Source organism: Melozone crissalis, unplaced genomic scaffold (genome assembly GCF_028551555.1).
Source record: "Melozone crissalis strain CALT ecotype California unplaced genomic scaffold, PUWL_Pcris_2 ptg000018l_1, whole genome shotgun sequence".
Classification (NCBI taxonomy): domain Eukaryota; kingdom Metazoa; phylum Chordata; class Aves; order Passeriformes; family Passerellidae; genus Melozone; species Melozone crissalis.
Genome location: NW_026535796.1, coordinates 468,944 through 540,110, shown reverse-complemented (window position 1 = coordinate 540,110; position 71,167 = coordinate 468,944). Strand labels below are relative to the sequence as shown.

Here is a 71,167-nt window from a genome sequence, read left to right as displayed (position 1 = left end):
AACCTCATGAGATTCCCATGGGCCCACTGCTTGAGTTTATCCAGGTTCCTCTGGATAGCACCCCATCCCTCAGGTGTGTCATCACCCTGAGCTTGGTGTCACCTGAAAATTTGCTTTAGGGTCAATAAAAGCCACATGGACAGTCCCTGTTGTTTACAGAACACATGCCAGACCTGACCAAAGGCCACTAAAACCAGAAGAAATCTTTCAGACCTTTAAGTGGAGTTAGAATGAAGAAATAATTCACTCTTCTCCAGAACAACACAAAGGCAAATTAACCACAAATTCTGCAGAGTAGGAGCCGAATTTCTACCATTCCTTAGGAAGTGGGAACTCACAATCTCAGTCTTTCCATTAGGGGGAAAGCATGGGGTTATTGCAAGAACTAACCCATTCTGACATGCCAAAAGGATATATTTTCTTTCCCATTAAGCTCAGGTTTCCACCTTTGGCTATGTTCTCAGAATACAAAGTTCTGTTTTTAACCCAACTCAGCAGGGCATGCAACAAGGAGAGTGGGAGAACTTTCCTGAATGTGTACTGAGCAGTCAGCCCAGGCTTCTGTCTCTGATGGAGACACCAGTTTCAGATCAAGATGGGCATTACAGCCACCTTATCTAATTATCATCCCTCACACAGACAAGAAACCTCAGGCAGTTCTAAAAAGCTCAAAACTACACATTCCAGAAAGGCATCCACTTGGCAGCTCTGCAGTAAAACAGTAATGCTTCAAAATGCCACACTTCCTTGAGAATCTGACAACTTTGCTGTGAGCATTACTCAGCTCTGGAGAGGATGCACCTCCAGGCTCAGCAAAGTTTGCAGCCCCTAACATGCGTTCAGATAGCACAGAGTGACAAACACTGGTTTGTGGCAAGAACAGCATAGTTTGAGTACTTTAGCAGTGAATTTAAGCTAAATTAGGTAAGTGATCAATCCTTCAGCCCTCTGCTGGTGAATTGAGGGACACAGTGAAAATGATTGAAACATTATTTTATGAACAATATATCATTATTTCTTTTTATATGGGGCCACATGAAATTCCAGAGGTCTGTGGTACCTTGGAAAAGAGGGTAAACCCCTAGTTTGTAACAAAGTGTCCCAAAAATGCATTGAAGGTTCTTATGATTTCAGGTGCCCTCCTTCACAATGGCAGTACCTTCTCTCCTCCTTGTTTGCTGAAGAATTTGTGTAGGGTCTTCCCTAACTGCACATTCTGAAGCTTTCTAGCTAAAACAAACTCTCTTTAAAATGGGCAAGTCATTGAGCCCAAAATTCAACCTTTTAAACATGTGAGGTTTGGATGCACTTTTGCCAAATCCACGGCAGATCCAAAGACACCTTCTGAAATTCCTGCCAGTGTTACTAACAGGAATGGCTTTTGGTTGCAGTCACTGAGGCTGTAAGGGCTCTACAGTCAGTGCTGACCTTACAGATCCTTGTGTTATTTTGTTAACACGATAGTTTATGGCTCTTGGAGATTTGCACTAAGATACATTGGAGATTTGCCCTAAGATACATTGTTTGAAACAAGTACACGTGGAATTATCAGCCTGCAACTGCCCTTCTCCACCCACTGGAAACCTTCAAGTATCTTTGACGTGGGGAAGCTGAACTGGAAGGAAATGGTGGCTATCCTCTTGAAGTAACCTCTAGAGAAGATGAGAAAGCCATTGCAAACTTGTGGGAAAAAACAAGTTTTCCCATTGTCAGCATGCAAAATAGGCACAGGACAACATGCAACATTTTTCTGCAGTCAGGTTGGCAAATCCTTGAATGGGAAGAAAATGAAAGCCAGAGGCAACGTGTTCCAAGGAACTATTAATTAACTAAGGGTTATAAAGCTGAGATTTAGAGAGCTGACTCCTCAAAGAGACAGAAGCAGCACTGAGCCTGGAACCGAACATGAAACTTCAGTATTAGAACAGGTAAAATGGATTTCTCTAATAAAATAAGTTTTTCCAGTATCAGCCTCTTTTCTCAAGCAGTGTCTTTGTCCTAAAGAAAATAAGACAATTCTGCTACATGTACTGCGCATGAAAAAATGAGAACATTCCTATTAGTCACCAACATTTTCCTCCACCATAATCCCAAAGTGGCTTCTAATCAATTCCCTACAGATAAAAAGCTCAGATGGTTATCTCTACCATCACATGATCACTGATGACTGCATTCCTAGGTTAGACATTAGAGCCAAAGTGGGGTATCCTAAGAGTTTGTACATTTTCCCTTCAGTACCACAATTCCTGTAATTTCCTGTCTACCACCTTAAAGTTTCTGAAAAAGGTACACAAAGCATGGAAGCAAATAATGGAACACTGCATAAGGGGACATTTCAACCATGTATAGGCAAATAAAGACAATACCAGAGCTGTGTGGGTGCAACAACTAACAAGGGTATAACTAATAAGAGAAAAATTCAGGAATTAAGTCAATTCACTGTAGGTAAATCACTGCAGATAGAACCTAATGAAATAATCTCACGACATCTGGTCCAAATACAAGGAACCTTCCTATGACGGAACAGGTTTCTTTTCTCACATTGATTCTTGCCTCATTTTCCAAGCCTTTCAAGACAAGGGGCATCTGATGTCTTACTCACTAGAAGTTGAGACATCAGTTGAGAACCTCTTGCAGTAATTGGAACAATCAAAATAGTAATATAATTTTAGAGATACCTTTCTTCAGAGAGCTCCCAACAGTACTCACTGCAGTATAAAAATAGGCTTCATTAAGCTCTGCAGGAGCTAAAAGCCCTTATTCCTTGAAGAGGCCACATGCCACCAGCAAACAGAGTCAACTGATCACCAGAGCACCTATTATGTTCCCAGGGATCCAGAAAATGCTGCCTTTTATTCAAGCAAGATCATAACTTTTGGAGATACAGAAGCAAGCACTGAATCCTGAGCTCAGTGAGAGCTTCAAAACAGGGCAGTTCTTGTTCAGATCTTGTTCGTGTTTCTGTGGATTTTGGGCCTTGGGATTGAACCAACAGGAATCAGTGTAGTTCAGAAAACCTCAGCATTACTAAGGCAAGATCTTCAGGCCAGCCTGTAAGGATTGGTACCTGACATCCAGTGCTCAGTAGGAGCAGTGAACCACAGAGGTCCCTCCCTATTTCAGGGATAAACAATTCCCAAAGCTAACCTGTCCCTGATGCCTGAAGGAAGTCCATGGGGACAGTTTTAACTTTCTTATTCCCAGGAGAAGTAGCAAAAGAAAGATATTGAATTCTTTCCAGTCACTGAGTTTCCACATTTGCAGTGGCATTGCCCATAAAGTAGGAGATTGATGGCATTTCCACAGTGGTGATAGCAGAATGGGCAGTTGGAATATAAGAGATTTACTTACAATAGCAGCAACTCACAATAATTTTTAAAAAGTTAGCAAGCAAAGATGTAAGTCCATAAAGGAAACAGGCATGTTTGTATGTATGCCTGCTGCAGACTGTGTTCTCCTTAAGGCCATGACACAACCCTTTGTGAGAGCTACATAGTGAGGTGTTAAAGGAAAACACAAAACAAAGAAAACCAAATGCTCTATATCTTCACCAAAATGAACACACCCAAAACATGCTTAGCTGCTAGATCCAAATATAGAATGGATTTTTGAAGCCTTTCAAGCACTATCTACATTATCCAAAAGGGCAAATACACACACTGAAGAATAAGTAGGGAGAGGTTAGCTTCTTCCTAAAAAGATAACAAATACTGTCCTGTTTGTAATATTTTTATGACAGAAAACCAAAAATTACTAATAAAATCAAAAATTACTAATAAAAACTATCACTTTTTCTGGTAACATTCACAGACCCACTTGATTCTTTTCAGTAGAAAAATTAATTAAGAACTTTTACATGCTTTTATTCACACCAGCTCCAAGATGTATCTCTTGGGGACAAGCCTGGTCTGCTGGGGATATAGGATCTAATCTGGGAGATGGTAGTTGCAGTAATCACATTAAAGCTCCTCACTCACTATCACAGAGCAAACCTCACCTGCAGACACATAGCTTCTATGTTTATATGCACATGCATGCTTATACATAAATATCTATTTTTTACATATATATACAGACACATAGACACATGCAAACACACTTTTGGAAAGAAATCTTGTGTCTCAAACACAAAAGGCTATCTCACCATAAAGACCATTCTGAGATCTCATCTGCAGTTATCTGTATCACAAACATGCAGAACTGCAGTTCTTTCTGGCTTTATTTTGGTGGGATGCCATGGCAAGTGGTAAGTGCTCTGCTGCCACCCAATGACGTTTTTTGGGATTGTTCCTTTCCCAAGACCCTTTTCTCCTACGCTACAACCAGGTTTAAAAAAAAAATCAGGTTAAATTAAAGCAGCACTTAGAGCTGGAGCACTTGGCATACCTGTGGTGCCTTGGCCTCTGGGGAACACAGGACATCACCACCTCACCTGTATGCAAATGGCTCCAGTCCTTTTCATCATTCCGCCAACAGCAGTAAAACTTTATCTGAATTCCCAGCCACAAAACCATCATTGTGCTGTGGCAGTTAATTTTTACTGGTTTACAATGTGCTTTCCTGTGCACAAGAGATAATTCCAGCTAAGCACAGCAGACCTTTCACACAGCTGTTATTAGGCTTTATAGGCCATCAAAGTGTTGATTTTGCAGCGCTGTGTCAATGCCAGACACGCTGACTCCCTGCACTGCTTTCATTGCTCAGTTCCTTTCTTCACCCTCCTGACAAAGCACAATTTGTTTTAGTCCTTACTACTACATCTAAATTTAGTTTGCAATGCTGTATAAACACAAGTGGTAGCCTGTCAGGTTTAAGTGAAAAAGGGAAAATGCTGTAACGTGGGTCTTTAGGTTCACCCCACCTATAATTAAGTCCTCAAAAGTTTGAATGCTTCAGCTTTCCTTGGAGTAAAAATGTGCCAGTTAAAGTAAATCTAAGAAACTAGACAAGTCATTTTTGTCAATATGTATTTGCACACAAGAACAAGCTGCTCAGTTCTGAAGAACCTGTCCAGAATTCTAGGGTAACAACATGTGCATCTGCTCAAATTAGTGTAATTTAACATTTGTCAGCCAAGAGTATACAATGACTTACTTTAAAATGTAGTTTACATTTTCAGTTATCAGCTTCAGCTGATATAAAAGACCCCAACTGCTCAGGGGTGAATGCTCAGTTGAGAATTTGTCACAGAGGAGCCACCATTACAGGTTTAAAGGAAGGAATAAACCCAGCAGTGCTTGGTTTATTTTCACCTATTTCATTACTATTCTTGTTTTGGCACACAACATGTAGTAGGATGTTCCTCTCACCAGAATGTACAGGTTGTAGAATAATACACTAAAAACCAAAAGGAAGGAAGAACTAACTTCTTTTCCAATAAGCATCTACACGAATATTTGATCACTGCATTAAAAGATAGAAGTTGTTTCCAAAACATTCTGTCCACTGCTGCTCTCTAGGATTCTCAAAGATCAGAGATTCTTTTGAGGCTCATTAACAGTTAATGGTACTTAACTATGAGACAAAAAAACCCTGGATTTGGCACTTTATAAGAAGTGCCACTTTCTTACCCTTACATTTTCAGACTCTTAGCACAGCGCAGAAGTGTTAAAGCTACAAACATCTTGGTACAAACAGATGCATATTACTGATAATTCACTGTCTCAAAACATACCTTTTTATGTTTTGCCATTAAAAAACAAAACTTGATTGTATTCCAACCCCCTTGATTTAGGCCCCAGCACTTAACTATGCTGAGAATGTTCCATTAAGTACATCCAGAAGTGCTGATCACACAGCCCAGCCTGCACTGTCAGTGTAAAATGGGGGCTTGAACGCCCTCTGCTGGCTAAAACCACAGCTAAAGAGTTAAAATAACCTCTCACGTCCAAAAAAATAAAAGTACATTTAAAAACTTTTTTAAAATAAATAAATATAATCTTTATCTCTTCTTCAGAGATTTTCCTCTTTTTAGTTGTTGGCATCTCAAAGCAATCTTGCAGTACCTGAAAGGAAAACTCCTGACCTCCACTGTTTGTTGCTCCCATGAAACACTGGTCTGTGACTGGGAAGGTCTGCAGATGAGTCCTGCACAATATCCTTCTTAAGCACTGCCAACAGATCACCAAGTGGAAGTAACTGTGATGAAACACCAACCAGTCTGTACAAAAAAGTTGGAGAACTGTTGGAAAAAATACACCATCATAGTAGCAAATTGAGATGTATTTTGGAAGGACCAAAATTATAACTTTAGGTTAAATTTACTGAAGAGAAAAGTCTACTAGAGGTAACAGTGGCAAATGGGGTTCAGTCCCCAGTCCTAGGAGAATTTTTTGTGCTCCAAGTCATTTTGGCTCAGTTTTTTTCCTTGAAAAGTGTTCCTACTGTTTATCTATCTCAATTTCCAGAGAGATGATTTCTACCCCAAGGAACCTACAGAGCAGATTCTGTGCCTTCTGTGATAGATAATCCATTTTTTTTTAATTCTTCCAAAATTATTTTGAGAGCATTGTGTCTGACCTACCACCACCTTGCATGGGAGTATTCATCCCTACATCACAATTAAGCAGCCAAGAAGATATTGCACAGTCAGAAGGACTGTAACAGCAACCCTATAAAATGACCTGAAGCAAAAATGCCAAAGCAGCCTTTGCTGGTCAGAGGGCTCCATTAACCCCACTGGTAAGCCCAGCTCAAATAGCAATATTTAACACATATTCTAATATTTAACACATATTCTACTTAAGCCTGAACACCACCACAAGTGGGATTCAGACATGCATTGATGGGTCACAAATCTTTCAATCCAAATCTCCATCTCGTGGTATTTGCTGGGTCCCCAGGACAAAGGAGGAATTGAGACTGTGACTCCATGTTGTTAGAAGGCTATTATATTATATTATGCTAAACTAAAACTATACTAAAGAATAGAGAAAGGATACAGATAGAAGGTTACAACGAATGATAATGAAAACCCATGACTGCTTCCAGAGTCCTGACACAGCTGGCTGTGATTGGTCATTAAGTTAAAACAGTTCACGTGAAACCAATCAAACCACCACCTGTTGGATAAACAATCTCCAACCACATTCCAAAGCAGCAAAGCACAGGAGAAGCAATCAGATAATTGTTTTCATTCTTCTCTGAGGCTTCTCAGCTTCCCAGGAGAAGAAATCCTAGCAAAGGGATTTTTCAGAAGATACGACAGTTATCTGTGTGAGACTGGGATTTAACTCAGCTTTTCCTCATTTAATGAACTAGATGTGGTCCTCCTCCAAACACCTGGTCAATGAGTGTCTGGTGAAAAGCCAGGTAGCACCTCTCTGTGCAGATTAGAAACAACACACATGAAAATTCAGTGCAGAACTGCAGCTGAGGTGCCTCAGACCTACATTTCACAAGTGCACCTACACAATGCACATGTGCTGTGGCCTGCGTAGCAGCTGGTAAAGTCCAGGGTAAAGAAGCAAAAAGGGCCTTTGCATGGTACCCACAGCTGTTTTATTCAGCTGTCTGGTAAGATATTCAGGTCCAAGGCACACACATATGGAGGGGCCAGGGACTGAACCTGGTCCTGGGGCAGTACCAAGATGAGATCCAATCAGGGAATAGGGAGGGATGGCTCAAGGACATAGGAACAGTAAAATGAACCAATGGGGTCAAACAGCTTTGAGGGGAGCTTCTTGTGTCTCTCTAACTTAGGGGATGCTCCCCAGGCTCCCCACACATGTGAGCCTTAGAATATTTAAGCCTGAACCCAAACTTTCCTCATACCTCACTTTTCCACATCTACACAATTAGGAAGTAGAGGATCCTGCTTTACACATCTCCAGAGGACTGCATCAGGGTCACTCAGGAGATGAGAAGAGAACCAAAGGCTTTGGAAAACATCAGAGGCAAAAGTTAATAGTCACTGTGGAGGGTCTCAACTAAGCAGATGTTTCAAACATGTCCCTAATTTTAAAGTGCTGAGTTTGATGGCAGTAGATATTACAGTGGGCAACAACCCAAGACAGAGCTAAGGAGGAAAGGCTAGTGGACAAAACAGGAAGAAAAGCAGAGCATGAAAAACATTATTTCACATGCTCTCTTAGTCTGTGTAATTTACCCTAGAGAGGTCTCAGCAAGCAAGTTAACTTCAGACCTCAATTACAGCACATGGGCAACTTTATTGCCCAACAAAAAGTCCATTAGACATTTATAATCTCATTTTATTAAATTTTCCTACTCATGATATTTACTATGGGGTGTGTATGTGTGTGAGGTTAATACAAAAATCTATATTATATTTGTATATTAACAAGATTAAAAGCTCACCTGTGTGGCAGGTGTTGCTGTGGGCACATACTTGGATTATGGATTAACCAATTGCTATAAAAAACTGGAGTCTATCACCAAATGTAAAGCAAGGAAGGCAGATGCTTTTCCTGCTGATCATCTAGCTCTGATTGAATTACATCAGGAAAGAACAGCTTTGTTTCCTTCATGAAATCTGATTACAGAAAGAGAGGGGTGACATCTCACACAAGGCAGTGAAGCTTAAAGGACAGCCTGCTCCTCTATGGTCCCTTCTGCTGGCTACTTTGATCTAAGTTTTATTGTCTGGGCTTAACAACTTCACCTTTGATTTCACAGGGAACTTCTTTGGAGGCATTTTCCTACTGCAATTGTCCAAGTCTTTTCAGAGAAACCACCAATTATCCAGGATGCTGGGAACTGAACACTTGTAGTTTTGGTGAAATACAAGATTACTCTCACTGGTATTAAATATGTATGGGAAGACACATTAAAGACTCAAGTTTTGCTTTCTAAGAGCAGTACTTATTAAAAAAAAAAAAAAAAAAAGCACTGTCCGCAGGTCAGCACATCATGTGAGGAACCAATTCACTCCTAAAGGCAAGGAGACCTAACACAATAACACAGTAGGGGCCAGACTGGCTTCCCAGCTCACTCTAGAAGGATGCTCCTTGTACAAGGCCATTGTTACACCACCGCCCAGCTCAATACTACAGTGTTACAGTTTTACACCAGACACAAACCAGCAGTTCTTTCCTGGGAACTAACAAATCCAGTCTGCTTTTACCCAGAAACCTACACAATAACCCAAATTTTAAGCATAAAAATAGAAGTCCCTTCTGGTCTTATCTAATGTGACAGGCTGTGTAACACAGTCCTTACAATTAAATTGTAATTTCTGCATCCAGCCCAGTAACCTGTGGTTGTATTAGAGGTAGTATTTCACCTTACACACACACCTGCTACACAGCAGAACTTGGTCTAAAAAATGCACTCAGTTTTCTATTTTGACTTGAATCTCCACCCTCTTAAATGCTGATGATCCTTTGCCAATGAGATTGTGCAGGGCAATTGGCCTCCTGGGCAGTTTTCCAAATTCAGTATGATGATGTAAGCACTCACCAGATCTGAAAAAGACTGTTTACTCACCTCCAAGAACAAAATACAAGAAGCACAAAGGAAAATGAGGCTAAAAGCATTTTTGAAGCGTGTTTCAGGTCCAACAGAAGGCTGGAGCTGTTGCTTAGGATGGTCATCCTGCAGTTTCCCTCTAGTTTGTACAGCTGAATAATGACTTAATAACTAGAATCTATCAGTTTACTTACACTTACCAAACTTCCAGCACATGTGCTAGCCTCAGCTCATCCCCACTAAATATTTATAAATAAGATGGCAAACCAGTTATAGCCCTCCCTCCTCTTTGGATAAGATAGGAAACAAGTAGATATAGAAATCTAGGGGTTCCAGGATTTTTTTTAAACTTTTAAACAAAATAAAGTTATATACAAGAATAGGCAGCAACAAAATTATAAACCAATTGATGTGGAAAAGTCAACATCATCTCCTAAACATGCAACTGAAGCGCACAGCTGGTACGAAAAAAAAGAAGGCAGCATTGTGTGTTAGCAAAGGCAATGAGCAGGGACTGCAGGTTTTATTCTTAACTCTCCCACGGATTTCAAGCTCAGCTGCGGGCAGATCACCAAATATCTCAGCTGATCATCTACAAAATAAGGACAGCAATATTTTCCTATCCCTACAGGACGTTTTCAGAAGAGTGCTTGGGAGGCACTCACTGCAGTGATGGGGTCCCGGAAAGCCTCTGCACAGAGCAAAGACAACACCTGCTCCACTGGTTAATGGGAAAAAGATGACTGAGACTGTTAGAAGGAATTTCTAGCATTAAAGGATAAGCTACAATTGCCTCTGGCTTACAGTTAAGAAATTCAGCATCAGTGCGCCATTCTTTTATACAACTACTGTGGAAAAATTTAAGTATAGGACTAGACAAGAAAATGCAAATAAACTACATCAATGGCTGGAATTCCAGATCAGAGCCAACATTTAGGTTTTCTCTTATAGTGGGTAACATACATTGTTCATGACAAAAATATCCTTTTGCAAACAAGTTCATGGATGATGGAGGTAAATGGACATCAGTTTTTCCCCAAGGATTGCAACAACTTTAGTTAACTAAGACTTTTGAAAAGCATTTCTTATGCCTTGTGATTCCATTTTATACATGTTCCTCTCATATACTCTGTGGGACATAATGATAGGTGGCTCTTCCCGTGGCTTGCTGGACTTATCCCCATGTACTTAGTATTTGAAAAATGCCAGCTCAGCCTTGAGGTTTGGGGTTTTTTTCTGACCATCTTCTTTTACTTTATGCTGGGAAAATTGTAGCTCTACAAATATAGAAGAGGTTTTGAGTTCATAATGAAATATGAACTTTAAGGAAGCCTGATGATCTGGTGTTTATTCCTGAATTACCAATAGATTTCTTGTGACCTTAACTTCATCACTTAGATACTTCATGATCTATTTCATCTTTTAAAAAAGATAGCATATGTCTGCAGAAAAGAAATCCAGAAAGGCTTTGGATTCCCTTGGATCCAGGGAAACAGCAGACCTATTTCAATTAACAAAATTAATTTTTAATCATCATTACCTTTGGTAAGGCAAGGTTCTGTAATATTAAGGTTAGTTACTACATCTTTGCTTTTTGTAAGGTTTTCTAGTTGTTCCTAGGATTTATGCTGCATCAGTCCCCTGGTATTATGCAGTCCTGGTATTAACTTTTGAATTCATTCACCAAACCAAGTTTGAAAGGAGAGCTGAAGTGTGAGAGGTATGAAAGTCATTTTGTGACATCGGTAGCAGGCAGAGCAGAGTGCCTGAACTAAGTGTCCTCATCAAGGGAAAAATCAAGTTATCCGACCTACCTGGCTTGTCAGTGAGCCAACACAAACTGGGAGAAGGGCAACACATGTCTTCTTCTTGCCCAAAAAACTAAAGGCTTTAGAAATGAGATTAAAGGGAACCCAGCAGAGTGAATTGCATGGAGAACTACACGGGCTAGTGCAAGGTCAAGTATCAGCAACACAGCACACACAGCTCAAGCTCATCTTCCTGGGTATAATGGGAAGCTGAAGGAGCATAATGTTGTTTTTGCTATCCCTACTTGTACAACACTTGCACACTGTAAATATTTGTAAGCCATCAGACCCAGCAGCACATGCTGTAACTACAAAAGCTAGGTTTGTTACAGCCACGGGAATTCTTCCCAGGGAAGCACAGAGAGGTGGGCGGAACAGGATCTCGGGAGCAGCTGAGCCACCACCACGCTGGGGCAGCTTCACAAACATCCAGACAAAGCAGGTGACTGTCAAATCCCTCCTGAAACAGCTCTCTAGCAAAGAGGAGCCTGCTCCCTCCCAGATACAGTGCTCAGAGCTAGGGAGCAGCCCCAAGTCCAAACTACAGCTTCTCCTACAAGTAGCACACAGCAATTACACAGCATCAACACTTCGCTCCTCTCAGCCATTTACATATTTGAGTATTGGTTTTAAAAGTATTTGTCCACCTCTTGTTGATCTGAACAAATTGCTTACTCTAAAGTTCTTCTAAATTCACAACTTTCATGTCTTAAGACCCCCGTTCTTGTCCTGTAATGAACACCTTCCCCCAACTATTTATTTTAAAATGTCCAAAACGGACAGAGAGAGATACAAAGGGAAGTACTACTACAAGTTACAGCAAAGCAATTATCTTTTGATCTCTTTCAGATGCTGTTAGCTCATTCAATTCTCAGTACACTACCAGCCCCATAATATTTGTCACCTAATATTACTTTTTCCCTGCCATATATGGGTGAACTTAAACAGTGCATATTTATCTCAAATTTTACTTGACTAATTTTGGTGATTTGCCCCAGTTTATCAAGGTCATTTTGAAACAGCATCAAATAGAGTGTATTGCTTAGAGATGGACTACAAAGCCAATTTTACTCCTCCACCCTCGAACCCCAAATTATTCCTACCTGGAATTCAGAAAACAAGTGGTTCTGCATATTTGTAACAACTTCAGATTAAGTCAAAACTAGCTGACTTCTGGAAAGCTCACAAGAGTTATATACACTTTTAATTAGACAAAAAACCTAGTGGAAGAAAAAAAATCATTAACACCTACATGGACAATATAGGCAAACTGCTATTTTTATTTTGTTTTCCATAAAAACTCCAAGACAGAGCACTGGAATGATTTGATCTGATGAAAGCACCATGTTAAACTACAGAAGCTGGAGTAACACCCTATATTATTCCTGTTATACAGGCAGGTGAAAAGATAAACCATCTAGCAAGATAAGAGACAGCTCTGAAATGCGAGGTAAAGGTAACTAATCTATCCCCTGCACTGCTTTCCTACAGACTCTTTTTTTTCTTTTATATGTCCATTTAAATTTTTTTTCTGCACTTTAAGAAGTGCTGGAGGGACGCAAACCAATATTCCCCAAAATGTGCCAAGTTCATAGCTGAGTGTGCCTGTGAGGTTCATCACTGTATTTCTGTATTTTTACCAAAAGAATCAAAAACACTTCAGTTGAATCCTTCCTCTCCCTCCACTCCTAAATCTTTAAGCAATAAAAATTAATGGCAAACCAGGAAGGAAAAAAAATACATGAGGAATCTCAAATTAGCCTTAATTAGGTGATTAAGGTCTTCCTTCAGAAGCTAGAAAAATCTGATCCTGATTTAATAACACAAGGTGATCTTCTCTATGCTCTGGCTTTCACACGCTCCACCTAAGCATCTACAACAACCACTGCCAGAGGCACCTGTTCCAGAACTGATTTTGTTCTACCCTTAGTAAAACCTCACCTTCTAAACCACTATATGCTACCAGAGAATACCATGGACTCTGCTAAATTATGTGTACAATCTGCCCCAGCTGAAATGCTCTGAGAATGCTTTTCCACCAGTCTCTTGAGGAAAAAAGAGATGAAGGAATACCTGGTTTGTAGCGATGGAAATGCAAATGAAAATCAACCTTCTCAATGCTCAGTTCCAATGAGGTTTCACCTTAAAACTGGGTGTGCCTGGTTTCACCTTAAAACTTGGCACAGAGGATGCTATGTGCCTCCAGAATTGGAAAATAACAAAGCAGTGATCTTTAGCTCTGCATTTTGAAACCAAGCACTTATATCTCACTTGCATGCAACCTCCTCCATGGGCCCAGCCTTTAACTGGCAAAAACAATGGGAACAGAAATGCCTGGCACTGCAGAAATCAGTAACAAGGGAAAGGCAAAAACAAACCACAGGAATCATTTCAACACCCCAATTATTTTCATGGTTCAAGAAGAAAAATTTTTTTTTAATAATTCAAACCTCAAATTTTACCTAATGACGTACATTCATTTCCATGATTTATACAATTATTGCATAAGATTTGTGGTCATTTACATCTTCCAGTTCAAGTGACATTAGGTAGCACAATTTTGTATTAAATTATAGTTACACTTTCAGTTGATTACACAAGTGTGAAACAAGAACAAGACAGACTATTCCCTTTAGAACACCTCCACATTTACCCAGATGTAAAGATGGCATAATGGAAACAGTTGTGATGTTTATGGTAATCCCACAGCAATTTGTGTTGCTTTGGTAGATTGTAGTGTAATGTTGTAAAGTAATGGCAAAAAAGAAAAAAAAAAAAATCAGCCACAAAACCCCAAAGAACCTTAAGAGGCCAGAAAAAATAATCAAACTGGTAAGCTGATAAGAACTGGACACTTCATTTTGGCAAGGCAAAGCTATTTCAAGTATTCAGAAAAGGAGAAAACAAAACTTTTTTTTTTTCAGTAGAAAAGTAAAATATGTGTGTTTAACCACGGTGTAATAAGTCCCAGTACATTGGTGGCAGTGATCATATATCCCACTAGAAGGAACAGAAACCATCCTGACATGAAGCCATACTGAACAGAACAAACTCAAAACTCAGAAAACTGTGTGCTGATGCCTTGATCAGCTTGCCATGATGAGGGCTTTAAGTGCAGGACTGAAAGTAAGCATGATGATGCCACTAAAACCAGTGCAAGTGAGTTACTGGGCAGCTTAGTCTGGAACAGAGACAAGAAACTGCATGCACACAAGGGCATGGCTTAAGAGGCAGGATTACAGAAGCAAGAAAAACTGCAGGAGTAGCTCACAACTCAGCTCACATTTGTCCCACACATATGAAATATACAACATATTTTGCTCTGCAGCACAAAGAAAATACAAGCAGAAAGGTAAAGAAACAGAAAAGGATCATTAAGTAATTTCCGAGCAGTAAGACAACAAGGCAAAATTATGGTTTTGACCTCAAAAAAAAACATCGGCACCATCACCCTGGATATTTTGCTCTCTTTCATGCAGAGAGAAATGGCAAATGACGAAAAAAAGATGAGGAAAGGTACAGAGGATGACTGCTTGGTACTTCTGAAAAAACCTTTTTTAACTAGAAAAAGAATCGAGGGACTTATATATAGAAGCCAATTACCTACCCCCAAGTCAATACAGAGATGACCACAATAATGTCTATTTTGGTGACAAGTGTCTCAAGGAGAAGGCAGCGCCCCAAAGGGCAATTTCATTTTTACATATAAAACCAGTATTTGTGTTTGATTCTATTCTTCATAGCAGTTTACTAGTTATGTGGCAAGAGATTCAAGCAAAAATCCCTTTACAGAGGAACACTAGGGGATAACAAAAAGCATGTGGACACAGCTTACGGCGAATCTTCCACTTTGGATTTGTTGAGAAACTTAGTGGTGCACAGCATGTGGTTATTAAGCCATAAAGGAATGTGATCCTGAAATACTGGTTGAGCGCCTTCAATTCCCACAGGCTCAAATTAAAATTTCAACAGTTAAGCACTTTGATTATCCCATTCAACCTTTTTTTTTTTCCTCTTCCCCCTCTGAGTGGGCAACTCCAGTGATCATGGTACAACATTCCAGCCAAAGCTGATTCCCCTTAGCTTATTCATGAAATACAACACAGTGTGGAACAGGACTTGGAAGAAAGTGAAAGGAAGAGGTTCAGTAAAGAGTAACATGAGAATACTGACTCTGAAAGAGAGCTTAGTTTTACCACACTGAAAACCATGAATGCAACTGCTCCAGTCCAGGTTCTAACAGCTCTCAGTGACCTAAATGGCACAACCAGCATGAACCCCCCATGGAAAGCAAAGAAAAACAGAGGATGTGCAAAGCAGGTAGTCCCTGTTACCAAGCTGGAATTGATTGTGCTCTGATGTGATTAACTCCCAAAAATTTGGTAAGATATGCTGGTGTCACATTACAATAAAAACAGTGTCTCAGCTCTCACTAGAAGAAGATTAAGGATTTTGTTCTGGTCCTGCCTAATCTGTTCATGAATTGCAGGGTGGAGCCCTTGCCACACTCGGCAGCAAAAAAAGGCAGTCCATTTTCCATTTTCTTGTGCTAAAAAAAGTAGCAGGCTCAGTGGTTATAAAGTTCACGTTTTAAAGTGCACTGTCATTTTAAAGAGACTTTCCCTATTAAAAAAGTAAATAAAACCTTCTGATATCAACACCCTATAAAAATAACAGCTGCAATACTCCTTCTGAAATTGCAACTCAAAATCAAGTTAGCAGGATTCAAATCTTTCAAAAAAAGATATGAACCCAAAATAAAAAACCTTTCTGCAGAGAATTCCCAAGCAAAAACTCACATAGTGTCCTACAAGCCCCTCTCCTAACAGCATCTCACAGAAAATCCATTCAGTTTCTTCCAGCTGACAACCTCAAGAAAACAGAGGTCTAAATAAATCAGTCCTTCCCACCAGTCACCTACATAAGTGCAGGTGTGGGTGCTGGTGCAGCTTTTCCATCAACTCCTCCTCTGTAGGTTCTTCCAAAACATCTCTACAAAGAAAAAGCATGAGTTGTTAGGGGCAGCAAAGGGAGCTTCCCAGCAATTGTTTTTGCAATGCTTATACTGAGATGTAACATGTACTTGTTTCAGGAATGAAACAAGGAATTAAAATTACAATAAGATGATTCTCCCTAAAGATGCATCTAGTTGCAAGTGATCCATCCTCTACAGATGTGTCATGGAAACCAGCAGCTGTTTTCCCACAAGAAGCAGGGAAGCAATTTCCTGCACACAGTACAATACAACTGAAGGTCAGTAGATTTGTTTTCCTGAAAAAAACTCCCAAATGAGAACATGCTCCCAACGCTACTATTGAGTATCCAACATGCACCACAAGTTCCACTAATGCACGATCATCAAGTATTAACTCACCACCCACAATTTCATAATAAGCCAAGAACATGCATCACTTGTTTTTTCCTCCCTCTGCAGTTGCTCCCCTCACCCCCAGCACCTCTTCTCCCATCCTACAATGAGCACAAAGCATATAAAGGTTAGGCTACCAAGTCAGTTTAAAGCAGGCCTAACTACAGCACTTGCTGGATTTCTCCAAACAAACAGGTTAAACAGTTTGCTTCAGAGGGAGGAAACAGAAGACATCTTGCAGCCAGCACACATTTCTTAAAACAGACAAAGAAAAAAAAAGTGACATTGATTATCAAATCCAGCCCAACTCACCTGAACATGAGTTCAACTGTCCTCTGGTATTCAATATCTGAAAGAGACTCTCGCTGGCAGCGACGGTCCCACTTGTGAATAAAGTTCTGAAATGTAAAACAGCAAAAGATAGAAAAGCTTCTTCTGATGGCACCAGAAAAGAGGTTAAATCTGGTCACTATGTTTGCAGATAAGATTTGGGAGGCAGGTGAGGTTTGATTTTACATGGTGAACACTGATTTATTTAGGCATCAGCTTATTTACTTGGTGCAGGTCATTACTGTGACCTACTCAGGCCTTTGTTCAGCAATGAAATAACTTTCTCATCACAAACTGAAAGAAGAGCAGAGCACAAGACAGCCCTGCTGCCTTCAGCTCCTAGCAAGGACTGCCTCCCCCAAGACAACTGTGTGAACTACCCTGACATGAATTCACCTGATATGAATTTCTTCCTCTTTAAAAGCCCAACAACATATAAATATACTGCTAGTCCAGGTTTTGCCATGTTCCCTTACCGATTTTGAATAACTCTGACAGATGAATACCTAGGGAGTATACACACAGCTCAGGCAAAAAAAAACCCAACAAAAACAAAAAACCAAACAAACAAAAAACAAAACACCCTGACAAACAACAATCAAAAAACCAAACAAACAAAACCAACCAAAAAAAAACCACCAACAACACAAAAATAGCAACATCCTGCTCTCCTGCAATGGAATGCCGCATCTTGGCTCTGACAACAACACTGGGCCACAGCCCTGCAAAAACAAGTAGGCAGAAGATGTCCTAGACTGAAAGTTTGCCCTTCTTCCTATTGTAGTAAATTTTTATCCTCAGTACACTCAGCAATTTCAAGAACATCTCCAACAAACTTTCATAGGGTTTGAGATAGGGTGAAGTGCCCTCTACAGGCTCTCATTTCCTTCCACTACCTATAAGAGAAGTCTACAATGGCGAACTTGGAGGAGACTGTTATGATTAGCATTCCCTTCTCCATCAGAAATTTGGATTTGCAGGAAAGTATGCCATGAGGAACTAGAAGAACCACACATTCTTCATGGCATTGCTCAGGCAACTGCACTCCCACAGTTTCTCTGAAAAACTCCAGAATATGATCTCTTGAAAATAACTGATCAGTTCCACTTTTCTAGAGTAGCACTGAGCAATGGTGGTAATTCAAACTGGGGTGGGAAGAAACACAGGAGAACCAAATAAAATAAAAATTTTAAATTTAAATTGCTCACTTCATTTGCTGATAAATTAAAATGCAAAAAAGCCATCAGCTTGAATAATTAATGCTGAATTTAAATGGCAACATAAAAGAGATGAGTAACTTTATAATACTTTAAATACTTCTCATTTTTCTAATAAGGAGAGTGTTACAATGAAATTGTACATACCCAATAAGACAACCAGTTTTGTGACAAAATTGCAAATAAAACATACAATTCTCCAGGGAAAAGAAAACAATTCCTCAGCTCCTTGGGCACAGGGCAGCAAGAAAAGTAAAGTAAGCACACACATAAACCCAACACAAAGTTGTCTGGCTTCTTTTCATTTCCTGCACAAATTAGAAGCCATTTTCAGGATCTCCCACCAAATAAACACACTTCCTTACCTCCAGAAGTAAAGCCACAAAGAGATTAACCCAGATGACAGAAGAGATCAACCACCAGGCCACAAAATAGATCTTTGCCCACCTGCAGATCAGATGAACAGACAATATATAAAGGAGGCAGTAAATAAGCTCAGCCTGAGCAGAGCACCATGAAATCATATTTTTTTCCTTGAACTATAATACTACTACTTTCTTAATGGAAAAGGGGGTCTGAATCAAAAAATTAAAAATAAAAAATGTTTGCTTTTCATTAAGTTAGCTAAACAGACTCACTCTCCTAAGTTAACCAGCCAAGGGTCACTGGAACAGCTCAACCCAGACACTATCCAGTTCATTCAAATATTCCCCATGAAGTCAGTAAATACAAATGAAAGGTATGTCCAAGGTTTCAAGTCTAGAAAAAATTGTTCACCCACATAGATAACACAGGAGCATTAGACTTATTTCCTATATATCAGAACTGGTTCAAAAAAAAGGTAAGCAGCACCCCTCTGAGCAGATGGTAGGAGCTGTGCTATGTGTACACTTCTTGTACAGGCACATTATAAGCTGGATTTATATGGGACTTCAGTATTACTACAGCTACTTACGGACTTGAATATCTTGAAAATGCATCCAAAAAGACTTGCCAGTTGTTCACCACCATCACATCCCAGAGGGTCACCACTGCTGCCTAAAGAACAGGAGCAGAACAGTGTTTAAGGGGCTGTATCACAGATCTAAGCCTCAGAAAATGAGGAGGAACGACAAGCAGAGAGTAGAAGAACAAGGGATTTCATCCATGATTACACTCACAGCAAAGTCATCAAAGTTGTTGGGCCAATATTCCAGCTGTTCATAGGTCCCACACTGCAGAGTGCCATTATCATGTGTGGTGTTGGCAGCACTGCAAGAGATTACAGGCTGATGTGAACACAGCTCCCTGTGAACTCTGCTTTAGAATTCTTCTGTGCCCCTTGGAGAAAGTTAGATTATCTCATACAGGCAGAAAACAATGGAAACAGTTCAAAAAATGTATTTCAGATAAAGCAGGGTTTAACTACAGATAAGCATTTCAATGCAGCAAAAAGAAACAGAAGGAGTAACAGATAATGAAGCTGCGTGATTTAACATTAAAAGTAGGGTGGCTGCGAGAATGAGAGCAAAAAAACCTGAACAATACCAACCACAAACAGCTCAGAGGTTAAAAGATGCAGATGCTTTGGAAAAACAGATTCATTCTGAGCAGTGATGTTTAGAATCTTACCTGGTATTTCCCAAGGGAACAACAGCACCTTTAAACAGCATTATTCCAGTTATAGCAAATGCATAGAAAACCACCTGGAAGGAACACAACCAACTATTAGCTTTGAATATTTCTGTCACAAAGTAAGAAAGCAAAATGCAATTAACACAGAATTTATATTAGTACCACAGTTGAGGTAACTGCATCAAGAACAGTGCCTGTAGCTTTTGAACTGAAAATACTTCGCAACTACTTGCTCTTAGTTTTTAATATTCTACCTTATTTTCAGTTATTAAAATGCATAGAATAATTTTATCATCTATTTTACTTCTCTGTGTCTCAGAATGCTGATATTTAACTACAAACATTGCAGAATAGCAACTTAAAAATCAAAGCTCAGTACCAGTATTTACAAAGAACAACCTAAATATCTGAGTTTTCTGCTAGAGTCAATGAAAATAAACTTTTAGTGAGTTTACCTGAAAGACAAAATGATGTCATTATTTTATATTCCATCAGCACTTCCCTAAAAATGCTAATTAGTCTAAAAATAAGGTTTTGAATAAGACAAAGGATTTGGGAACTCGTGTCTTCTAATTGTTAGAAATGCAAGCTTCTTTTTAAAGAGACACCTTTCAGTCTATAGCAGTTGCCTAGGTGATATTGCAATTTTTATCCTAAAAAGATTGTTCTAGAAATAACCTACAGTTTTGCTTTGCTTCTCTGAGAAGGAACCATTTATTCCAGGAAAGCTTGAAGCAAGCTGAGTCTTCAAACAAAAAGTCTGGTGTGGGGCTTTTTTGTTTGGTTGGTTTTGTTTTTTTTGGTATTTTGCTACAAAACAAACCCAAGAATGGGAAGTCTGGAGGGAACAGAAGAGAGATGACCTGGCCTACAAATTTTGAATGCCACTGGAATAAGCTGAAGCTGACATTTCATAGCCTGCCATTAGATGGGGTAACAGGCCTGGCACTAAAATTAATTTTATTCGTTGAAAAAATAAGTATTTAAATCACTTACTGCCTGAGAAATTAGCTAATCAGTTACATTATTTTATCTGCATGTGTGTTCCATGCTAACATTAGGAAAGATATTTTGCATCAGCTGGCAATGGAGTCAGATTTGACTACAACAGAAGCTCAGTGAGAACTTCCATGTAGCCTCAAGTAAAAGCAAATTAATTGATGGAAGAGGCAAACACTATGGCAGACTTGTCTCAGAAGTGTGAGTTGTGAGTGTGAGCACAACAAGGTTTTTACCACCTTAAATTTGCCCCAACCAATATCTTTAATTCAATGTGCAACATAAACCAATTTAAGGTCTATCCTCTACATATAAAAGGAGAAATTATTAGTGACAAAAATAGATATTCTAGTATTGTCATCTTATTGCAGGGGTTCCATAGTGTTGTCTCCTTAGCACAGAAGTTTCATACCTTCCTGGTGTTTCTTGTGGGCATCTCCTCAGAGCACTGACTCTTCCTTCTTCACAAAGCAGCCAACTGACTCCAGTGCCCCTCTCACCCAGCCACCCCACTCAAATCATCTTCTTCTCATTGGTTACAGCCGTGGCCTGGTAAAGTCAGGCCTGTTCCTGATCTTTGATAATTGGCCCCAGCTGCAACTCCTTAGGGGTAAGATTACTTTCTACACTATCTTTATTTTCTTATATTCTATCCCCCTACATTCTGGTTAAATTGCATGCTAGGTATATAGACTAGAACAACAAATCATTATCTTTAACCATTCAAATTAAGGTACCCTACAAAAACCCAAGAACAATAGCAGAACCAAACCTAGCCAGGCACTTCTTTGCCCTACCAGGAAGACACGGTTGCAAAACCAGAAACTCAAGAGTTGGGAGAATTTATGTAATGGACATCACACATTGTGATCCACCCTTTAATCATATTTGTTGAGTCTTTGTTCTACACAGACACACCTAAAACAGGATGGCAGAGGCTCTTAAAAAATCATGTCCAAACATGCCATCTCAAGACCCTCTCAGCCAAAAACAATTTTAAAGTTGTTTTGCTATTTAATTTAACATATGCAAACCATGTAAGGAAAACTGATCTACTTTTAGCATGCATTAATTTTTACTTTGAATCCACACTACCCAAGCTAAGGCAAACACTCAAAGGAAGCTTTAATTAATCTTTTAAAGATACTCCTCCTAAAGGAGGCACTGCCACTGTGTGCTGGCTATCACAAACCATTTTATTGTGGCTTTCCAAGACATGCCCTGGAGAAGAACTGGCTGGTTAAGGTGAAATGTTACTGCTCATGGTGATTGTACAAGAACCTTGTTAACTATGTTGGTGGCATATCCTTATTAAACTATAACAAAGGAAATTACAATCTTGCATCATGACTTACCACAAGGATTCCTGCAAAGGCTCTTAAGTTTTTCACCAGATCCAGCAGTGTAGTAACAACCAAAGCCATGAACTAAAACAGAGCAGAATTTTGAACCTATGACATTCATCACACTTCCAATCCATATAAAATTTTTACTACAAGGACAAAAAATCATGTCAAGAGAACTTGAGCTGGTTTTCTTTGGTGAGGAAACAGGCAAGAGTCAGTGATTTTGTGAGGGACTGTGCAAAAATCAGGACAGCTAGAGCTGAGCTATTCCACTCATGTGTTAGAACCTGAAAGACTCTAACAAAATTTATAGCTTGACCACCAAGGAAACCCAGGTTGTAGAGGGAAGAGCAATCACCTTCATGTTGGGGATAATCCGCAGGAACCTGAAGACAATTAACATGTTCACCAGACGCACCATATCCCACAGGGACAACAAGCCCATGAACTCAGGCCTCCTAGGAAGGGCAGAAAAAGGAACAAATCAGAGGAACAGCCCATGACAGAACAACACAGTTACATCTACTGGGTTACAGGTAAATACATTGATTTACTTAGCAGGAATCTCAGCTACACTAAACTAATAACTGATGAAGGAAGGTATCCCCTTTAGCCTGGGCTCTTAAATATGTACAGAGAGCTCTCTGAAGAGCATGTTTGTGCCTTGTGCTGGGGAGGAGGCACCAAAGAGGGTCCTTTCAGAAAACAAAGTGTATCAAAAAGACTGCTAGAGTGAGATACTTCAGGAACTTGCAAAAAGATGGGCATTAATCCTTCAGGGCATGCCTGGCTGAAGAAGGGCTTTGAAAGCAGCACTAGGTCAAAGGACTGTCTTGTCAACCTTCTTCCTTATGTGTTAACATTCCATAGGAGATGGGCATACACTTTAAAACCCAGCCCTGAATTTTGGCTTTTACATGAGCATGCTGAATGCTTCTTGGCTGGAAAGGAGGGCAGGTGGTGGGGATCTAAAGCTGCCAATGGCTTGGTAACACATACTAAGTCATGATTTGTACCTCCAATATATTCAACCCCAATAATGAATGAAATAATTTAAGATAACACTGCATAGAAGGCCTAGTCTAGATAGCAGCAATATCACTGTCCTGCCCTGAAGGTGGCAGTGGCTTGGTCTGTGGATGTGACAGCAGCACACATCAGGACTCAGAGGGAATCATCTGGATTGTAACCTGCTTGCAGTGACTGACACAAAGACGTAACAAGAATTACTGGTGCTCCAAGACAACAGAGCAAGCAATTGCTTACATTTAAGAATCAAAGGGCAGAATCAAACACAAATATAATGATAACATCAATAATTAACATATTTAGTTAATAGTCTGTAGCAATTACTCTTCTGGCAACTATCACTTCTAGGTGATAGGAACACAAGTAGTATTCAAATATAAACCCTTCTAAAACCATAAGGTCTGACTTGTCTAACCCTGTTCAGAGATTCTAGTGAAATTAAGAGAACTTCTTGATTATTGGAATGTTGGGGGACACAAGACAGATGATGGGCTTTGTACCTGGTTAATATAAGAGATTTGATAACAGGATGCCTTGGCAAAAGCAAATGGAACTTTGAAAATTAGACCTGGATTGCAAGAAGATTAAATCAAAGTGGTTTACCAGAAAAAGAAAATCCCATTAAACTCTGCAAACAAGAGATGCTGTTATATGCAGAAGTTTGTGTATGTGATTTTAACCTAATCATTGCAGTACACATTACTAGTCTCCCTGAAATAGTATATAAGTGTTTGTATCCCAGAATAAAATCAGATTCTGATCACCAAATCAGTCTCTCTGTCTCTCTCCATCCCTGACACCTGATGGCAACACAACAAATATACTGAAAAATCAGGGATACAACAAAAATCCTGAAAAATCAGGGAGTGTCAGTGTCTTAAGTGTGAGCTTGTGTGAAGACACAAAGTAACAGAATGTGTTATGAATCACTTGTGAAAATTCAGGAAACCTTCCAGAATTCCTTTGCCTTCCTCTCTTCTTGTGGAGACAGTTTTCAAATGTTAAGATGAAGCAATGATATTTATGTTTTTTACAACAAAAAAGAAATAAGGATAGTTATCCAAAAGCTGTTTGAACTTAAGAAAATCAAAAAACAACTGTTTGCTATTATAATATCAACAAATAGTGTTTAGTCCATGGGATTTTCTTACTACACTTTCTTACTGCATTTTACAGCCTTCAATCTACACACAAGGTTGAAGAGCTCTCATCAGCTGTTTGGGAGTTCATCTAACTGGATTTATGGACAAGCTGATACTGAAACATATTTGGTACCACATACACAACCTTATTCCCACTCCTGCACCCCTGGTAAGCACAGACCTGCCAAGATATTATTTTAAATCACATTACAATTAAAACAAATGCATCCTTCTCAGAAAAGTGATACACAACTCTAAAGCACTAGGAAAAAAGAAAGATTTTTTCACTTATCCATATTGCATGGCATCTAGTGACTACAAAGGCGCAAAATTCTACCAAATTTGGTAAATTGAAGACTGGGCTGATGATCACAGCATCATGACATGTATATATGACATGTGTGTGCTTCCCTGACCCACCACAGCCACTGAGAAAAGGGCAGCAGGTCACAGATGTTACTCACCAGCCAGGGTGAGGAAATCCATACACAGCAAAAGTTGCAATCTCCAAAATCTTCAGTTAGGAAAGAAAAACCAAAACAAAACAAAAGTCAAAACTTTACTTTATAAATCTGAGTTGCAGAAATTATGTAAGCTTCTTGACAAGAAACATTTTCAAGACCTTTAAGCAACTAATTGGACTCACTTTAAAGCTCTGAATTGTTGTATTTGCCTAGTTATTCTCCAAACAAACCAAATGTACATGGAGCATCCAACAGTGACTCACAAAAGGATATACAGTGAATACCATTAACCCTTAACTTGACCTCATCTGCCACAGGGGTGTCAGGCTTTGACCAAATAATTGTTATAATAGTCCGACAATTGTTTTTAAATTAAAAGAGAAAAGTGGTTTTAAACTATGGAACAGAATGCCTCATGCAATTATTCCAGGAGCTGAATTTTTCCAAATAAAATTTAAAAGTCTTCTTATCAGGAAAAGCACCTTTTCCATGGATTTAAATAAGCCTATCTTCAGAACACAGACATTAAGAGAACCATGCATTACCATGCAAACTTTCCAGCCACAGAAACCCTCAACACTGGCTCATGTTGTTCAGCTCAGCAGATCAGTGCTAAAAAAAAAAAAGCAATCCCACCAACTCTTGTAGTTCCCTAAACCTCCCGAGCCAACAAATCCAAGAATGTGTAAGCAAACACAACACTTACCAGCAAAATTACAGTTAGAAGTCCATCAAATCTATTGCTTGGGTAAGACACGTATCTTTTCAAGCCCATTGCTAAGATTTTTAGCAGCATTTCCAGCAGATAGTACAGGATGAAGAAGCAGTTGATAGCCTTCACCCCCCAAAGAAAAACAACCATTACAATTCCTGACATCTCAGGGAACAGCAATAACTGCATGGAATATTGTTGCATCTTACCCCCAGGAAGAAGTCATCTCTTTCAGATGGCTGCTTATCTGCATCCATCACCAAAACCACCTTGAACAAAATATATTTTATGAATCTGCTGCTTTACTGCTACAATAAACAGATTTTTAAGCACAAGAACAGTCTTTCATGTTTTGCATAGACCTTTTCAAGCAGCTTAAATTACATTTTTAATTGTAAGTATTCTCTCTTAACACTTTGCATGACTAAAGCATGCCAAAAACCCAACTGCTAGAAAAAGCAGTTATTTAATGAAAATTAAAGAACAAAAGCAGAAATTAAATTTTTAGCAGAGAAAAACCAAAAAACAATGACAAAAAGAAAAAGAAAGAAAACCACTGCCCCACAAGAAAAAAACCCCTTTACTTACACAAATAGAAATAATGTTTGCCAGGGCTACCACATTCCCCAAGTAGCCAAAGTAGGGATGGCCAAAGGCAAACTGCACTTTCTGCATAAAATGGGATTGGTACTCTGGACTAGGAGGGTGCTGAAAAGAACATAAAGGATTTGCTGAGTCACAAAGCATAAGCATTTTAAAAATAATACAATAGTTTTAAAAACACACCCCATCTCGGATTTAAAAAACCCCAGACAGTTTCAAAGCAAATCTTCAGGGCCACAGGCTAATTTTGACATTTCATCAGGAAGATGTTTTCCAGCTGTGGCTACTAACAGCAAGAGACCATTTTGATTATGGCACAGCACAAGGTAATGGCAAGGGAAGATAATCCAGCCTCTCTCCAATGCCCCAAGGAGATAAACTAAACACCAAGCTACTATTTGTATACATCCCTTCCCCATTTCCCAACATTTTATTCAGAAGTCTTAGATGCATGCAAACATAGAAGAGAACATTTCTTAACCCTGAAATAATTTAGTGTTTTGTTTTTTTCTTTCTCTCTCTCTCTCCAAGTGGAGAAAACTGCTTTCTGCCCATCTTCATCTGAACACTGAGAGAATCCACATTTTGTTCTTCATTCAGGGACTGGGGGAAAAGACTGAACCATTTTGCCTGAATAACTCACTTTCAAATGCTGACAGAATAAACAAAGATGTATTTTGTACATTTAGCACCACCTAACAATCCCAAACTAATGCTATAAAACCCCCAGAGCAATTTTGTCTGTGGCTATAAAAGCTGCTCACAAAAAGCTTAAAAATCAAAAACCTTGTGTTCACATGTTGCAAACTTTGTTTATACACTTTATACTAGAGTACTCTCACTTATTTTTGCACAAGGTCAGACTACTTCTGATGCTTTATAAATGATGATCGCATACATACTTGCTTAATGGCATCTTTGTCTAGTTCTTCAAAGAGCTTCTGGAACTGGGCAGCTGACAGCTGGTCACAGGAGCACATTTTGAGTGACTTCACATGAAAGAGAAAGATTCAGATCAACATCTGCAATAGGAACATCTGCAAAGTTTGCCAAAACCCCTCAGACTACCTTGGAAATCTAGGAATAAAGATGTAATTCAAGCCGTTTGAGTAAGGTTCAGTATTGCTCTGCTTTAACACAACACTCCAAGTGACTGGAGGACATGTCTGGCCTTTTCTGTTTTCCCTCTCTGGGATCACACGCTCTTTTGACTCACTAAAATTTTAGTACCATGTAGTAGTGCCACTATTCTGTTATAATCCAAGGAATGCTGCAACAGAGAGGAGATCTTTGGATTTGCTAGTCAGGATTGATAGTCACCAATGTAAAGGTTACGAAAATATTTAAAAATTTATTTAAATAATATTTTAAAATATTTAAAAATAAAGTTCTTACTCTCATGATGGCTTGCTTGCAGCGAGAATCCATCTCAGCTTTCTGCAGCACCTGTAGTAAGGACCCAACACTGACACAGGACCTATTTAAAAGAAAACAGAATGGGCTCTGCTACAGATAAGTTCATAGATGGCAAAATTACCTGTTCCAAATGTATTCCTACCTCTTTGTTTTGAAAAGCAAATGAAACTAGAAGTAGTAAAAAAAGAAACAGACCCCATAGAAGTCACGAAGAGTGTGTTATGAACGTCTAGTTGCAGAAAAAATAAATAAATTAGATGAGCAACAAACTGCCATTTTCGAGACTGCACCCTCAAGTAAATATATTAAAACAAAACAAAATTACCACAAAATCTACTTTTTTTTTTTCTTTTTTTCTCTAGATAATCTACTGTTCCAAGGTCCTTCACTTACTGTTGTGCACTAGCAGGAGTCTCTTTCAGGGAAGACAGCACCTCAAATGCAGCCCTGATTCCCAGCCGCCTCCTGAAGAGCGAGGACTGAACTGATTTCTGAGCAGTAAAAACACCACAGAGGAAACAATTTACTCACACTTCAGGCACTACTGTGTCCTATGGCCAAATAATACACTGATCCGCGGGCACACATCCCAGATTTGTGATTAGAGATCAGAACAGGAGACTGCCCTAGACGGCCCTAGGCCGCACTCCTTGCAAGAACTCCGTGTACAAGGAGGAAGGAAGCAAGTAAGCAAACAAGTCCCTGGAATTCAAGTAAGCATGCAGGTTATGGTTTATTTTCTATTCTGAAGTGCATAGGCATACGCCTCTTCCAGAGGCACTGGCAACAGCAAAGCTCAAGCATTCACAGAAATTCACACTAGCATGCAAAGAGAAGAGTTAGAGAGCTTGTCCCACTCCAGCTTCTTGCCTAAAAGCACAAATCCAGAGCTATGTTTTTTCATGGGTTTTTTAATTACAGGAATCACTTTCAAACTTAGTTACTTTATTAATAGTCAGATTATGTCATGCTGTCATGTAAGAAAGAAGAAAATTGAGAAAAATGGGATGAAACAGAAGAGGAGGAAAGGATTACCAAAAATCCTTTCTGCACATATTCTGTTTACTCACTCCTCTGCCACAAGAAGGTGGGGGCCATTCATTCTGACTAATATTGCCTTGGGCTTATTATCCAACAAACTTCACCTTCTCTCTGAAACTCTACTAGAAAAGCTACTGGGCCAGTCTGGGTAAGGCCTGGTCTAGAGGGAGGTGCCCCTGCCCATGAATGATCTCTAAGGTACCTTCCAATCCCTTAATATTCTAGGAACTGCGACAGCAGTTATATAAACAGCACAGCAGATTTCCTTCACACAGTTTAAGTTACTCAGCCACTTGTCCTTGGTCAGTCATACAACAGTTCCTTCCCCCCCCCCAAACAGTCAAAATTGGAGATCCACAGCATATTTGGAAATATGCAAGCAGGTTTTGCCACCAGAGGGGATCAAGCTGTAACAGCACATAAAGGGAAAAATATCTGCATCAAAGAGCATTTAGTACCTTAAAACTGTATCTGCAACCAGAATGGGAAGGCTCCTTTAATACCTTAATTCTTCAAAGGTCCAAAGTTATGGCTGAACATAGAAATTAGGAATGTTTTACTCACCAGAAGGTACCCTCGAAACTGGTTGTATATTATTGCTGTAAGCAAGTTCATCAAAAACAAGTTGCCTGTTGGAGAAAAAGAGGCAGTAAAATTTACTGAAAAATATCTGTTTCTCAAAGAAGTTTCAGCATATGCAGTAAATCAAAAGTAAAACTTAAAGAAGGTTATTTTTCTTGCGTTTGATTTCCAAAAGGTTTTTAATGTTTGAATATACTGTAAGATATATTCATGTTACCAAGAAACTCCAAACCATAAGCACCTTCCATGAAAATGATCTCACAGACACTTTGCAATAACTGCAAGAATCACAAAAGTGAGAAATTCATGATTAAACTTTCCTAGAAAAATAAAACAGTGTAGATGGTATGCACAAGTTGAAAGTGCATTAAAGACAAGAGGTAACTTACCTAACACAGTGAAGAGGATGAAGAAGATGGAATATGCTCGATTCTTAGAATACGCAGGTATCATCACTGAATCAAATTAAACAAAAATAGGAAATAATATTTTAATGCTTGAGATGCACAACAGAGACCTCTAAGAACTTTTGGTAATTGGTAAAAGCTCTCATATGGCTGGATTTTAGAGTGGCATATATAATTGCACCACAGAAAGGCAAAAATCAAGTTACTAAAGGCATGAAAAACCTTTACACAACCTTCCTGTGGCTGTACTAAGAACCAGCAGCTGAAAGAATGGTTACAGTATTCTGAACAGAGCAATCTTACTCTGTTGTTCTTCAAAAGGAGAGACAAGTGTTATTTCTGAAAGACTGCTCACCATCAGGATTATTTGCAGTAGTCAGCAGGACCAGCAGTGACGTCAGAGAATCCGGCAAATTCCGGAAATACACCACCCACTCCTTATCCTGCTGGTTATCCTGGGCAAAGATGTGTTCATTGTTAAGAAAAATACCAAGGAACCACTGTCTTAGCAAGGAAGGGGGAAAAAAGTTTACATTTTTTTAAACAATTAATATCAGTCAACAATCAATTTCTTACACACCTGATCAAATCTACCCTGTGGAAAAAGCAAAAGCCAGAAAGTTAATAATTACACATTACCTTAATAAAAATTAAGAGAATGTGTAAGAATACAGAGCAATCACATCACTTACTAATACTAATAAAAAAGCACAAGAGAAGGAAGCCCCACATGAAATTATGTCTAGTTAGCACCTCAGACCCAGGAAGAACAATCACGCCACAAACGGACAGTGTGGGACACAGAACCTTCATCAAAAACACACTGGGAGGCTGATCTCAGATCCTTGGATCCTCCACATACATTTTTTTTCTGAAGGTCAAAAGAGACAGATAAAAAAAAAAAGCGGAGTGCGAACAACACAAACATGAGTCAGGCACCACAGGACAAACAGCTCTGAATCTGCTGCAAAGACTGGAATACGTAACTCTAAAGGACATACACAAGAAAATGCAGAGTCATGAATTTAATTAATAAACCTACTTTAAGAATTTGCCTGCAGTATTTTGCCATGTTAGATAAAATTGGTTTGTATGGATGTCAGAGCAGCACACCAAAATAGGAAAGTCCACTCTCTAATTTGTTATTTTTTACCTCAATGTATACACAAGTGATTGGTTTAGGTATAAAGTTATAAATATACATCTGCTGGGAAAGCTCATAGCTGAAATTAGATGTGACAAACAGAGGTAATACAAAGGTCCAGAAGGCAACTAACAGTGGGAAAACAGACCTCTGCTTCTAATTCCAAAGATTCTGTAACATGGGAATTCAGAGAATTTGCTGATTGTGAGAAAGACTAGAAGCTGGCTTAAGTGCAAATTACAGCAGAAATGAAGGTGGAAAATTGAGATTAAGGATGGGACAAAATTAATGGGAGAAGTAGGCAAGAAATTGTTGTGTTTACAGTAACATATTTATGGAAGGCCTTAAAAAATAAGAATGAAAAAAACCCCTATATAATCTGAGTGTGACACACTAAGATACAGGAAGTCTAGAACAGAAGGAACATATCAAGACTACTGGAACACAAAAATAATTTTAACCACAAAATTTCAATTTTGCTTTTCAGAAGCAGGAAGAGAGAAACAAGAGGAAAACCCAAACGGATCAGAAACCCAAACTAGTACAGGCAAAAACCTACCAGGGCATGGCCTGGTAGAAATACCAGTACTGAAGAGTGAGAAAACACAGAAGAAACTAAAGTTAGCAAAAAGCTAGATAGGGAAGAGAAAAAAATAAATGAGTGATAATATAAATGAAAGAGTGACAAGAGCTTTGGAGACAGAGCAGCACAGAGGGTTTCAACAAAAGCAGAGAAAGTAACTCAAGGGATCAAACTGGGTAAATTTATGAGGAAATCTCCTGCATACACAATACCATGCACATGTTAAAGTTCTCCAAGTGGACTTCAAACTCATCTCAGTACATCTGACAACGTGACCTTTCTCAGGGAAAACGAGTTTCACTTGTTTGACTATAAAACTAGACAAGAAGCAGCTGTGCAAGTACAGGAAAAAGGCACCCAGATCTACCAGAGCAGGCAGAGAATTGATTACCTTTGTTCGAGCAAAGAGCAGCATGGCAAACATGGTGAAGAGAGACAGGTGAACAGCCAGTAGTAGAAGAACACTGTTGGAAAGCAAATATATCAAAGTATTAACAGTATCTTTGTCTTATTTTTAATATCCTCTTCTACAAATGCAAAATTATGACATATAAAGAAAACCAGGCATGTTTTTAAGAAGTTATATGGAGATAACAGGAGGGGATGTAAATAAAGTCACACTTATAAATAAATCAAACTTATGTGCCTCAGTTCTTCCCTTACAAAAGGGTTTAGAAAAGCAGAATCAAAACCTCCCACTTGACTAGCATTAAAAAACCTATGTCAAACACACAGTCAGGTCAAAATCTAGAGATCCTGTAGAGACTAATGGGAATCAAAAAGTTACCACAACCTTCACCCTCTGCGACCTGATCTCACTGAGCACTTAGCTACCCAATCCAGAAGGAAGCTGCTCAGATGCCCCAAACTGGAACTCCAAGGCTAACAACCCTCTACTGCCAGCCATCCTGTGAAAGGATGTTTTCTGTGCTATAACCCACCTGGCCATTTCAGGCAATGTGCTGTTGATACTTTTTAATGTTTTCTTCATCATAGAGGAATTCTGAAGGAGAAAGAAGGGGCGAAGGATTCTCCTTATTCTCACACTCTGCAAAAAACAAAGGATCAGACACTGAGTTCCTGCAAGACTGGCAGCTCAAATATTTTGAATGCAAGTTCGTCAGTAAGCACTGGACACACACATTGACTAAGCAAACAGTAGAACAGAAAAAGAACTGAACTCTGCCCTTCTGAGCTCACAAAAGATGAAAAAAGATTCCACACCTCATTAAAGTGCAGAGAAATTGCTTTAAAAACACACATTGACATTTCAATAGTTTCATCAGGCCACTAATTGGAAACAATCTAACTTCACCGCTCAGTAGACATAACAATCTGGCAAGAGATGGCATTTTTGTATTTTTTGCCAAGGTCCATCTCAAGAAAGGGATTAATAGAGAGCTGCTTTCCATAAAAACAAATATATATTCCAAAAATAAGTGCTTAACTTCAATTTTCAGACTGTTTTATAGCTAAAGGGCCTGGTAATTACTTAGCAATTTCTGTCTCTGACAAGACTCAAGCTGTCAGGGCTTTTTTCCCCCACAACACTGCAGCAAATTATCTTTTTGATTCTTGCAGTCAAGACATTTGCAAGCCTTCAAGTTATTCCTGTCACTTATTTGCTATGTCAAGCGTTTCAGCATCTTGCACTTTATGATCAGTCTTCTGTGGGCCACACTTAGCAGCAAAAAAAACCCATAGAAATTACTTTATTTCTATTCTCTTGTTCATCCATCCCAGCAGTTCAACTGCTCCTTCTGCCACCGCTTTGTGTTGGGAGACTCCTGTTCAAACTCCCTGTCCACTACCTCACCTCAAGATTTCACATTTTAAGATCATGTCTCTCTCATTCATTTCCCAGCATTTTTACCACATTAGTGTTCTCTTAACAAGGATTGCAAGTGCACAACAACTCATTTAATGTAAATCTGTGGCAGGCAAAACCAACTGGGAGAGTGCAGTATTGCATCAAGGAGGGCACTTCTACAACCATTTCCAAACTTGATGTTGCTCTCAAAACACAACTGAACACAGCACAGCTTCAGGTTAGAAAGCTGATGTTAAACTACCTAATTACCTTTTTAATTACCTTTTTCTTACACTTCACTACAGAGGCTTTGCCATTCACTCAAGTTAATAATTCTCCAATTGCATTTCAAAACTGGTGCTAGGCAATGAGTCTTCCCTGCACCCTTCAACTGCTGATAGACTAAAGCAATGACTGCTACTTAATTTTATCAACAAACACAAAACTTACATTAAGAATAAAATAGAATTCTTTACTAAGCTAAATTACACCAAACTTCTTCTGTGCTTCAGTGAATTATCCAGCTATGAAAGATCAAAGTAAAGCTGTTCTTACCTCTTTGCAGAAAAAACTCAGTGACACAATCCAATCAGCAAGGGAAACAATTAATGTCAGTATATAAGCCATTAGCCATTTATTTTTCCAAAATTCTTTCCATCCAATTAAGTAACTCTGGACAAGGGAAATAGAAGGAACAACCATAACTTACTTTAATAATAAAATCCAACACCCTAATAAGTCAGCACCAATTTTTTTCCAAGTGTCTGCAATTTTACATTAGTGCTCTTAAAAAGCTCTCCAAGATGCAAACAAAAATACATTGTTGAGGTATTTTTCTCCTACAAGAACTAAATAAAGGTCAGCAAAAGTTGCACAAAGGTCACGAGAAAGAAATTCTCTGAATGCAAGAAAATTCTCCACTTAATAAACATAAAAAAGGGATTTTTCAGAAATAACTATCCTAAGAAAGGTGAGTTTCTGACAACTTTTATTTTGTGTAAATGAACCAACATATATTTATTATATTTCCTGATTTTGTAACCTAATACAAGCAGCTAAGCCAAAACACTTGCACTCTGAGCAAAATTTATTTCATTTTATTCAATTAGGAAAATCAGGTTAAAAAGAAAGGGAATAAATGTCTTAATTAAGTAAATATTCACTTGCTAATTTCTCCTGAAATGATGCTCTAATAAAGCAAGGCAATTTTATCCTGCAAACTCAAGATTTAAAAAACAATTCTACCACACACCTACTCCTTCATTCAGTACCAGATGAAGGAGATGCTCACCTTGACAGACACATCAACCACGAACACCAGGAAGCAGAGCAGCTCCATGCTCTCCGTGAGGCCGCAGGGAGGATTCCAGGCAGGAAGGCGGTAGCGCACATCGGACGTGATGGTGAGTGAGGAAGGCTCTTCAATGAAAGCCAAAGCCAAGATTACAGTAATGGTTAAGCTCAAAATCCTGTTTGGACAGAGATTAAATCAAAAATAAAACCAACAAAACCATAAAAAAAGTATCAAAAAACACCACCCCAAAACAAACCACATAATCCAGCCACAAAATGAGTCAAAATAATAACAAAATACTTAAGAGTAAAGCAATTTTCTCTGAAGAAAATCAAGCTTTATGATACCATATTTCTATCAAATGGGTTAGACCACAAGGCAGCACTTGACTAGCATGTCGTTGCCTGCACTGGAGATGTAACGGCTGACCACCAAATAACATGAGGTGGTGTCCTTTTGAAGCTGACAGCGGCAAAAAATCTTGCTGGTAATCCAACATGTTTAGAAACATACACTTTGAAAACTCTTAAGGCACAGTGCTTTAAATCATGCTAATTACTCCACTCATGCAACAATGCTGTGGCTGTTTCCAAAGAGCTATCTCTGTCATCAAACTTCCATAAAATTTTCTGTTTTCCACTTCTATCATGCTCACATGTGGTCATAAGAACTTACTTGCTTCCTAGAGTAAGTTCTTATAAAGATAAAAACACAATTAACTAATTATCTAACAAATTAGAAAGAGGAAGAGTAGTTTTTCAGGAAGACTAACTCCTAAACAAAAAAGCAAAGAGAATAACCAAGTTCTTACCACTGGCAAGTCCTGGAATAGTACCATCGATAAAGCCACAGGGATTTGGAGTCCACACGGTGATTTATAGATCGGTACTGAAGGCAGGAAGCAAAAAGGATCATTCAAACATTACATTCAGTCTGGCTCAAAAACAAACCTCAAGTGACCAAAGCAAACCAAATTAGTACATGTTATTAATTACTAAAGTATCAGGTCACCCATGATCACAAAGATGCTCTACATGTGCGAAAAGGGGAAGATGATAAAGAATTTCTGCTATCTAAAGACCACAGAGCTGCTCAAATAAACTGTGTGCCGGTCATCTCAAGCAAGCACTGTCATCATTCCAAATAACAGCATTTGTAATAATTCAGTGACTGTCACAGACATCTTTTGTGAAAAATCCTTTCTTGGGATTTTTCTCCCTTCTGAGAAGCTGTGGCCTCAGCAACAAGATGTAAACAATGGTTATCTGCTGCTGTAGAATGCAACAGGTGGATCTGTGATTGGTCTCCTGTGGATGTTTGGATTAACTGACCACTCACGGCAGAGCTGGGTCTTGCTCTTTGCCAGGAGACAGATCTTTGTTATTCATTCTTTTCTATTCTTAGCTTAGCTAGCCTTCTGAGAACTTTTCCTTCTATTTCTTTTTAGTATAGTCATAATGTAATATATATCATAAAATAATAAATCAAGCCTTCTGAACATGGAATCAACATTCTCGCCTCTCTCTTCACCTGCAACCCTTGTGGCCACCGTCACAACTGACTATTCTATGTACTCACCAAAATGGTCCACCCACTTAATTCCCCTCTCCAACATTCATTCCACTCATGGCTCTTCTTTTGTCTTTCTCCTCCAACAGGCCATAAAATGCAAACAAATTAATTCTGAACAGAAGAGACCTCAACCAATGTCTTTGAATAAAATATGCTTCCAGATCAGGAAGTGCCTGTGATTCTTAAGGAATCCACAAAATTCGTCCCTCCTCTGTGACAGATCCTGGGCTGTTCTTACTCTGCCCCTGTTGAGCAGATGCTTCCAGAAAGGTGGCCACACCTTAAATACATCTGACCCCCAGAAATCTCCCAACCAAGCAGCAAGAGAGCTCAAGAAATGCCCTTCAGCATTCCCACTGCCTAGGAGAAAACAGGATCTAGGAACCTGCAGTAGTGGTCAGTAAAGGAGCGACAAAGAAGGAATCAAGACTTCAAAAGGTATCAAGTTCAGCTGAGGAGTTCCAGCTTCACACTTGAAGCCAGTCTTAAACTCTTGAGCTTTTAACAGCTCTTAAGATGTGCAAGTAGTCAGATGGAGAGGCAAATTACAGGGTTTGCTCAAATAGTTTCTCTTAGCAGTAGGTTAGTCACTAGCAAAACATCCACAATCAAACCAACCCAAACAAACAAACAAACAAAATAACACCATGAAAACCACTTCACAAACCAGCATGTCTTCTGAAACCCTGAAAGAGCTTACTTCATTGTGGGGAAAAATATATTTCTCCTCGGTAGAAGTTCACTGAGACTTGCATACCACAGGAATTTGGAATTCTGATTTTGCTTTGTGAATTGAGATGGTGGTTTACAAACATTGCCTGAACACAGAAGAACTTAAAAACTGGCAGAGTGTGTGACAAACACCCAGCAAGGGAAGCATAAAAGCTAACAAAAAAATTGTTACTTACTTGTATTGCATCTTCAATAAATACTATGGCTTGGTTTATATAAAGGTCATTATCAGCTCCAGCACCTATGAAGTAAAAAAGAAATAAGAATCACTTGCTGTATTTTGGATAAAACTGCTTATCAGTTAAGAGAAGGTGCACAATCACAGTTCTCATGACCAAGGGCACTGTACACACACACAAAAAAAGAGAGTTCCAGCCACATCTGCTCTGTCAGCAGCACTGTGCATTACATTAAATATGTAATAATAATATCAAACACATCAAGCACCTTTCTGTGTTTTGTTAAAAGGTTCTCTTTTAGGTTTAAGTAGCCAGATTACACTGGTGGTTAAGTACCACAAAACTACACAGAGACAAGTCCTAACAGACAAAATAATGGAAATTCAAATTGTTCTTTGACAGAGTATACAGTCAAGCAAAGCCAGGAAAATCAGGCACTATCACTATGGCAATTTTTATTTTTGTTTAATAAAGATACTGTGGTATTTGTTCTTCCAAAACCAGCAGGAATCTCCAGTCATATGAGAACTAAATTAAGTGCTTTTTAAATTTGTTCTGAGAGTTACTATTACCATACCAAACAGATCAGAGCTCAAGACACAGCAAGGGGTGAAAGAACACAATTTGAAATAAAATACCACTAAATTAGTTACTATGACACTTTTAAAAACCCATAATTAAGAAGTCTATGTGAAAATAGACACATAAAAAATAAAGGGCAGCCACTTGTGTTTAGTTGAAGTAAGACCTTTCGGGAACTTAGCTGGCAATTAAGCAAAAAAGAGAAATAAAGGTTGTTAAGGTCAAAATAAGGAAGGGGAAAAAAAAAGAGATATATAAAAAGAGATAAGAAACTGAGGGGGATTCCAGATATGAAAAACATATGCTAGTGTAACTTTCCCACAGAGGGGAAGAGTCCCAAGGAGCACTTCGCACCATCTCCACCCAGGAGACAGCAATGACAACCCGGGATACACGAAGGAGTCGATCCCAGCAGTAACACAATGCCCTCCCACACACACCAAGCAATGCCAGAAACACCATTCATGAGAGCCACAGACAGTTTTATGTTCCACATGATTCAGCAGCATCAATTTCCTACAAAGACTGCAAACGGTTTTCAAATGTCATCCTTTATCTGAGCATCAGCAACAACAGTTTTGTATTGATCCTGATATGAACCATGGCACGAGAAAGATTTGAGCATAAACAGGAGACAAGCCAGGCTCAGGCAGTAAAGACATTATTTTTTTTTATGACATCTCACACTAGTGAGATAAAACCAAAAGTTGCTTAAAGGAACCATTAGCTAAAAGGATTGCAAGGACAGAAAAAGCTTTAGGTACTTGAAGCACACCGCAAGCCACTAGTGTTGATGCCAAGGATTTTGGAAGGGCAGAATCTAAGTGGCTGCTTACAGTATAAAAATAAAACAGGGAAATTAGCCAAAAATGTTTACTATAGCAATTTCTCCATACATTCTACCATGGATATCCAAATTATTCTGCAACTCTTAGTCACAGCAAGTGACACTTAGTCACAAGTGATGATTAAAGCGTTAGTGGCTCGCTTTGGGCACACAGAATCCATCCCAGACCCTGAACTCAGCGCTAGCGTCTCGGTTTGGGCACGCAGAATCCATCCCAGACCGCGCTGCACTTCTGGAACTGCACAAAAGAGCAATCAAGTGTGAAGGTTCCCTTAGGTGATGCAACATCCTGAAAAAAGAGAACCTGAGGTCTCCAAATGATTCCATCCTGGGAGAATTGAGATGTCACACCTAGAACAGCCACTGGGTTCGAGAAAACCTTGTCAGCAACTTAGAGGAAAACCCTAAAATCACATAAGCAACTAAAGAAGCCTGGGGCTGCAGCAGCAGCGCACGTCTCGCACCTGAACCCAGCGCTGACGGCTCCCTCAGAGCCGTCCCCGCCGGAGCTGCCGGGAGCAGCCCGGGCAGGGCGGCCGAGCCCCGCAGTACCGGGGGAGGCTTCCTGGGCTTCCTGGCGCTCCCAGGAGCGCCCCAGCTCTGCGGGAAAGACAAGAGCTCCGCCTGCTCCAGCGCCCCGGGCACTTACCGTCCTCGGCGGCCGAGCGGGCACCGCCGCGCTCCCGCCACAGCCCGCGGCCCGCCCGCCAGCGCCGCGGGGGCAGCAGCGGCTCCGCCTCAGCACCGGCCTCCATCGGCACCACCGACCGCGCCGCCGCCACCGCACCAGAGCCAGCTTGCGATGGGGCAGGACGGGGCGGGAGGGGAGGGGAGCGGGCCTCGGCCCGCCCCGGGCGGCTCCGCCCGCCGCATGTGACCGGCTGCGAGGGAGAGCGGGAGCCGCGGCCCGCAGGGCTCCTCCCGCCGGGCCCGGCGCTGCTCCGGCGTTCGCCCCCTGCGCGCCGTTTCCCGCCCGTCCCTGGGGTACTGGAGCAGGCGGGGTGTGGGGGGGAAAGTGTCGCGTTTTCACATCCCACACGTCAATTATGGGCTTAAAAAAATACATCCCCGATAAGGTGTTGCACATTTTTGCCTCAGGCTGGTTGCAGGCTCCTGGCTGGGTGCCTCAGGGCAGCTGAGGGGCCGCTTCCCGCATAAATCACAGCCCTAAAAAACCGTCCACATCCCTGGTTGCACAAAGTACTTAATTTGTATTTAATCACCTTGGCATTCCATGAGCAGCCGTGAATGTCACTCATGTTGCTTTCACTGTTAAAGATGCTTCACTTTTGCTACTCGCCCGCTTTTCTCACGCTCCCATTCACACGCTCTTCCCCTGGTCAATTTCATAAAGCTGCAATTTCAAAAGAAGCGTCAGGCCAATTTGCCAGCGCTTTTCTGCTGCATACTGGGATCTGTGCCAGCATAATGATGAACACGAGAGCGTATCAATCCCTCATTTTAGTATTCTAGCCTGGCGAGTAAAAGTAGACCCATCCTTTGCTCTTTAATTGAAAGCTACATTTAGTTTATCGAACTGAGTGCTCTTTACTTCAGTGAATATTTTACACATTTACTAGTCAAGACTGTTATAAGGTGACTCTTAGTTGTAAGAACTAGTTGAATTGCAAATAAAATCATGGACCAGGGAGCAATGTTCACTGTGGACAATGGTGTGTGATAGGCCAGCTCTCTTTCTGGTGGTAGCTGGTGGTATGTAGGGAAATCAACAAGCTCATAGTCAAATTCAGCCAAATGACAAAAAATTGATTGGTCTCTAAGGGCCACCTTTATTTAACTCTGAGAAGAACACGTATAATTTGATATATGTTTGATAAAGAGCAATGGGGTAGCCTTTGCTTTCACCTGCACCACTGTTTAGTCAAAAAATAAGTTTAACACTGACTTCCAAATAAGTCAGGGTAAGACTCAGCTGAAGATAAAAACAAAAACTCTTTGATGTTATCTTTATATTGTTGTGCAATGGATTGACCTGGGGTGCTCCATCACTCCCTTCCTCAGTTGGACATGGAGAGAAAATATGAATTAAGGGCAGGGAGAGGTCACTCACTGAATATCATCATAGGCAAAACAGAATTTTCATAGCAAAAGTATTTTAATTTATTACCAATCATAACAAAACAGGATAATGAGAAATAAAGCTAATCCTAAAGACAACCCAGCTCTCCCTCCTTCCTGGGCTTAAACTTATTCCTGATTTTCTACCCCTCTCCCTCACTGGTGTAGCGAGGTAGAGTATGGGGTTATGGTCAGTTCTCATTGCTTCTGCCACTGCTTCCTCCTCAGGGCAATGAGTCCTTCCCCTCCTTCAGCCTGGGGTTTCCCTCCCATAGAGAACAGTCCTCCACAAACTTTTCCAATGCGAGTCCTTCCCACCGGCTGCAGTTCTTCAGGAACAGCCTGTTGTGGGTTTGCTGCAGTGCCACAAGTCCTGCCAGGACCCTGCTCCAGCATGGGCTTCCCACAGGTTCACACGCTCCTTTGGGCATCCCCCTGCTCTGGTGTGGGCTCTTCAATGGGCTGCAGGTGGATCTGTGCATCCCTGTGCCCTCTCTGCATGGGCTGCAGGTGGGTCTGTGCATCCCTGTGCCCTCCATGGGCTGCAGGATCACAGCTGCCTCACCAGGGGCTGCAGGGGAATCTCAGCTCCAGCTCCTCCTTCTGCCCTGACCTGGGTGTCTGCAACGCTGTTCCCCTCACATCTTCTCACCCTGCTCTTCCCTGGCTGCAATTACTTCTGCACAACACCTTTTTTCCTTCTTAAATTCTGTTTTCAGAGGCATTACTCCCATCACTGGTTGGCTTGGCCTTGGTCCATCCTGGAGCCAGCTGGGATTAGCTCTGCCTCTGCTGCAGGAAGCTTGCAGGAGCTTCTCAAAGAAGCCACTTCTGTAACCCCCCCTGCCACTCAAACCTGGCCACACAAACCAAATACAACTAGTCTCCAGTAAAAAGTGAACATCATCAGCTAGATGTTAGAATTATTTCCCATTCTCAGTAGGCAACAATGCACTGATAACATTGGAACTAAGTGTTGATAACACTCAAACTAGAGGCAGCAGTGAAAATTTCTGGATAGTAAAAGGCAAATAGGAGTGACCTGTACAGCATTAGCAGGTAAGAAATAAAATGCAATTTGTACATGTGTTGTAAATGCAATTGCTAAAAAAGAAAAGTGTCTGAAATAGATTGGGTAACAATGCTAACTGTAACAACACAGGAGACATATGTAAATATTGTGGTTTTGTGCTCTTATTTTTTATTTGAATGAAAGCAAATGTTTCCTCTTTCCTCTTCTGTGATTGTCCAGAAAGAGAAACCAGTAACTTCCAAAGGAAACAAAGAAATAAGAAGTCTTCAAATACACAACAAATTTTTGAACTTCTCTTCAGAATTCATCCACTCCCTATAGCTGGAATTGGAAGTGTCCAACTAACTGAAGGAAGGCAAATCACAGCTGGGGTTTTCCATTCTTCCTGCAGCATCTTTAACTCCAAGTGAATCAACTCCTGAGTTGTGGAAAACAAATGTGGAAAATGTGCCCTTTTTAGCAGACATTTTATGCTAGCACAATATAAGACTATTTTAACAGAAGTCTCACTGGGCCTGAGCTCTCCTGTTGCTGCAGTTAAGAACACTGTTTGCCCAGAACTGCAGAAATGCATTTCTTGTTTTCCCTATGAGAAGTGCACCTTTCAAATCAAAGTTTTAAAAAAAAATGGGAACAGCTAAACATTAAATGAAAAGGCAGAAAAGGGCCTCAGACAAAGGAACAAATCCATCCTTTTTTTTTGCTCCACGGCACTGAACAAATTTAAAAGATCAGTTTGAAGACATGAAGTTAAAAATGGATGTGGGTAACACTCTAATTGAGCTCAGAGGACACTGGTTTTATACTTCATTCTGCAATATTCAAAGGAAACAAGAAGTTAAACTCTAAATTTGACCCCACTAACATGAAGATTATCCATCTGCTTCAAGACAGACATGCCTCCAACAACTTACAGAGTTTGACTTTGTGGCCACTCAAAACACTGGACCAGTCTACAAAGCCAGTGCCAGGTAAATAACAAAACGTGTAGAATAAGAACTGAGTCAATTAGCATGACAAAATTACAAGTTTATTGCAAAGTAAGGTGAGTTCTTAAATTAAAGGCAATTAACTCAAGAAGTTGAAGGAGATCCTTAATGATCCCTTAGCCAAACTACAGTTTAAGTATATTGGGAGTAAAACAGGGAGTCAATTAAAAGAATTGATTACAGCAGTCAGCTCAAGAACTGTTAAGCAGGTTATCCCTGCTCATTATCACAATATAATCCAGTTTTGAACATTCTGTTTGGCAAATTAATTACCACAGTTAAACAAGACAGGAAGTCAGTCCACATCTTCAACTACAGAAATTCCTTCCTTTTTTTCTAGCTTGGATACCTGCATGTAAAAAAGAAACCAATTCAGTAGCAAAAATAAGCTGCTTCTTCCATCAACATCTCCTACTGGTTGTAAAAGAGACACACAAAGATCAGGTTTTTATGAAGCGAATAAATCTTTTGGTTTGACCAAATGCAGCTAATCTTGTGGTGTAACGCTGGAAAAAGCAGAGGATGGCCTGCAGGTATCTCATCCTTGCAGGCAGATTTGCCAGCTTTCTTCTGGCAAATCTGAAGGAGCTGCATCACAGTTCCTTCAAATTGTGGCAGCTATTAAAATCCCAGTGAATATTTTGGCACCTGGAAGTGCATCATTTTTGCTCTGACCACAAATCCTTTAGTTCAGACACAGCTCCAAGGCAGAAGCTACAGAGTTCCTAGGGTTGTTCTAAACCCCCTCAGCCAGGTAGAGCAGAATGACACGAAGATTCCAAGAGCAAATCTCGTAATTCCCAGCAAATTATCTTAAATTATGATCTTAAATTCCTTTTACTCCTATTCCTTCTACAGCAAATGCAAAGGGCATTTTGCACTACAAATGAGTGGATAACTAAACTGGCTTGACTACATCCAAAGCAGAAAAGTACTTTCTACAAATCCAACAGATTTCTCTATCATTAGCACTCCAACTTGTTTCCATTCACAAATGAGCTTGAGCTGTAACATGACTCTCCTACAGGAAAACCTGGCATTACCTAACTAAAGGTGGGTTTTATGTCAAGTTTATGCCATATTTTCACCGTCCTGTTACTACGCTAGAAAAATTTTAAGTGCAGATTGAGTCCCAGGAGCAGAATCATCAGTGGCACACTGTCCTAGAGAGTGATTCTCTTCAGAATTACAATTGTGCTGAACGCCTTCAGTAAGAAGAAACTCTTCCTATATTCCTTTTCTTGAATAGGGCAGATTTGACTCAAACCACTGCAAGTTATCAAGTTATCATTTTCCAATCTTGCAAAGAGCTGTAGGAGCTATTAGTTCAGGTTACTCTAATCTACACAATAAAATCTTCCCTAAACTTGACTCCTGGTTCCCAGGAATAAGTTGCAATGACCACTACCCTTACAGAGCACAACTGCTATTACATACAAATCTAGTTAGAGAATGTAAGAATATCTGCACCATTAAAAGATCTTAATCACATTTATTGTAAGCATAAAATAATTACATTTTGGTCCAGACCCTACAAAAACATTTTCCCAGACTCCCACTGAGACCAAAATAACTTTTGTCCTGGACTTCAGTGGGAAAAAGTCCAATGTGATGTAAAAATCCCCCACTACAATTAAGTACAGCACATGGTAGCATTTATCCCAGGTTTCAAGGTAGTAAAATACTATTACAACATGTCTGGCATTTCACAGATGAAGGAATTAGTATTTTATTACATGTATAAACATATTCTAAAAAGCAACTGGGGCGTAAAATCTCTGCCAGAAAAACTTCAAGGTGCTAAAATTCTTCACCCCAGCATTTGTGCCACAAAAGAGACATTAAAAATAAGTTTGAAGGGGTGGCTAAAAACTATAAAAAGTAAAGCATGGTTAAAATAATTGCCTGGGCCCCTCCACATCTCAGTGCTCAAACTGAGCATGGTACCATTACTGCTGCTGTGTTTGAGCAAACATGAATTTGTGGGTCAGCTAACTTGAGATTCAAAAAAGGAATTGTTGCAGAAGCAGCTGGGAGAAGCACTCACAGTGAATTGCTGCCTCTTACACTTGCTCTCCTCACACTGACGTGGGTCAAATCTTAATTCTGCAATTAAGCAGATCCCTTCAGACAGGTCCTAAACTGAAACCAAAACACAAAAGCTTGTTTCTCCCATTAGTACAGGACTTCATGAGTCTGGGTATACCTATTACTTTCAGTCCTCAGTACACGTGTTCTTTTATTTTTTCTTGTTCTTGTTTTCATAGCAGTATGACAAAAAAGAACCTAAACAGCCTACACTGAAATCAGGGGATTTCACCTCACAGTTATGTGAAAAGAACAATCAGTTATTTCTGTAATAACTGCTATCCTATGTGCTAGTTGTCTTTTCCTGAGATTCACTGAAACTGGGCTTGACCCACTTTGAATAATTTAAATGCAAAATCATTCCAGAAGCAGAAGGCATTTACCTGCTTGTCAGAAGGCATTTACCTGTTTGTCTATACACCTGAACTGCCAGGACCATGAGATGTTGTAGAGGAAAGGCCTCAGGTCGAAGCGGTTGTCCTCTGGACTGTAGTTTTCAGCGTGGTAGGAAGGAGTGAGGGTGGTCATTTTGTGCCTGTTGACTGAATACATCCTGAAGAAATGCTTAACCTTGGATGCCACCTGGTGTACAAAGAATGTAGCTTTTAACCAGATGAAGTTTCTTAGTATTTTAATTTAAAAACTGAGAGGAGCACAGTGTTTTGGAGACTGTTTTCTACTTTTACACGGTCTAGATATTCTTTCAAAACAAGAGACATTTTTTGTCTCAGAACACATAACCAAAGGCTTCAAGAGTAGTTGGTCATCTGTATTTTAGAGAACAATTTTCCCCAAGGTATAATTCTGAAGTAATTATTTTCAAATTACTCAATTAACAAATGTTTTAGCAATTTGCAGCATGAGACAACAAGCTCCATTTAAGAGATCCAGTCCAGCTTTTCCAGCATACTCTGCTGTACCTGCAGAATAATCTCTAAACACAAAATAATGAAACTATTACTTTCAGTTAAAAGGAACCTGACCTTTCTCCAAACATGCTCTATTTTGGCAAAAGCATTAAACTACTTGATTTTTTTTTTCTCTTTGGTTTTGTTATTACCTCTCTTGGAGTAAAAATTTCCTTCCATATATCAAGTAGCTTACAGAACATACTGTATGGTCCAGCCTTTCCAATTTTCCTTAATTTCCCATAGATTGAGAGCTCTGCATATGTCATCCCCATATCTGCCTGAAAACGCACACAGAAAGTCAAAGAAAATCTTAACTATGCAAATTTTAATGAATACTTTCATGGAGCAATTAAAATAATCCAGTTAAATCAAAGAAACACCAAAATGATATTGTCAATACCAAAAAGACATAGTAATACTATGAGCAGAAATAGAAACAACACTGGTATTTCTCTGAATTGGGAGATTGGAGGCCACAGAGGCCATTTTATCAGTCCTCTCCTTTTCAAAGTGATAGCAAAGAAAAGGATGTGGGGAGAAGAGTGCTTTGCCACCAGTCATTTTCATAGCAGTAAGGCCCTGACTTTCTAGTAATATTAAACAAAAACATAAAATAAATTGCATTTTACAACACCCATTCTTTTAAGTGCCGAGAAACCTAAAATAATTTAAAAATGTTAATTTGCTGTTTTGGAAATTATTGTCAACACAGATAGGGTTCTAAGTGTACAAAAATCTAAAATAATTCAAAAATATTAATTTGCTGTTTTGGAAACTATTGTCAACACAGATAGGGCAGGTGTGGGGAACTAATGCCTTGTTGGCAGCTTTAAGACTGGTTATAACCCACCTGTCAGTAAGCATAGTTACATACAGGAATAAACAAGAGCTACAGGACAAACCTCAGATTTTGGGGTAAGGCTTAAAGCATTTTAATGGCACTGCTCACTATTACCTTGTTACCATAATATTTTCTGAAAAATCCCTTTGCCAGGATTTTTCTCTTGAGAAGCTGAGAAGCCTCAGAAAAGAAATGTCAACAATAATTATCTGATTGCTTGGAATGTGGTCTTGAAGTTGCTTACCAACACGTGCATCTTTGATTGGTTCCATGTGAATTGTTTTTAATTAATGACCAATCCCAGCCAGCTGTGTCAGACTCACCAAGTCTGTCATGGGGTTTTATCATCATTCTTTTCCAGCCCTCTGTTTGTATCCTTTCTCTATATTTAATATAGTTTTAGTATATAATTTTTTGAATACAATATCATAATATAATAAATCAGCCTTCTGAGAACATGGGGCCAAATTCTCATCTCTCACCTCACCCTGCAGACCCAACAACACCACATTACCTCATCAGTTTGAGCCACTTGTCCATCCACCAGGGGCTCCAACTCTGCAGTGGGTGGAGCTGACATTATACTGAAAGGGAGAGGGAAAAGGAAAAACATGGATTCCATGCAGTCTTATCAGTGTTGGTTTGTAAAAACAACACTTCATCCCAAAAAATGAAGCACCTGGCTCAGACAGTTCCTCCAGTGGAATGAACAAACACAGTCACTGAATCATTGCTCACCTCCTGAGGGCTGTGAGCTGGAAGTTTTCAATGCAGTACTGAATGAAGCTCTTCAAATCAGTCTTGCTGATGCCACCAATGGGGTTGATATCAGCACTGGAGCAGTCGTACTTGGTCAAGTAACCACGGAGACTGAGCAAAACAGGAAATTTTATACAGCAACAGTTAATAATAATGTAACTGCAGCATAATATATAACCCTTGACACTATAGAGAATTTATATGTAGCATAAAGAAAGGGAGAAACAAACTGCAGATTAGTAACATATTTACACCTAAAGGGCAACATGTTTAACTGCAGCAGGGCTATCCTAAAGCCATGAAATTTCCAGATGATACTTTAACAATCATAAAGCACTGCAAAACTATCCATGTTGAGGCAATATGTTCAAAACAATTAAAATACTGTGATGACTAATTAAAACAATCTCAGATCTCAAAACACCCACACAACCAGCACACAGTACTCCCACAGCTTTAGAGGTTACCACTCCCACAATCTTACAGCGATTGCTTTAATCTTCAGATACCAGCTCTACTTAACAGTACTCCAGATTTTAAGGTCTGCTTTTTCAGCTAAAAGTTCACATCTTCATTCCTAATACAGTAATTGAAAATTCAACAAATTGGGAAGTTAGCCTAGTGAATGCACAGGTAAGCTCTACTGAAAACAGGATTTTATGGGAAATGCTATAGCAATACTTTGGCTAAACCTCTGAAAAATACACAATTTCCCATTCAAGCTGATTTACCTATTTTCATTAATTTCACTGTTACCAGTGCATTCTTAGGTTGTTACCTCTTCTGAGCATAATCTACAGAGGTATTTGTTAGAGTTGCAGGAAATGACAGTGACCTGTTACACGTGGGTTTGGATTCCCAATTTTCACCAACCTTTCATCCACATTGGCTGTTCCCAGCACCAGCAGTCCCCCTGGCATCCCACGAGCCCACAGTGTCAGCTGAGCAAACAGGTAGGCAAGGACCATTCTTATTCTAGCCTGCAGAGAAAAATGAAAAGGAAAGCAAAATTTACATAGCAGAGTGATTTCTCCCCTAATCAATTGTCTAAACAAGGTCATGAAGAATAAAATTTGGGCAGGGTAAGCATTTTTTGTCACTATAGGACATGAAAGAACACAAGCGCACACTGCTGCTCTCAAGGTGAAGAAAAAAGGAAGATTATTTTCTGACTTTAACATTTATAGTTTTCTAAAAGTGACAGTGGATTGGAGGGTGACAGTGTCACCTCTCCAATGACACTGGACAAACTAACAGTCTATCACATTTCTCTTATAAAAGAATGCAAAACAATGAGTTATTCACAGAAAATGTGTGAGAAAGTTAGTTACAAGAATGTAAATATCATAAAGATTAGAAAATCTTAAAGAATTAGGGTGACCAAGCATGACTGCAAGAAGGATAGTCTTGTGGAGAAATTGCTGAACACAGTCAGGAAATCCAGGTTCAGTACCTGCTACTGCCACAGACTGAGGAAGTTTCTCCTGGCCAGCTGCAAATTGGGGAGTAATTGCCATTTGCTACCTCTGATAGCACTAACAAGGGTCCATGATGGATGAAGCATGCAGATAAACCATATCCTTTTATAGAGTAAATAAATCTCTCTAGTCTAATAGACAACATTTCTAAAAAGTTTACATTGCTTTTGTCCCCATTCTGAAACTCAGCTTTTTCTAAGGATGGCAGCAATGCCAAACCAACCTAGGATCCAGCTCCAGCAGAACTGTTGGTAACGTTAAGCAAATATCCACACTCCTCTGTGACCTAAACCTCTCCTGTTGCCAAAAAGCTGACAAAGAATTCAATGTTTGCTTCCAGAGCAAACAGTTGGATTTCTCCAGTAACAGAGAAAGATCAAGTCCTCAAATTAACAAAAACTATCAAACAGGATAACTAACACTCGGGAACTAAAGCAGAGTTGTTGGTTAGTTTAGAAAATAAAAAAAAAATCAACCCAAAGCCCACAGAACCAAAAGAGTGTGATGTGATTCAGCCTAGAGGACACACACCTGCACATTCTGGAGTGCCAGGCTCTCTCTGCTGCTCCCTCCATAGACAAAAAACTTGGGAGTTCGACCTGTCACCACACTGAAGATCCTCACAACAACTTTCACAGCTGCATCGATGTTCAGGCTGATGTGGTAGCTGAGAAGAATTCAAGCACAAGTGACTCAGCCAGCACAATCTGACTAGATAAAATAGGAAAAAACCCACCAAAAATCCACCCATCAAATGAGGTTTTAAGGTGCTAAAATCTCAGATCTGGTAGGAAGAATCTTGGGAAAGAATAACACTTCTCAGAGTCTGTTTCCAAAATTGCATGTCCTTCGCCAAATGCTTCTAAGTTGGCATCATTTTAACACTTTAGTAATAACATCTGTAGCATTCCTACTTAAACCACCTCCTATTCCTCTCTTATTTTTTTCTCCTTTTTGAGTTTGAACATTTTAGATGTAAGTCTTTGCCAGAATGTGATGGTTTTTTCCCACCACTTCTGAGCTTGTACCTGCCTATTTGCTCAGCCAGCAGCTTGGCCCTGTTGCAGGTATCCTGGGAGGAGTTCTCACTAGCCATGTAGCACGTGGTGAGGACACGCTTACAGAACTCCCGAGGATCCTCAGGGATGTAGGTCCCATCATTCACAATCCTGCGTGTATCAGCCAGCACATCTGCATCTGAGGACAGAGCAGAAGAAAGAGAACCGGAGTGGAAATTATTGTGCTCCTGCCTTTGCAAAATGCGCAAATATCTTGTACGCCCCTTGTATTCCAATCAAGCTTTACAGTGCCCATGACAAATAAGACTACTACATATATCTTCCCAGAAAAATTTCATCTATCAAATAAAAGAATTGCTGATTTTTCTTCTGATTTTGAGCACAGAAGTGTTAAATCCTTTAGATCTACTGAAGAATTTTCATAGAAAACACGATCCAGTATGCACAAAGACTTAGCTAAAAGCATGAAGTCTGCTTAAAGCCAGAACTTAAAGAACTTAAACCATTCCTAACCATGCTTTGTAGTGCTGCTTTTAACAGAAGGGGAAAATTCTCAGAATAAACTGAAGACTACATCAGCCAAACTAGTCTGAGTTCCACATCCAGTTCTTAAACCCAAACCAGAAACTATTATGCCAATTCAGAGAATCTGAATTTGGACACACATTTTTACTGGATTTTCTGAAGAGATACAAAGGACCCCATTAGAACGACAAAAAAAGAGTCTGCAATTAATAAGCTCTTGCAGCTACAGCACCCAGCTAATATTAACTTATCCATAACCATTAATAAACACAGCTGGCCAGACACACAGATTTACTTACTGCCATTCTTGACTGCCAGGCAAACCTGGTGGCACATGGAATAAACTATGCAAGCTGTAGCAGAGCTGTCAATTCCACCACTCAGAGGTAGGAGAAATCCTGCCTTCAAAACAGAGCAAGGAAGAGGTTCCACATAACAAAATAAGGAAAAAAATATGTACTGTACCACTCACAAACACACTCCTGTAGAAGAATGACAGGCATTTTCAAGACTTCATATTGTTCAAGGCTTATGTATTATTGAGGAAAAACAGAACAAACCACCCAGAGGAAATCCTCTAAACTCTCATCAACTGGGTAATCAAATAAGCAGTCAGTGTAAAACCCTTTGCCTTGAAAAAATTCCAGTTGTATTTACCGTCTAGTAAGACAGAAATGCTAATAAAAAAGGATAATATTTTTCATATATACTTTACTATTGCACTGAATGACAACTTCATGTCACTTTGCTGCACTCAGAAAAGCACAATTCCTAAGGGAAAGGTGCACAGAGCATACTGAAATCACACTTGGAATACAATTTTTAAGTGTGACTGAGCTACCAGTGAAAAACTCAAACTTGCACCTTGGACTAACATCAGTTTGGGTTACCAGCAGCACAGGAAAACAATTTGGATTGTGCCTGTGGCACAAAAGAAGTTGTGTATTGCAAGGGAAAAACAAACCCAGTTGTTCTTACCTGTTTGCTGCGCCTTAAGTAGTCCCAGAGCCAACATGCAGGTCCAAGGCTGAAATTACAGAACATGATTATTCTAAGAAGGTTAGGGAATAACACCTAAGCAAGTCAACATATTTACTGTGGTCTTCCAATGAGAGATTTCCTTTACTTATGTCTGAACAACATCTTATCTCTTTCTTTGAGTTTTGGGGTTTTTTTTAAACCAAAATAATTTTCAAGCAACAGATTCAGCATTTGATTACCTGATCTCCTCCTCAGGACTGTGGTGTCTCCACTGGATTGGCATACAAGTAGGAACAGCTAAATCATCGGGACACGACAGAGCAAAGTTCACTTTTACTCTGGGATAAGGATTCACTTTACTTGCCTAAGCAATAGTACAGAAGAATTCAGAAGACACCAATTTTAACATAGTTTAAAAAAAACCAGCTCTCTAAGATACTGTGAAAATCAAGACATGCAAATACTTCTTACATCCAATACCCATTCAAACTTGGCACAGTTTGCAAACACAAAGAGTTCTTACCGCCAAGTTACGAGATGAAATCTCTGCTCTGTAACTTCGAACATCCTCCAGGTCCAGAGTGGCAACCAGCACCTCCTGTGGAAAGGCTTTTAACATTAGATCACTCTACACAAACAGATAAACAATGTTTGGCAAAAGAAGTGTCATCAAGAAATGCCACAGCATCAGCTGTGGCAAAGGAAAAGGCAAGAAACGTTACTGGGGAAAGAGATGGAGCTTGCACATAATGTGAGAAAAGCTAGATGACAAATCTACTACTTTCTGAAATCAAAGTGAAACCTTGTGCCCACAAGACTGGGTCATAATTAGAACATTGCAGCCTTTGCCCTTTCTTCCTTAAATAAGGCAATCTCAATTAACAGAGTTTCTCCTCCTCATGGTGATTGCATACAAAAATGTTTTCATGAAGTTCTTCCACTGTGAGAGTTCTTCCTTCATCACAAAAGCAGGAGAGCTACTGTAGGTAATCAGATGTAGTTGAATAGCATAATTAAAATACACCCTTCTTAGTCTAGAGATATGGACCTAGATCTGGAATGTTTGGAAGTGTTGAGCATAAATGTCCCAGCAGCTATGGGGTGAATACATTACCACATCATCCAGAGAGAACTGGGATCCTTGTGCAACTGTTTCTCCATTTATGGAAATCATTGCACAGCCATCATAATACAGACGATCACCATCACAGCCTTTCTGGTTTGCTAAAATATATATTCCACCATTCTGCCAGAGAAACAAACATGCAGGGAAGAGGAAACAAAAAAGCTGTTCAGAATGTAGCACCTGACAGGATGTTTAAAATCAAAATGTTGTTTCTCTGCTCCTGCTCTCCTTACAAATTTCCTCTCCCTTTACATTGTGAATGATTTATGGCTGGGATTCTCTCTTGACAGGAGTCTCTTAGTAGCAAGAGTCATTCTCTCAACCCAAACAGAGAGAGCTGCACTTCTAAATTAAAATTCTGAGTTCAAACTGAGGTTGGGAAAAGCAGGAAGGCGATGACAGAAGCTGTGTTTGGATATCAGAGGAGAGAGCAGATACTGTTAAATATAAGCAAAGCATGCTAAACTACAATGACAAAGCAGCTTTTTCACAGTGCAATGTACACTCGTTGCTTTATTTTTGCGCCTATCACTGTTAGATAGGATTACAGACCAAATAATAAGTATCTTCTCATCATTTTTCAAACACCCAGAACTTTCCAATAGAAAAGCACACACCTTGGCTGTGGCAGAATTCACCAAATCCACCCGGGCATGAGCCTTCCGCAGCACGTGGTGACTCCCAGAAGAGTTGGTGAAAATTTCCACTCCATCAAGTCCCATCTCAATGTGAGGGCTGTCAAAGCAAAAGGCACAAAAATAAATCACTACTGTGCTGTGAAAACTGCAAATGTCATTAAAAATCACTGACAAACAGAAACATTTATGTTACTGTCAGTTTTCTGCATGTCTTAGCTCAAACAAGGATAGGGCTTTCAAAAATATCTGTTTTCTTGCATTGCCCAGCTCCTCTGTCAAAGACCAGCAGTGCCTGCAGAGGTCAGGAGGGCTTTTGCTCACTCTGTTCTAAACAAAATGCCTTCTACTCTATAGAAGGCCAGATCTCAAAGAAAGAGAGAATAATCTTGGTCTGAAAGGGTAACATGGATATACACTGCAAAGTCAGTTGTCCCATTTTCCTTGTCTTTTAGTAAATGCAAAAACAGAACTACAAGGAGAAGATTTTTGCTGCTTTTTTTCTTTTTCCAATGTCATAAGAAAGAAATACTAAAAAACAAAAATCCCATCTTCAACACACCACATCTGCAGTTACAAGGAAATCAATGCAACTGGGAGATTTGGAAAAGTATCAGGAATGTGAGCACAAGAGTTACCTGTCATTTATTTCCTTAGGTCACTCTTTTCATTCTGCTTATTTTTGGTATTTCTTCCCTACCTTCTTGTTTCAAGTTTATTTAGTTTAACAACCAACATTTCTTTGCCATCCTGCACCTAGCCTAATGAGGTCTTTCCCATGATGTATGTATTGCTCCTAATTGTATTTTATCTTACTGGCACTTTCTGAAAGATAAATTACACAGAAGAATAATAAGCAGATCTCTACAAACATTTGATTCAGGCAGCTACAGGGTATGTTTTAGATTACTTTTTATTTCCTCTTCTCCTTTACCTGTTTGGTGCCCAGAGTTCTTCACATATTTCTGTTCCTAGGCAGGTATCTTTGGTTGCTAGCACTGCATCCCCAAAAGGAACAGTTTCCTGAGGAAAAACAAGAACATTCTTACACACATGCAGTAGAATAAGCTGTTCAATTCAAAAACTTGAACTACAAATCTTAAGAAAACATAAATTTGAGTGCTTACTTATGTGAAATTAGTGACACAATATCAATCACATTATACCTTCTTTAATTTTATACCAAGTTGGATTAAAAAAAAAAAATTAAAAAAATCTGAAATGCAAATTTCTGGACTGATTGAAATTTCATGATTTTATTTCAGTAGTATACAGATGCAGAGCTTTGCTTAAGGACAGGTATTAAACAATCTACAAAACAGAGACTGTCTGTTGCTAGAAATCACACTCATGCTTTAGTGGGAACTAGCATAAATTTTAGATCCTTCTGAGCAAATAAGGTTTAAATTATTTTTAATTTAATTTTTTTAACCTAAAAACACATACTCAATTCTAGTCTCAAGCACAGATAAACTCAGTACCAAAATTGTGCAAAATATGGCAATCAAGGTTCTGTATGTACAAATAACTGAGGCAGATTTAAAATTTACTTGCTTTGCTGCAACACACTAACATAAATAATGTTAAATTATGCTGTCATTTAATGCAACTTAGAACCATCACTGAAATATATGAATCTAAATCATGACTGGCAGCAGAATTTTGGAGACTACAGTTGTTAATTGCTGAATCTGGAAGATGCAAAATTAAAAAAAAAAAACAACAGCTTACCTGTCCAGTCACTTCCTGAATTATCCTGGGCAGAAAATATTCCTCCACATGTCTAAATCAAGTTAAGAGATTGTGAATACATCATTACATAAATCACAGCATAAAAACTGGTTCTCATCTCACCTTCTAACATTGGTTAAAGAAACTCTATTGAAGTTGCACAGGGCTGTGTGTGTTTAAAAAATGAAAAAAAAAACCAACTTCATATTTTCTGTGGAATTAATCAGAAATGCTAACATTTCAAGATAGCAACATCTGTGCTTCAGAAAGGCAATGTAAGGAATGCCCCATCCTGGCCAGAAAGCAGAGCTAACAAAGAACACACCATGCAAGGCAAATGCCAGGTGCAAGTTTCTCTTTTTGCAGGGTTACTACACAAGCAGTGCAGAACCAGCTGGGGCTCAGAGGAGGATCAGAAGTGCTTTGCTGAGACCCTGGAGCGGGAAACATTCCCTGACTACAAGAGGAGTGCACAGCATCAGAGATGAGTGCCAGGTGTGTTCTGCAGCATCATAAGGTAGGCAGCTTTCATTCACTGCAGAAGTTCTGACAGAGCTCATCCATTTCAGTGTTTGCCAGCTCAGGACTGGGATGCAGCACTCAGGAGACAAACAGAGCCCCTCCAGTCCTGAGCTGGCTGTCCTTAGAAAGCACACACCAGGAAAATGACACTCTACACTGGCTGTAGGATAAAGCAGCTCCACTTTTTTTCCCCTCCAGCTCAGCAACTCAGAGTTTGACTGCTCAATAAGCTTCCTAACCAAGCTGCAACCATGTGGCTTGGCTGACTCTGTCCTGCTGCTCTCCCTGTAGCAGCCAGTGAGTATTTGCTGTAGATATTTCAACCCTGCTGCTGTGGCTGCAAACAGCAAGCTGTGTTTTTTAACACAATTCCTAGAGTTGCCAGAATACCTTGCTTTGCTCCATGGGGTGAACCATCTAAGTTCCCTGTAGTTTCCTGAATTTGCCAGTGATATTTTTGGTCTGATCAGAAGAATCTTCCTTAAATAAAACAAAACAGAAAAACTGGGTTAACACAGGATGTACAGCCAAACAAGCCTATATATGAACACTGATTAAGAACAACTTCTTTTCTTCTTTTATAATGTAACATTTTTAAAGTTTCTTGCAGACTCAAGGGGTTTTTCTGAACTTTTCCAGAAAGCAGTGGGAATTCAGTTTCCACAAATCAGAAAAGAAAAAATAGATCATGAGAAACCTTAGTTGTCTCTCAGAATTTAGCAAATATGAAGATAAACCCATCCCTCTAAGTAGCACTGAAGAATCTTGCTTGAAGGCCAAACTGGTGCGTGAAAAGATAATGTGTTACCTCACAAAACATATCAAGAACTACTCACTTATTTAAAAAGATCACTCGACAATTATAGCGAACATTTCTGTGCATAACAGGCCTGTGAAAATAAGAACCAAAATCAGCAATGACTACACTCATTAAATGAAATTATAAAAAGCTACAGAATCTACTTTACTGCAAAAACTATTCAGAAGACCTCACTGGAGGGAATCAAACAAAACAAAATGTGACGTTTTAGCTTCTAATTTTTTAGTTAAAGTAGTAGCTAGAAAAAATCTGAGTTACTGACTGTGGTGTCAATCTCAGATATATCAACTACTACCTGAGCCTTAGGAACATGAGCAGCACACCAGAAGATTCCCCATGGCTGGGCCAGGTTATTTAATCAAATGTGACCTCCCGTGACACTGCCAACCCAGTTCAAAATCAAACCAGCTTTACACAATTATATCAATACTAACACATTAATTTTAAAGATATAATTTATCACCCTTCCTTGTGTGTCAGCACAAGGCTTATAATGGCTTCAGTGAGTTTCACATATACTTATGTTGTCTGTCAGTGAAAACAGCCCCCACATTCCCACAAGACAATTTATAAAACCCTTTGAGTCACACCTCACACAAAGTCTGACCTGTGACAATAAGTACGAGACATTAAGATTTCCAATATATTACTGTAATTATCCAATATATAACTGTAATATATAACTGCAATTATCCTATTTCTCTCTTGAAGGGATTAGCCACCAGCAATCTTTGGAAGGATTATCTTTTAGAAAGTGTCTGCATGTTGCAATCCTGGTCATGGTAGTTAAAAGGGGAAAAGCAGTGCAGTTCCTAAGATATGTTTGAGAGTTTGGTGCAGAGCCCTCGCTATCCAGAGCATGGCACAAGCAGCACTCCCTAAGGACTTATACCTTTATCACAGGTTTACAACAACAAAATAAACTTACATTCCCACATCACAGATAATATCTTGAGTAGCTGGAGACTCCAAGAGCTTTTCCAGAACTTGAAACGAATGCAAGAGTGTGTCAGACTCATAAAAGTGGTCTGAGCAGCCATACCCACTGTGTATAGAAACAAGGAGAAACCAAAAATTCAGCAAGATGAGCACCAGAGCCAAAGAACCAACACTACTTCAGACAGGGAGCATTTCACCCACATACGTAATTTATATAGAAAATGAACAAACAGTGCTGTCAACACCATCTCTATTTACAGCATTTAAAACTCTGCAGCGTTCTATATCACCCCATGATATTCCTTCCAGGACAGCAGGCAGAAATCAAAGCACTACAGCTTCCCTGCAGGAAAACTCACTGAAATAGGTTAAAAATTGTCGCTTCCAGTCAGGTTTCCAAGACAAGAGACCCAGTCCTGTGCTCACCACTACAGTGATTTTCTTTGCCCCTTTGACGGCCGCACGCTCCAAGCACGGCTCTGGGCACTGCAGCGCCTCGGGGCCAATGCTCTTCCCGACTGTTCTTGCACAGTTCACTGGAATCGCACCAAAGCAGAGCCAGCAAAGCGCCCTTACCAGATTTCGAGCTCTGGCCCAAGCCGGTACCGGGCTCCTTTGCTCTTGGCGATGTCGATACCTGGAAAAGTGTTGGGAGTGCAGTGCGTGAAAGAGACAAGGGCTGCGCTGCGCCGCCCGCGGTGGGAGGGAGGGAGGGAGGGAGGAAATGAGGGAGGGAAGAGGCTCCTAATGGCCGGGGGCAGCCAGCCAGCCATCTCGACACTCACTTCTGAAAATCCTCTCCAGGTTGCCCTCAAAGTCTAGAGCCCACTGGTTCAGGGCGCAGGTGGCCACGGTCACCGCCCGGCCCATAACGGCCCCGACGCCTTCCGCGCTGCTTCCGGGGCGGAGCCGGGCTGGGGCTGCCGGTCCCTGCTCCGGTCCGTCCTCCCGGCCACTCCTCCCGGTCCGTCCTCCCGGTTCCTCCTCCGGCCACTCCTCCCGGTCCCTTCTCCCGATTCCTGCTGCGGCACCCGCAGCAGCCCCTGCACCGTCAGTGCTCCAAGCACGGGCTCCATGCAGAGCCGCTGCCCACCCGCGCTGTGGCGCCTCCGACGCCGGGCGCTGCTGCACGCCGTTCCGCACTTTCCGCAGTTTTATCTCCCCAGAGCCCTGGATAACGAGAATGCAGCCGTAGCCCGTTTCTTTACCCTGCAGCTTCTTTTAAGAAGTGTCCCTCAAACCGAGTTCAGAGTTCGGGTGCTGAAGGTGACTGGAACAGGGTGTTGTGCTCATTTCAGCATCATCCCAGCAGCTCTCAGGGTGCCTTCAAAAGCCAATCTCCTCTCTTATGTCCCTCATGACATATTTTGCTGCTGTGAGCCGCCTTACACGTGGGCGGCCTTCTTTCTGTACTAGAATCAGAATTATTTAGGTTGGAAAAGACCTGTAAGATCACTGAGTCCAACCACTAATCCAGCACTGCCGAGCACACCACTAAAGCTTGGGACTAAAGCATGTCCCCAACCACCACATACACACACGGCTTTTACCTCCAGCAATGGTGACTCCACCACCACCCTGGGCAGTCTGTTCCAATGCCTGCCAACACTTTCCATGAAGAAACTTTTTAATCTGTGATCTAAACAGGCCTTAGCACAACTTGAGGCCATTTCCTCTTCACTTGTTGCTTGTCAATTGGGAGAAGAGGGTACAGGCTACAGCCTCTCTTCAGGGAGTTGTAGAATGAAAGGTCCCTTCCTTGAGCCTCCTTTTCTCCAGGCTGAGACTGCATCCCCCCTTCCCCCCCAGGTCCATTCCCTTCTCTGGACACACTCCAGCAGCTCAATGTCTTGAATTACGGTGCCCAAAATTGACCCCACAATTCAAGGTGGGGCCTCAGCAGTGCCCAGAACACAGGGATGGTCACTGCCCTGGTCCTGCTGGCCACACTACTGCTGACAATGACAGGATGCCATTGTCCTTCTTGGCCACCTGGGCTCGTGTTCAGCAGCTCTCGGCCACCATCCCCAGGTCTTTTTCTGCGGGACCATTGGAAATCGCACAGAGCGGTCAGTGCAATGTGGAGAACTTAGTAACTCCTCAAGGCGGCTCAGTCTGGCTTAGGGGATCCATGCTGTGACCCAAGTGCAGATGTAAGCTATTTCCCTGGACACCATTCTCCCTTTATCGGCGAGCCGGGGTTTATCCGGTGCGCCGGGGTTTATCGGCGCGCTGGGGTTTATTCGGTGCGCTGGGGTTTATACGCGCTGGCTCCCGGCGGAGCGCAGGTCCCTGGGCAGGGGGCGGGACCCGCGACCCTCGCGCCCCTCGGCCCATGGGACGAGCGCGCGCCACCAATGGGGAGCCGCTGCATGGGCGGGCCGCGCCGGGGATTGGCTGAGGCCTTGGGGCGGGGGCGGGGCCCGGAGGGGCCGATAGCGCCTGAAGGGGCCGCAGGTGGGACAGAGGCGGAGCCGGGGTGGTCGTGGGGAGCGGAGTGAAAGTGGTGCCCGATCAGTTGTCCCTGATCAGTGATCTCCTGTCAGTGATCCTCGGTGAGAGAGCGGCTCCGGCCCCGCAGGTGAGTGCGTTCCTTCCTTACCATGTCTGGGATCCGGCCTGGAAGGGAGCAGCCGTGTGGGCAAAGGGAAGCGGCGAGCCTCACATCGCTTCTGAAAAGAACCTACGGGGGGAGGACTGAAGGAAATGGCCTAAAGGCGAGGTAGTGGAGATTGGGGTTTGATGCGAGAGAGTTTTTTTGTGGTCAGTCGTGGGAACAGGTTGCCCAGGGGAAGGTGGATGCAGAAGGTAGGGCCGGGCTCAGTCCATAGATAATGGAGTAATTGGGTAATGGATTAATGGAATAATTATCCATCAGATAGTGGATCGGGTTTGCCATGATGTGACATGTACAGCTGGGACGTCAGTCCATAGTGCCAGTTATAGGATGATGATCTTTAGCATAACAAGTGTTTGATCAGAATGAAAGCAAGCTACAGTGCATGTTCCGCAGAGATAGCTGAGTGGTGCCAAGTAAATAATTCTCTATTCCCACTGATTTTTTTACTTAGATGGGATTATGTCTTGTTTTCTATGGTGTAAATGACATATATGGAGCAAGGACTCTGTATCTAATTGACAGGGTCCCTTACCAATAATGTTACAACAGTAACAATTTCTCAAATTTAAGAAGGCAGTTAAGTTACAAAGGTTTAGGACAATGTGGTGCACATTTTTTTCTCCTTTTACATCTACATGTAAGTAGTAAGTGATTTATTATCTGTGCATCTTAAAAGAAATTTCCAGTTAGTGAGAAGTTTAATGGATTACTTTGATATCAGTGTTTTGATTAGGTTTTGCTGAATGTAAGTTCATAGGGAATTAATTGGTGAAAGTTTTTTGCTTCCTGTCCTCCACCCCTAAATTTTGTGTGGTCTGCAGTCTATGTAATAGATTTTAGTAACATTTATTTGTGATTCTCTTGTAGAGGTATAGGAATTATTGAGAACCAGCTGGAGTAATGGGATTCATATTTTCTTTCCTACAGGACATCATGGCTGCCCATCAGGAGAAAAAACTTGCTGAAGAAAGAAAACACCGAAACATGCAAAATGATACTAAAACATCTCAAGGCCAGTGGGGGAGAGCATGGTGAGAGAGGCCGATGACCCCAAGTAGTCCTTGTATTTCCAATTGCTTCATTCTTACTCTTAGAGATGCTGTATTCCTTTTAAACTTCCCTCTGTTAGTAACAGCTTTTTGTGTTGCTCTGCTCCAGAAAGCTCATGGGTACTTTGCTGTAGCAACAGGTGCTGAAGAAAAGTTCTTCAGGTTTTTTAAGGCAGAGAGTTTTCCAGACGGTTTGGGTTAAAACACACTCCTTGCAAAAAAGAAAAGCAAGTCATAAAAATTGGTCAAGTTTCTGATTCTTTCAAGGAAATAAATATTTCCTGAGGTTTGGAAAACAGGCATTCTGGTATCTGTGGCTTTCCCTGCTGACAAGTCCTGCTGCAGCAAGATTTATGACTCATGTCCCAGCTGTCAAAGAGTTGGGCAGGTATTATTAGGGCATTGTACTGCAGCTGGGAGCAGCAGCAGCGGCACAGGAAATCCAGCGTATGGCTGTCCAAGGTCTGTCTTTTCCAAGTTTCCAAGCTTTGCATAATGTTCTTGGGATTCCACTATCACTTCCAACTGAATACTCCACCAGTTAGAGCCATGATTGCCATCAAAAAACGTGAAGTGTGTAGTAAAAGTCTGGTTTTGGGGGGGGAGTTTTTGTCTAATCTCTTGCTCTGATCAACTGTCATAGTTTTAGAGCAGTTTGTGGCAAAGTATGTTCCTTGCTGAGCTTTTTATGGCTGTTTGACCCCCAGACATGTCTGTGCCTTGAGCACACATTTCCAGTTTTCATCCAGTTAAGTCTAGAAGGTGCACTGAAAAAATTGTCTGATGTAATTCATCTGTCTGAAACCTGGGGAGACAAAATGCTCTGTTTTGGATTACAGGGAGGTGGACTGGTTTTCCTTGGCAAGCATCCTTTTCCTGCTGATATTTGCACCGCTGATTGTGTATTACTTCATCATGTCCTGTGACCAGTACCAGTGCTCTCTGACTGATCCACTCCTGGACTTGCTGACTGGGAATAAGCATCTGTCTGACATTTGGAACAGGACTCCCATGCTGACCTACAGGGCTGCTGCCATTTATTCCCTTTGGGTCACTTTCCAGGTACATTACCGAGCTATGATCTGGATGCAGTGTCTGCTTTCTCCCACAGGTGTTGGATGAATCCTTTTACACAAAGGTTGCACTGGCATTTACTCTTTGGTGTTTCACAATTTCCAAGGTGTTATGTACTTGGAAAATAAGTAAAATGGGAATATACAAAAATATTCCTTGTGTGACTTATTCCTTAATGAGGTTTTTAAGAAAAAGCACCTATATAACAACAATATCCATTTGTTTTAAATTAATACACAAGAAATAAATCAAAGGACAAGGATCTGAATGTAGTTACCAACTGTCCTGCCTCCCCACCAAAAAAAGATGACAGCCTTACATAAAATACATCTTTAGAGCTGTAGAGTAGCTTAGATGTATTACTAGCCTAAAAGCACAACAGCTAAATATTGCCATTTTGTCTTACCCAATACTTACTAGAAACTTAGGAGAAATGTTATATTTGGTATTAATATGTGAGGGATAGTGTTTTGAGGGATTTTGTCTTGTCTGTACTTAGTGTGAAGGCATTCTCTCTCTTTTAGGTGTTTTTGTATGTGTCCATTCCTGATTTCTGCCATAAATTTCTGCCTGGATATGTGGGAGGTGTACAAGAAGGTGCTGTCACCCCTGCTGGTAAGGTCTTCCTTGGAATATATGCACACCATGTAATCTTCTGAAATTAAAGTATTTCTGTTCTTAGAGTCTTTAATAACCCATGTGTAACCAGAGGAAACATGGACATAAATGCTCTCACCTTCCTCACATGTTCAGTTCAAACAAAACTAGAAAGCAATCTAGGTCATCTTTTAGAATAAGTTATAGCATTTCTATCTCTTATAATTAGTAAAACTCTTGATCTGGTAGGCACCACACCAGCAATGGAAAAGTACTGGTTGATAGTTTTGGTACTTAATATAGTACCAGCAATAGTCAGTGGACTATTGCTGGTATTTGACAAGATAGTTTTACCTGCTCAAGCTCCATTAACCCAAGGGACTTGGACAAAATGTGTGATGTGAACTGTTACTGGTGGCTTGTTATTCTAGTCAGTTGTGGGGAAAGTCTAAATTCAGTTTTGTGAGGAGAAAAACTCAGTACAACAAAGCCTGATGGGTACAGCAGAGTCTAATGGAACTTCCAGAAAATTAAATACCTTTTGAGGTATTTAACTGGGCAATGAGGAGAGAGAGGTTATTTAATGAGCACTTGATTGAGCTTCTGTGTATTCTGTGCATATTAATTAAAACCTGCATTAATGTAGGGTCACTAACACTCCATTTTTTCTTCATATTTTAGGTGTTGTGAATAAATATGAAATAAATGGACTTCAGGCCTGGATCATTAGCCATGTGCTTTGGTTTGCAAATGCTTATTGCTTCCACTTCTTCTCACCTACCATCATTTTTGACAACTGGATTCCTCTCCTGTGGTGTGCCAATATCTTGGGATATGCAGTGTCCACCTTTGCAATAATCAAAGGCTACTTTTTCCCTACTAATGCAAAAGACTGGTATGTGGATTTTAGTAGTGAGAAAATACTAGGTATCAGAGATTAAAATTGTTAAATAGAAATAAGATATATAAATTGTATGACAGAGTATATTTCACTGGCACAGAGAGCTAAGCCAGTGTATGGCAGTGATTCGTTCCTTCACTAGCACCATCCCCTATGTTTCTTGCTCCACACCATGGATCTGGCAGCCTCAATGTCACAGATACACCCATCCTAAAAATAGTTATACTTAGACTGTTCAGAAGTGTTACCAAGAGTAAACTCAGGCACCTCTGAAATTCTACAATTTAGGTCTATTAATGTAATACTTTGGTCGGGCCAGTTTGTGTTACCTTGCACAACGTTACATGGTTTTATGATTTTTGTTATCACTACATTCTTGATCTGAATTGTGTAGGCAGAGTAGCAGTTAGCTGTATTTGTATATAACTGTGTGCATTTCTAATTTTTTTTTTTTTACAGCAAAATCACTGGCAACTTCTTTTATGACTACATGATGGGGATTGAATTTAACCCTCGAATAGGGAAGTGGTTTGATTTCAAGCTGTTCTTCAATGGGCGCCCTGGGATTGTGGCCTGGACTCTTATCAACCTCTCCTTTGCTGCCAAACAACAGGAGCTGCACGGTGAAGTGACAAACTCCATGATCCTTGTCAATGTCCTCCAGGTAAATTCTGAGGAGGAAATTAAGAAACAAGTTGGGAAATAAGCTAGTATGAAAGTAAGAAAAAAACTCCTTCCATGGAAATGAAACTGAAGCATTTTTCCTGGCCTGAAACAAGCTCATTCAGCAATGGGACTTCAAGTTTGAGATCATATCACAAGGCAGAACAGACATTAAGCTGATGCTGTTAAACAGGGTAACTGGTGAAAATGCTCCGTTATTAATGTGAAATTATTATGTTGCAGGGTATTTATGTTCTGGACTTCTTTTGGAATGAAGCCTGGTACTTGAAAACCATTGATATCTGCCATGACCATTTTGGATGGTATTTGGGCTGGGGAGACTGTGTTTGGTTGCCTTACATCTATACTTTGCAGGTAAAAATGTGTACACTGTGTATTTTGGGCTAACAGGAGTGAAACTTTCCAGAAACATTCTTTCTAGAAGTTTAATTGTTCCTGAAATGTTTCTGTGTAGTCCCACTGTTGAGAAATTATTGCAACATTCTTTGTAACAATTCTCCTGTAGGAAGGCTTCCTGTCCCGGCATGGCTTTGACATCTTTTCCTCTCCTGCCCTTCTTTTTTGCTCATTTCTGTCATTGACAATTGTGTCTGCATACTTTTCTAAATCGTTTCAGTCTCCTTTCTTTTTACTCCTTGTTGAGGGTCTTATGGTTAGTGGTGGTTTGTTTGTGTTTTGTTCCTTGGGTTTTTCCTTCTGTCCAGTTTGCATCCTTGCAACTTCTCTCTTCTTGTTTCAAGGAATTGATCTGGCATGCTGAGCCTCTGTTGGAAGTAAATAGCTGATTGTTTTTTGTGCTCCCCAGGGTCTGTACTTGGTTTACCATCCCGTCCAGCTACGCACAGATTATGCCATGGGGGTCTTGATGTTGGGCTTGCTGGGTTATTACATCTTCAGAATGACCAACCACCAGAAGGACCTGTTCCGTCGCACCAATGGCAACTGCAGGATCTGGGGGAAGAAGCCAGAGTACATTGATTGCTCCTACATGTCAGTGGATGGCACCAAGTACTACAGCAAGCTGATGACCTCGGGATTCTGGGGCTGGGCACGTCATTTCAACTACACAGGAGACCTGATGGGCTCGCTAGCCTATTGCCTGGCTTGTGGCTTTGAGCACCTGCTGCCTTACTTCTACATCATTTACATGACCATCCTGCTCACTCACCGCTGCATCAGGGACGAGCACCGCTGTAGCAGCAAGTATGGGAAGGACTGGAAGTGCTACACTGCTGTAGTGCGCTACCGGCTCCTACCCGGGGTGTTTTAAGGCTAAAATATGCAGGATGCAGGGGAAAGAAAAAAGAAGAAACGTACAGGCATACCATGTTTAAAGTAAGTGAAGTGAGGCACTGAACTGCACCATTTTTTTAGAAGACTCTTGTAATTGGAATACCCCTCTGAATCACTCCATTCCCAAATTAACTTGGAGTTTAAGAAAAGATGCTATGTATTGAGACTCCTGAGAAATCCCAAAGCTGGGAGGTAGCCTTACCCTTGGTGGTAGCAGGGTTCTGGAAGCAGTTTGCAGTAATTCAGGAGAGAAGAAAAGAGTTCTGTCACCTCTTTAGGAAAGAGGTTTTCTGATGCAGCTGCTTGTGGCCATCAGAACCTACAATTGAGAACAGCTGCAAAGGCGGTTTGATTGTTGATTGCTTGTCAAGACATGAACAGTGGAAATACTGAAGAAGCTGTTCCGAAATAACTGTTATAATCTAAAACAAAAGTGAAAACTGTCATAAATTAGTGCAATTTTCAGCACCTGACAATATAGAACATGACCAACTGAATTTTATTTTGCTACTGAAACCAGACTTTGTGAAACTACTGAGCTGAGCGTCCTTGGGCTGGAGTAGAGTTACTTTTTTTTCCTAATAGCTGCTATGGGCATAGTTTTGAATTTGAGCTGAGACAATGTTGATAACACAGGGGTATTATCCTGAGCAGTGTTTACACAGCATCAAGGCTTTTTTTGCATCTCACCCCCACCCACCACGGAGTGGTCTGAGTGAGTACAAGGAGCTGGGAGGGGACGCAGGCAGGACAGCTGACCCAAGGAATATCCCAGGCCATATGATATCGTGCTCAGCACATAAAGCTGGAGGAAGAAGGAGTGGGGGATGTCAGGAGTGATGGTATTTGTCATTTCAAGTCACAATTACGTGTCATGGAGCCGTGCTTTCTTGAAGATGGCTGAACATCTACCTGCAGGTGGCAAGTGTGGAATAGATCCCCTATTTTGCTTTTTTTGTGCGCAGTTTTTCCTTAACCTATTAAACCATGTTTATCTCAACCTGTGAGTTCTTTCCCTTTCCTGATTCCCTCCCCCATGCTACTGTGAAGGAGGGAGCAAGGAGCTGTATGGGGATGTGTGGCATTCACATTCTCTGAAAAATCCCTTCACCCATGATTTTCTCCAAGGAAGCTGAGAACCCTCAGAGAAATAGGAAAACAATAATTACTTCATTTGTTTCTGATGTCTTTAGATCATGTGGAATGTGTTTGAGATTGTTTACCCATAGGTGATTGCTTCATTGGTTTCTGGTGTGAGTGTTTTCACTCAGTGGCGAATCCGTGAAAAGCTGTGTTGAGATTGGAGAGAGTCACGACTTTTCATTATTACCTTTTTAGCCTTCTGTAAATATCCTTTCCACATTATTTAGTATAGTTTAGTGTAGTATCCATTAATATAATATAGTGTCTTAAAATAACAAATTAACCGCCTGAGAACATGGAGTCAGACTCATCATTCCTGCTTTCATCTGGGAGCAGCACAAATGCAATAGTGGCAGTTTGAGTGTGGGAAGCATGTGTGCCGTGATGAATTTCTGGAGATGGCCGCCACCCTGAACTTCTGCGCATCCTGCGCAATACGGAATTTTAGGAGCCAGCAGGCCACTCTGGGCAACAGGCGCCCAAATTCCAAAGCCACCACTTTTCCCTGGGAAACAAAACTCACTATCCCCGGTTCCTCATGGCAGATTGCAAGAGCTACTTGGCCCCGTCAAACCTGCCCAACTTGCAAGTGGTGCCAGCGTAGGTCTGGGAAGCATCTTGCACATTGCGGAATTTCAGGAGCCAGCCAGCCACTCCAGGCCACAGGCCCCCAGACACAAATGCTAGCCACTTTCCCGGGCAAGCAAAACTCACCACCCAGGTTTCTGATGGCAGATTACAGGACACACATGGCACTGTCAAACCAGCACCAGTTCCAAGTGATGCCCGCTCAGGGCTTTGAAGCATCCTGCGCAATGCGGAATTTGAGGAGCCAGCCGGCCACTCCAGGCCACAGGCCCAAAACAAAAAGCCACCCCTTTTCCCTGGGAAACAAAACTCAACCAGTCCAGGTACCTGATGGCAGATTGCAGGAGATACTTGGTGCTGTCAATGAAGCCCGATTTCTAGCAGGTGCCAGCTTGGGTCAGGGAGGCATCCTGCGTATCGTGGAAATTCAGGAGCCAGCTGGCTACGTTGGGCCACAGGCCTCCAGAAAAAAACGCAGGCCATTGTCCCTGACAAACAAAACTCACCTGCCCAGCTCGCTGATGGCAGATGGCAGGAGCAACTTGGCACTGTAAACCCAACCTCAGTTGGCACTGGTGCCGGCTTGGGTCTGGGAAGCGTCCTGCGCAATGTGGATGTTCGAGAGCCAGACGGCAACTCCTGGCCTCAGGCACGAAAACACAAACCTCAGCCCTTTTCCCTGGCAAACTGAACTCACCGGCCCCGGTCCTTCACGGCAGATTGCAGGAGCCACTTGACACTGTCAAACCAGCCCAAGTTGCAATTGATGCCAGCTTGGGTCTGGGAACCATACTGCATATTACGGAATTTCACGAGCCAGCTGGCTACTCCTGGCCAAAGGCCACTGAACACAACCCTTGGCCCTTACGCCTGGCAAACAAAATTCACCTCCCCCGGTCCTTGATGGCAGATTACAGGATCCACTTGGCACTGTCAAACCAGCCCGAGTTGGCACTGGTGCCAGCTTGGGTCTGGGAACCATCTCGCGTATTGCTGAATTTCATGAGCCAGCCGGCCACACCCGGCCACAGTCCCCCAAACAAAATCCTCAGCTCATTTCCATGGCCAACAAAACCCAGCTACCCCGGTTCCTGCTGGTAGATTGCAGAAGCTACTTGGCACTGTCAAACCAGCCGGACTTCGAACTGGTGCCAGCTTGGGTCTGGGAACCATCCTGCCTATTGCAGAATTTCAGGAGCCATCCGGCCACTCCAGGCAAGAGGACACAAAAAAGAAAATTCAACCCTTTTCCCAGCAAAGAAAACTCACAAGCCTCGGTTCCAGGTGGCAGATTGCAGGAGCCACTTGGCACTGTCAAACCAGCCTGAGTTACCAGTGCTGCCAGCTTGGGTCTTGGAAACATCCTGCGTATTGTGGAATTTCAGGAGCCAGTCGGCCACTCCGGCCACAGGCCCCCAAAAATGAACCTCGGCTCTTTTCCCTGGCAAACAATGGTCACCTGGCCCGGTTCATCATTGCAGATTGCAGGATCCACTTGGCACTGTCAAACCACCCAAGTTACCAGTAGTTCCAGCTTGGGTCTGGGAACCATCCTGCATATTGCGGAATTTCAGGAGCCAGACAGCCACTCCCAGCCACAGGTCCCCAACATAAACCTTGCCTCTTTTCCCTGGCAAAAACACCTTGCCTGCCCCGGTTCTTGATGGCGGATTGCAGGAGCCACCTGACACTGCTAAACGAGCCTGACGTGGCACTTGTGCCAGCTTGGGTCTGGGAAGCATCCTGTGTATGTCAGAATTTCAGGATCCAGCCGGCCACTCTCAGTCATAGGCCCCGAACACAAACCACAGCTCTTTTCCCCTGCAAACTAAACTCACCATAGTTGGGATTCATAAAATTAGAGGGTTTTGAGAAAGTGGTAAAAAAGACAGGCCTCAGACAGCAGATTTTTGAACATTGCTAATACAGCAAAATGTTTTCTAAGCAGTAGAGCAGACGTGAGAAGTAGAACAATAAGCCCCTGTGATGTGCCCTTAAAGGTTGCAACAAGTTTATTTAATATATATCTTTAGAAGGTTAGTATGAATGAGTCTCTGTGCTCTGTCTCTCATAAACGAGCCATTGTGTTAGAAAATAACTCCCTATTGTGTTAACTACCATTACGTGTGTTTCATATGATTGGATAGAATTATTGTCAATATGTTTTGCTCTATGTGTGATTGGCTGAAACCTAGAGTGAGAAGCCTTTATACTACCCTGTAACGTGACATTTCCTTGGCATTCCATTTGAATCAGCGGGCTGTAAACATGCTGTCTCCATTGTCCTAACAATGTACTGAGACTGATGTGTGAAATAAACAGCTCACGATACTGATTCGGACTATCCCGTTCCGTTCACGTCTGTAAATAGTTTGCCGACGGCAAAAACCATCCCCGGTCCTTGATGGCCGATTGCAAGAACCACTTGGCACTGTAAAACCAGCCCGAGTAAGCACTGGTGCCAGCTTGGGTCTGGGAAGCATACTGTGTGTTGCAAAATTCCAGGAGCCAACCGGCTGCTCCCAACCACAAGTCCCCGAACGCAGAGCTCGGCTCTTTACCCTGGCAAAAAAAAACGTGAGTGCCCCGGTACTTGATAGCAGATTGCAGGAGCCATTCAGCACTGTCGAGCCAGCCCGAGTTGGCACTGGTGCCAGCTTGGGTCTGGGAACCATCCTGCGTATTGCAGAATTTCAGGAGCCAGTCAGACACTCAGGGCCTTGGCGCCTCACTCAGGCGACTGAACACAAACCTCGGCCCTTATCCCTGGCAAACAAAACTCACCTGTCCTGGTTCCTGATGGAAGGCTGCAGGAGCCACTTGGCACTGTCATACCAACCCGAGTTACCGGTGGTGCCATCTTGGGTCTGGGAAGCCTCCCGTGTATTGTGGAATTCCAGGAGCCAGCTGGCCACTCCGGGCAAGAGAACCCCAAAATGCAGATCCGGCCCTTTTCCCATCAAACAAATCTCACAAGCCTCGATTCCAGATGGCAGATTGTAGGAGCCACTTGGCGCTTTCAAACCAGCCCGATTTGGCACTGGCGGCAGCTTGGGTCTGGGAACCATCCTGCGTATCAGGAAGTTCAGGAGCCAGCCAGCCTCTCCCGGCCTCAGGCTCCTGAACAAAAACCAAGGCACATTTCCCTGGCAAACAAAACTCACCTGCCCCAGTTCATCATGGCAGACTGCAGGATCTACTGGGCACTGTCAAACCAGACCGACTTGGCGCTGGTGCCAGCTTGGGTCTGGGAACCATCCTGCGTATTGTGGAATTTCAACAGCCACCAGGCCACAGCCACCTAGAGGTCTCCGAACACAAACCTCGGCCATTTTCCCTGGCAAAAAAAACTCACCTGCCCCAGTTCATCATGGCAGATTGCAGGATCCACTGGCTGCTGTAAAACCAACCCAACTTGGCACTGGTGCCAGCTTGGGTCTGGGAACCATCCTGCGTGATGTGGAATTTCAGGAGCCAGCCGGCCACTCCCGGCCACTAGCCGACAACACAAACCAGGGGACTTTTCCCTGGCAAACAAAGGTCACCTGGCCCGGTTCATAATGGCAGATTGCAGGAGCCACTTGGCACTGTCAAACCACCTGAGATACCAGTTGTTCCAGCGTGGGTGTGGGAACCATCCTGCGTATTGTGAAATTTAAGGGGTCACCAGGACACTCTGACCACAGGCCCCCAAACAAAAATCAGGGCACATTACTTGGCAAACAAAACTCACCTGCCACAGTTCTGGATGGCAGATTGCAGAAGCCACTGGGCATTATCAAAGACACCCGTCTTGGCACTGGAGCCAGCTTGGGTCTGGGAACCATCCTGCGTATCGTGGAATTTCAGGAGCCAGCCGGCCACTCCCGGCAACAGGCCCCTGAAAACAAACCTCGGCCCTTTTCCCGGCAAACAACAACCACCTGACCCGGTTCTGGATGGCCGATTGCAGGAGCCACATGGCACTGTAAAGCCAGACCGACTTGGCACTGGTGCCAACTTGGGTCTGGGAACCATCCTGCGTATCGTGGAACTTCAGGACCCACCAGGCGTCTCCCGACCACTGGCCCCTGAACACAAACCTCGGCCCTTTTCCCTTGCAAAGAAAACTCACCTGCCCTGCTTCTGGATGGCCGATTGTAGGAAACACTTGGCACTGTTAAACCAGCCCGACTTTCAAGTGGAGCCATTTTTGATCTGGGATACATTCAGTGTAACGGAAATTTGAGGACCCAGCCAGACTCTCCCACCCGCAGGCTCCTGAACAAAAACCAGGTCACTTTTCCAGGGCAAACAAAACTCACCTGCCCTGCTTCTGGATGGCAGATTGCAGGAGCCACTGGGCACTGTCAAACCAGCCCGACTTGGTGATGGTGCCAGCTTGGGACTGGGAACCATCCTGCGTATCGTGGAATTTCAGCAGCCACCATGCCACTCTCGGCCACAGGCTCCTGAAAACAAACCTCGGCCCTTTTTCCTTGTAAACAAAACTCAC

The 71,167-nt window shown here is 41.3% G+C and overlaps 3 protein-coding genes across 5 annotated transcripts; 1 reads left to right on the top strand and 2 right to left on the bottom strand.

The window, feature by feature from the left end:
* Positions 1–13,416: 13,416 nt before the first annotated feature.
* On the bottom strand, positions 13,417–39,002 carry TPCN2 (two pore segment channel 2). Its single transcript, XM_054275508.1, has 25 exons — positions 38,897–39,002; positions 36,816–36,880; positions 35,147–35,223; positions 34,333–34,510; positions 33,597–33,713; positions 32,173–32,279; positions 31,623–31,695; positions 29,860–29,959; positions 29,487–29,552; positions 29,080–29,144; positions 27,868–27,965; positions 27,454–27,535; positions 26,961–27,047; positions 26,044–26,163; positions 25,665–25,724; positions 25,450–25,578; positions 24,744–24,793; positions 22,467–22,566; positions 22,118–22,189; positions 19,761–19,834; positions 19,310–19,400; positions 19,105–19,187; positions 18,515–18,596; positions 16,915–17,000; positions 13,417–16,226 (listed from the first exon to the last, which is right to left on the bottom strand). The coding sequence occupies exons 1-25, from the start codon at positions 39,000–39,002 to the stop codon at positions 16,148–16,150; spliced, it is 2,247 nt and encodes a 748-aa protein (XP_054131483.1). The 3' UTR covers positions 13,417–16,147.
* Positions 39,003–41,586: 2,584 nt separating this feature from the next.
* On the bottom strand, positions 41,587–57,614 carry NADSYN1 (NAD synthetase 1). Of its 3 annotated transcripts, XM_054276009.1 has the most exons (22): positions 57,509–57,614; positions 57,300–57,360; positions 56,713–56,829; positions 55,801–55,854; positions 55,355–55,444; positions 54,443–54,494; positions 53,646–53,734; positions 52,694–52,811; positions 52,065–52,196; positions 51,474–51,548; positions 51,190–51,314; positions 50,948–50,996; positions 50,269–50,371; positions 49,454–49,622; positions 48,957–49,092; positions 47,821–47,927; positions 46,927–47,058; positions 46,703–46,772; positions 45,497–45,625; positions 44,842–45,018; positions 42,622–42,697; positions 41,587–41,777 (listed from the first exon to the last, which is right to left on the bottom strand). In XM_054276009.1, exons 1-21 carry the CDS (start codon positions 57,591–57,593, stop codon positions 42,644–42,646), a joined length of 2,124 nt encoding a protein of 707 aa, XP_054131984.1. In that variant the 5' UTR covers positions 57,594–57,614; the 3' UTR covers positions 41,587–41,777; positions 42,622–42,643. The 3 variants fall into 3 exon arrangements, with proteins under 3 accessions (XP_054131984.1, XP_054131983.1, XP_054131985.1); XM_054276008.1 differs by lacking the exon at positions 41,587–41,777 and having other exon boundaries at positions 41,784–42,697; XM_054276010.1 differs by lacking the exons at positions 41,587–41,777; positions 42,622–42,697; positions 44,842–45,018 and having other exon boundaries at positions 45,523–45,621.
* Positions 57,615–59,171: 1,557 nt separating this feature from the next.
* On the top strand, positions 59,172–66,760 carry DHCR7 (7-dehydrocholesterol reductase). Its single transcript, XM_054275628.1, has 8 exons — positions 59,172–59,304; positions 60,271–60,374; positions 61,232–61,454; positions 61,991–62,081; positions 62,745–62,958; positions 63,424–63,628; positions 63,871–64,002; positions 64,454–66,760. The coding sequence occupies exons 2-8, from the start codon at positions 60,277–60,279 to the stop codon at positions 64,916–64,918; spliced, it is 1,428 nt and encodes a 475-aa protein (XP_054131603.1). The 5' UTR covers positions 59,172–59,304; positions 60,271–60,276; the 3' UTR covers positions 64,919–66,760.
* The last annotated feature ends 4,407 nt before the right edge of the window (positions 66,761–71,167 follow it).

What these genes read in the sequence shown, in the direction of transcription:
- TPCN2 (XM_054275508.1), bottom strand. Translation starts at nt 39,002, where the DNA reads ATGGAGGCCGGTGCTGAGGCGGAGCCGCTGCTGCCCCCGCGGCGCTGG. An exon ending in AGTTTCGAGGGTACCTTCTG is followed by an intron (nt 27,966 to 29,079) that starts GTGAGTAAAACA and finishes TTTACTGCTCAG; the next exon opens with AAATCAGTTCAGTCCTCGCT. An exon ending in TTTTCAAGATATTCAAGTCC is followed by an intron (nt 18,597 to 19,104) that starts GTAAGTAGCTGT and finishes TCTGATCTGCAG; the next exon opens with GTGGGCAAAGATCTATTTTG.
- NADSYN1 (XM_054276009.1), bottom strand. Translation starts at nt 57,593, where the DNA reads ATGGGCCGGGCGGTGACCGTGGCCACCTGCGCCCTGAACCAGTGGGCT. An exon ending in TGGCACTCCAGAATGTGCAG is followed by an intron (nt 47,928 to 48,956) that starts GTGTGTGTCCTC and finishes TTTTCTCTGCAG; the next exon opens with GCTAGAATAAGAATGGTCCT. An exon ending in AAGTGGCTCAAACTGATGAG is followed by an intron (nt 45,626 to 46,702) that starts GTAATGTGGTGT and finishes GTGCGTTTTCAG; the next exon opens with GCAGATATGGGGATGACATA.
- DHCR7 (XM_054275628.1), top strand. Translation starts at nt 60,277, where the DNA reads ATGGCTGCCCATCAGGAGAAAAAACTTGCTGAAGAAAGAAAACACCGA. An exon ending in CCCTTTGGGTCACTTTCCAG is followed by an intron (nt 61,455 to 61,990) that starts GTACATTACCGA and finishes TCTCTCTTTTAG; the next exon opens with GTGTTTTTGTATGTGTCCAT. An exon ending in CTTACATCTATACTTTGCAG is followed by an intron (nt 64,003 to 64,453) that starts GTAAAAATGTGT and finishes TGTGCTCCCCAG; the next exon opens with GGTCTGTACTTGGTTTACCA.